We start from the raw sequence: 70,971 nt of genomic DNA on the forward strand, positions 1-70,971 counted from the left end.
GCTGTGGATCTTTCATATATGGCCTTTATGATGTTGGGGTATATTCCCTCTATCCTTATTTGTTGAGGGTATTTATAAGAAAGCAAGCTGTATTGTCAAACACTTTTTCTGCATCTATCGAGAGGATCATATAGTTCTTATCTTTTCTTTTATTAATGTGATGTATCGTATTGATTGATTTGTGGCTATTGACCCCCTTGCACCAGGAATAAATCCCACTTGGTCATGGTGATTAGTACTTTTGTATTGTTGGATTGAATTAGGCAGTATCTTGAAAATTTTGAAAATTTTTGCATCCATGTTCATCAAGGATGTTGGTCTGTAATTCTCCTTTTTAGTGGGTTCTCTGGTTTTGGGATCAAGGTAATGCTGGCCTCATAGCATGATTTTGGAAGTTTTTCTTCCATTTCTATTTTTTGGAACACTTTCAGAAGAACAGGTATTAATTCTTCTCTTTTGGTAGAATTCTACTGTGAGACCATCCAACCCTGGACTCTTGTTTGTTGGGAGATTGTTGATTACTGATTTAATTTCTTTACTGATTATGGGTCTGTTCAGGTTTTCTATTTCTTCCTGTTTCAATTTTGGTAATTTATAAGTTTCTAGGAATTTATTCACTTCTTCCAAATTGCCCAATTTGTTGGCATATAATTGCTCTTAATATTCTCTTATAATAGTTTATATTTCTGCAATGTTTATTATGATCTCTCCTCTTTCATTCATGATTTTATTTATTTGGGTCTGTTCTCTTTTCTTTCTGATAAGTCTGGCTAGGGGTTTGTCGATCTTATTAATTTTTCAAGGAATCAGCCCCTAATTTCGTTGATCTGTTCTATTGTTTGTTTTTTTAATTTCTGTATCATTTATTTCTGGTCTAATCTTTATTATTTCACTTCTCATGCTGGAGTTAGGCCTTATTTGCTGTTCTTTTTCCAAGTCCTTTAGAAGTAAGATTAGGTTTGAGACTTTCCCTACTTCTTGACAAAGGCCTGTATTCCTATATACTTCCCTCTTAGGACCACCTTTGCTGCATGCCAAAGGTTTTGGACTGTCATGGTTTCATATACATTTGCTTCCATTTTTTTTTTAATTCTTTAATTTTCTGGTTGACACATTCATTCTTTAGTAGGATGTTTTTAACCTTCATGTATTTGTGGTTCTTCCAAATTTTTCTTGTGGTCAACTTCAAGTTTTATAGCATTATGGTCTGAAAATACGTGTGGTATGAGTTCAATCTTCTTGTACCAGTTGAGTCCTGATTTGTAACCCAGTATGTGATCTTTCTGGAGAATGCTCCCAGGTGCACTCAAGAAGAATGTGTATTCTGCTGCTTTAGCATGTAATGCTCTAAATATATCTTTGAATCTGGTCCAGTGTGTCATTCAAAGGCCTTGTTTCCTTGTTGACCTTCTGCTTAGATGATCTGTCCATTGTTATGAGTGGGGTATTAAAGTCCCCTACTATTCTTCTTTATTATCAATGTGTTTCTTTAATTTTGTTATTAATTGGTTTATGTAATTGGCTGCTCCCAAGTTAGGGGCCATAAATATTTACAAATGTGAGAACTTGTTTGGTAGACCCATTTATTATGATATAGTGTTCTTTGTTGCCTCTTCTTACAGTCTTTGGTTTAAAATCTAAACCAAATGGATGGCTACTCCAGCTTTCTTTGATGGCCACTGGCATGGTAAAAAATTCTCCACCCCTCACTTTCAGTCTGGAGGTGTCTTTGCATCTACAATGAGTCTCTTACAAGCAGCATATTGATGGACCTTGGCTTTTTATCCATTCTGACACCCTATGTCTTTTGATTAGAGCATTTAGTCCATTTACATTCAGAGAAATTATTGAAAGATATGAATTTAGTGCCATTGTGTTATCTGTAAAGTCACTGTTTTTATTAATTGTCTCTGTTCCTTCCTGGTCTTTGTTACTTTTGGCTCTCTCTCTCTCTGCTCAAAGGATCCCTTTTAATATTTCTAGCAGGCCTGGTTTAGTGTTCACAAATTCCTTTAGTTTTTGTTTGTCATGGAAACTCTATCTCTTCTTGTATTCCGAATGACTGCCTTGCTGGATAAGATATTCTTGGCTGCATGTTTTTCCCATTTAGCACATTGATTATATCATGCCAGTCCTTTCTGGCGTGGTAGTTCTCTGTGGACAGGTCTGCTGTCAGCCTTTCTACCTTTGCAGGTTAAGGATCTCTTGTCTGGCACTGCTTTCAGGATTTTCTCTTTATATTTGAAATCTGCAAGCTTCATTATGATATATTAGGGTATTGACCTGTTTTTGTTGATTTTGCGTGGAGTTCTCTGTGCCTCCTGGATGTGAATGCCTGTTTATTTCCCCAGATTAGGAAGCACTCACCTTTAACTTGTTCAAATAAACCCCTTTTCCTTCACTCTTCTTCTTCTGGGACTCCTTTGATACAGATATTATTTCGCTTTATGGAATTGCTTAATTCCCTAAGTCTACCCTTGTGATCTAATAGTTTTCTTTCCCTCTTCTTTTCAGCTTCGTTATTTTCCATAATTTTATCTTCTATATCACCTATCCTCTCCTTGCTTCTTCACTCCTTTTAGTGATTATATCCACTCTGGTTTGCATCTCAGTTATAGCATTTTTTATTTCAGCCTGACTAGTTTTTAGGTCTTTTATCTCTGCAGCAAGAGTTTCTCTGTTTTTTTTTTTTCTAATGCTTTTTTTTAAGTCCAACTAGTAGTCTTATGACTGTTGATCTAAATTCTTGTTCAAATATATTGTTTAAATGTGTTGTGAAAGTCCCTGGCTGTGATACCTTCCTGACCTTTCACTTGGGGAGAATTCCTCCATCTTGTCATTTGGCTAAGTTTCTATCTTTTGCATGTTATGAAAGCTGTTACATTTCCTGCACCTCAGAGTAATGCTATATTAAAAAGAGGTCATACACCATTCAAGGCCTGACACTTCAGGAAGTGTTTCTGGTGTATGCTGTGTGCACTCTGCTGTTTTGTTTTGGCTGCTCTTTCCCACTGGTCTGTCCTCTGCAGAGTTCCTCCCTGCTTGTAGTGGGGAGTGTTTGGACCTTTATCTAGCTGCACTTTGTTGAAAAAAGCCTGAAAAAAAGCAAGATAGAGAGAGACAGAGAGAGAGAGACAGAGAGAGAGAGAAGCCTGACCCAGAAAGAAAGGAAGAAAGAAAGAAAGAAAGAAAGAGAGAGAGAGAGAGAGAAAAGAGGAATGAAAAAATTAAAAAAAAAAACCCAGACAATCAAAAAATCTTTAAGACTGATTCCAAAGAAAAAGGGGGGGGGGAGAAAAAGAAAAGAAAAAAAAAGAAATCTTATCCAAACAAAGATAGAGAGAGAGAGAGAGAAGTAAATGAAAGAAACAAACAAACAAAAAACTATGAGCCTGATTCTAAAGGAAAAAAGAGAGAGAGAGAAAATATAGCCTGGTCCAAATTCCACCAGAACTGAAGGGTCCCTTAAAAAGTTAAAAATTGAGCTACCCTATGATCCAGCCATTGCACTACTGGGTGTTTACCCCAAAGATACAGACGTAGTGAAGAGAAGGGCCATATGCACCCCAATGTTCATAGCAGCAATGTCCACAATAGCTAAATCGTGGAAGGAGCCGAGATGCCCTGCAACAGATGACTGGATTAAGAAGTTGTGGTCCATATATACAATGGAATATTACTCAGCAATCAGAAAGAACGAGTTCTCAACATCTGCTACAACATGGACGGCACTGGAGGAGATAATGCTTAGTGAAATAAGTCAAGCAGAGAAAGACAACTATCATATGATTTCTCTCATCTATGGAACATAAGAACTAGAATGATCAGTAGGGGAAGAAAGGGATAAAGAAAGGGGGGGTAATCAGAAGGGGGAATGAAACATGAGAGACTATGGACTATGAGAAACAAACTGAGGGCTACAGAGGGGAGGGGGGTGGGGGAATGGGATAGACCGGTGATGGGTAGTAAGGAGGGCACATATTGCATGGTGCACTGGGTGTTATACACAACTAATGAATCATCGAGCCTTACATCGAAAACCGGGGATGTACTGTATGGTGACTAACATAATATAATAAAAAATCATTATTAAATAAAAAAAAAAAGAACTGAAGGGGACACTGGGAGGCACCTTACGATCAGTAGACTTGGTGCATGTGGTGTGTTGCCTCTGTTGCTCCTCTGGGGTAGAGACCCTGATACACTGGTTCAGAGTCAATCCTGCCTAGTGAAAAAAGCACTTGCAGGGTTTGATGTAAGTGGCTCCCACCTCCACTGGTGATCACTGCATTGTTTTCTGAAGTCCAACTCTGTTGCTAGTGATGATAAAATGGTGCTGCTGCACTCTCTGCACCCCAGACAGGTGCTTTCACATTCCCCGCTATTCAGGAAGCTCTCACCAAAAGGTTAGGGCCCTCAGCACACCCAGTGCTACAGCTCTCCCGACGTTTATCCTTGGCGCCTGTGGGATTTAAAACCCCAAATCCTAAAGGAGCCCACACCACTCAGATCTGCTCCCACCCCCACATTAGAGCCTCTCTGTGCTAATGTCCTTTGTTTCGCAAATACAGCCCCACACCCACACAGTGCACAGAATCTGTGGTGTAGACAGCAAAAAGTAGCTACCAGGTTACCCAGCCTCTGCACCTGCCTTTGTTTGCAGCAGATGAAACGCCATTTGCTGGCACTTTCAGGGTCTTTTGTCCTTGGAGAGGCAATGTACCCTCTTCCGAACGTACTCTAGGAAAAGGAACAATCTCTTTCAGGGCTACCCATGAGATCCCTACACCACTTTGCACATGCTTCTGGGCCAGAGCCATCCTTCTCTCCAGGAGTGCATGCTGCAGTTCCACTGGGGCGGAAGTCCCACACTCAGTTTGAGCTACACACACTGTTTGCAAAAAAACCTGTGCCACTCAGTTCCTCCAGCTCCCCAGTCTGAGGTCCAAGAGGTTTTCTTATTCTGTGTAACCAATGCTGCATTCTCTCAACCACTCCCTCCTTTTTCTCTCCCCACAGAAAGGATTCCCTCCCCTCCACAGCACAGCACAGCAGATTTTCTCTCCCCCAAATCGCTCCCACACACCTTGCATCTGCCACCCTGTTTCCCTCCAACTGTAGAAATCCTCCTTCCAATCCTCAGATCAATTTCCTGAGTGTTCCAAGTGATCTGAACTCAATACAGTTTTTTCATTTTTACATTTGTTCAAGGGAGGAGGAAAGCCTTGGGTCTCCCTACTTCTCTGGCATCTTAACTCCTCCTTCTTTTCTCATATCTTTAAGTTATTATAGAAAATTGGCCAATACACTTACCATCTAGAAGCCCAGAACTGAGAGCTAAAAGCTAATAATTATGCTAATATTTAATAAAGTCATTTCTTTTTCTCTTAAAGAGAAATTGAGTGGTTTCTTTATACAAGAGAGTAAAAAAGCAGTAGCTATATAGATGGAATTCAATGCAAACCTACACTGAAGACCTAGGTTTATTCATTGGTTTGTGGTGGCTGGCAAATAACACCTTAGTATGTTTAACCTATGAATAGACTCTGAGTTTTTTAAATACTTTATCTGTAGCCAATTCAATATGAAACAATTTGTGGTATTAGAATCCCAAGTGAGTCAGAATAGTAAGGAGCTCAGTAAATCCTTTCTTAAAAGTAATAATCAAAGTGAACAATTCTACAAGACAACCATTTCAGCACTCAAGTCAAGCAGCAAACTAAGAAGTCTTTATTCAAGTAAAATTATGGGACCTTGAGTGACAACAATAGAAGTCCATGGAGTTTTAGCTTGGGGATGCTCCCCCTGGCCTCCACTTCCATCATCCTCATGGTAGTTCTACCAGGACAGGAAAGCCATGAAAATCAAAAATTTCACTGTCACTACCACAAAGGGCTGACTTAATTTGGAGCAGGGAAAAAAACCATCTCTCTGGGTGTGTCAGAAATAGTAGTAATCCCTATAGCAAATGAATATAAAAGGCCACGATCATAGGTAGCTTGAGGAGAGCAAAAACCAATTGTCAGACTAGCCAGAAATTAACAGGGAAACCCAGGGAATGAAACATTCAAAGTGAACTCTGATAAACTCTAGCATACATCTGGTGTCTTAGTTTCTTATTGGTGCTATAGTGAATGAACACAAATTGAGTGGCTTAAAACAACACAAATTTATTATCTTACAGTTTTGGAAGTCAGAAGTCCAAAATGGATTACTTTGGGTGTGTTCCTTCTGAAGGCTCCAAGAAAAAATCCAATTCCTTGCTTTATACCACTACAGTACACTGTTTTCTTTGTTTATGGCCCGATCTTACTCCGATCTCTGTTCTCTTAGTCGCTTATCTTAGTTTGCCTCTTTCTTATAAAAATCTTTGGGATTACATTTGGTTGACTGAAATAATCCAGGGTAATCTCCTCACCATAAAGTCCATAAAATAATCATATCTGCAAAGTCACCTCTGTCAAGTAAGGTAACATATTTGCATGTTTTAGGGATTAAGACATGGACATCCTTGAAAATATTATTCTGCCTACCACACCTGGTGACCTAAAAAGCTACACATGTGCAAGGCTGTACACAATTTCAGGAGACCCAAGAGAATACCCTAGCTATAATCATGTCTTTCCCTAAACCTGAGGTCTCATACAAACACAAAAGAATGAGAAGGAACCCCCCCCCCCGAAGGAAAAGCCAGACACACTTCTAATTGCTTGCATTTTGAATATGTTTCCCAATAGCATACAGATCCACTGCAAAGGTTGGAAGCCCTACTGGCTCAATGTGTTTGGAACAACTTCTGACCACTAATTGGCTGAATATTAATCTGTACTGAAAACAGGAGTGACTCCTAGGATGCTGGCTTAAAAAACAAAAATAACAAGAAGACACTGAATAGAGACTCCTGTGGTCATATACTGCAGAGAAGAGAAATTTTACAGAATTCAATAAAAAAATAAAAAATGAAACAGCCATAAAAATAATCCCCAGGTGTAAGGAAGAATTGGAATCCATACTTACAATAACATGTTACCTAAAACATCCAATTTTCAATAAAAATTTATGAAATATGCAAAAATACCAGTAAATGATATCTATACTCAGAGGGACATAAATAGACAATAGAAACTGTCTTTGGACGGACACAGATTTTGGATTTAGCAGACAAAAACTACAAATCACCTATTATTAATACGTTCAAAGAACTAAAGAAAGCCAAATTTAAAAGACTGATAGAAAGTACGGAAGCAATGACACAACAGAAGAATATCAATAAAGATAAATTATTTCATAATGATTAAATTTGAATTTGAGAGCTTAAGTGTGTAACTACGTTTCTTCAATTCACTAAATAGGCTCAAAAACAGCCATGAGATGGCAGAATAAAGAACCAGGGATTTAAAGACACACTAACAGAAATTATTCACTCTGAACAGCAAAAAGCAAGAAAGTGTATCAATATATCACTGAAGAGAGCCTCAGAGGCCTGTGCAACAGCAGCAAACACACCAATCTAGGCGATGAGAGACCCACAAGAGAGAGAAAAAGAGGCAGAAACAATTATTTGAAAATAATAACAGCCAAAAATTTCTCACAGTGGATTAAAAATAAATCTACAGATCCAAAATTTAAAGGCTCAATGAATTTCAAGGAGGATGAATATAAACCCTTACTTACTCCCATGTGCAAAAAATAACAAAATATATATCTCAAATATAAGAGCTATAGTTTAAAACTTTAGAACAAATCAAGGAGAAAATCTTCCATAAATTAGGCAGACTGTTCTAGGTAAGGCACCAAAAACATGATCCCTGTAAAAATAAAAATATATAAATGGCTCATACATGCTACAACATAGACAAATGTCAAAAAAAGTATAAGAGAAAGAAGCCAGTCACAACAAACTGCATCTTGTATGATTCCATTTATATGATATATCCAGAAAAAGCAAATCTATAGATGCAAGAAACAAATTACTTGTTGCCTGGGTCTAGGAATGGAAGTGGGGATTAATACAAATGGGCATGAGGAATATTTTTTGGGGTGATTGAATGTTCTAAAACTGAATTATGATGACAGTTACACAACTTTACAAATTTATTAAAACTCACTGAATAGTACATTTAAAAGGATACATTTTACGGTATACACATTAAACCTCCATAAAGTTGTTAAAAATACCAACTGAGATTTTCAAATCTAAATTTGCACCACTTTTGTAACTCCCCTGATTTGTTCAAATATCTGTTCATTATTTCTCAAAATTCTGAGGGAGACAAGTTGTTAAGGGTATAAGGTGATAGTTTCCTTAAACTTGATAGTGGTGCTAAACTGATATGATCAGTGGCTCATACGACTTGCAGTAACACAACGGACATCTAAAGTAAACCTAAAATTCTCTAATTTGAAAAAAAAAATTATCAGAGCACAAAATTACAGATCATCACATCGAACTGCCCAATTTCCCTGTATCTCTTCTGCCCGTTGTGATAATTTACCCTTGGGAAACCAGTGTGCACAAAAGACCTGGTTTCCATTAGAAGCACTTATGGACTCTATCCAGTCCTACCATCCAGTCCCACTAACTGACTCCGTTCCAAATGGTAGGAACTATTTATAACTTTCTGTCTTAAGAAATGGTGGCAACTCAAAAGGATGTGAACTATCTGTGCGTCTCAATCCCTCAAAGATCCTGCTGAGTGAGACCTGCCCCTGAGCAGGTAGAAATGAAACCTGCTAACTCCCCAGCAACTGGTTACATTTTGTCCCCAAACCTTCCTTCCTCTTTACCTCAAGGTTCCTTCTGCTCCTGCTCTCTACTTGAATGATTTTCACGCATACAGTTTTATATATGTCCTGGTCTCATTTTCATAATTTCAATTGTATTGTGAGGTGAATTTATCTTCAAACAGCCCGTATCTTCTTTAAATTGATATGTGAAGGGGTTTCAATTGTTCATCGCTTTTTTTCTCTAATATTAGATTCATGGAAATAAAGCATTATGTTTTGGATATTTCATTCCAACAGAGCACAGTCTAGCAGAGCAAGCTATCTCTATCTTTGGAAAGCAAAAATAAGTCTTAAGAAACATCACTGTTATTTTAAAAAACTTACGGAACGCTCATTACGTGCCATAGCATGCTCTGTGGTTCTCCATGTATTAACTCATTTAATTCTCACAACAACGCTATAAGGTAAATACTTTATCATCTCTATTTTACAGATGAGGAAATTCAGGGACAGAGAAGTGAAGCAACTCACTCAAGGATACATAGTTCATAAATCAAGGAGATGGAGATTGAAACTCAGGTAGTCTGTCCCCAGAATGTTTGCTATTAGTTACTAAGTAATAGTGCTATTTATTAAATTGTTCCTATATCATTTTTCCTATTTCCTCCACTAATTTCAAATTTCCTCTGGAAATTAGAAAATCAATAAACATCACTTGTAATAAATATAGAAGTGTTCATATTTAGGAAAAAGTAAAATCACCTATAATCCCACAACTTTAGAGACACTGTGGTATAAAGTCTAAATATTTCCATATATACGTTTATATTACACATAATGTCTTGTTTTATAATCTTTTTTTAACTTAATGACAAAGTATATATCTTTTTAGTTTCATTTAACCAAATTTCCAATTTATTCTATGCACACAGAAATCCTATAAACAGAGTTTTAAGTACATATAAAAGTTCTCTTCCTTATTCATATAGCAAAAAGCATCTCATAGGCTATTATGATAACTGTCCTGTCTTTCTCATGACTGGATTTTTCCAAATATATGGTGATGCTTTTCTGTTCAGCAATATTTCTATAACATCCTTTAATACTTCACTGTAATATGAGGAAAGTTCCAGATATTCTGTAATGACTATACGCATTTTATTGGAGGCAAAAAATGAAGAGGAAAGTTTGTACTTTTGCTAGTTTTACTGTATTAGATTTAGGATCTACATGGGAATGTGGTGTGTTGAGGTCACTCTGTGAGGACATTGTCATGACAAGGAGGTCACTGGCTTCAGACTGGTTTCCATTCTCCCATCTGTGTGCAGCTGTCAATAAGTTCAATTCACAAAGTCATTTGGTGAAGATTTATTCTCCATCAAATCTCCCCTAGGGGCTTCTAAGCCCCTGATTTTGCTCCATGTCTTCTTGAACTTCCCAGTATGAATGTTTGGGAAGACTGCCACTTAATAGTGTCTACCTTGTGCCAGAAATTGTGCTAACTACTGGGGTATACAAAGTTAGCTAAAAGCTCCTTTTCTCAAAGAAATCACAGTTGATAATGAAGAACTAATATTATAAAGAAGGTTCAAGATACAACAGTAGTTCGTAGACATTACTCTGCTTGGGGTTGTCAAAAATACTTCAGAGTAGCTTGCATTTCATCTAAGTTTTGAAAAATAAAGGAAAAAGGGAATTAACATTTCTGCTGCATAGTTTTACCCATATACTCTCAAATCCTCATAACATCTGTGGAAGTAAGTTAGACACCTCCCATCTCATGGACAAATAAATGCCATCGGCATAACTGGCTAGTGTACCCTAGTTTATATAGCTCACAAGTGGCAGAACTAGAATGGCGACCAAGCCTATTGGATCAAAGAGCCAAAGTGGTTCCACACTGTAATGCAGGAATAATACACATGAAAGTATATGAAAGAGCTGAGAAATGTGAAAGAAAATACTAATGTGTTCAGTTCATAAAGGTCTTATGTGATATGCAACTGAATTTTAAATACCCTGGATGAGAGAACCGAAGGATTAAATTGGAAATATGACCATATTTGATTTTTAGATAGACAAATATGAAAGCAGAGTATAGAACAAACTACACTTAGCTAAGATTGGAGGCAGAGAGATCATTCAGAAAGGAAAAATTAATAAACCTGAAATAAAACTGACAGTGGAAATGAAGAGAAGGACACAAAACAGAAATATTCAGGAAGGAGGTAGAATTTCCTATCTGGCATATAAAGAGAAAGAGGAAAAAAGGTGCCTCAGAGATTCTTGGATTAAGCACCTGAGAGATAATGATTATGGTATTTCCTGAGGCATTAAAAAGAGGATAAAATCATGAGTTCAGCCTTGAACAATTTAACTTTGAAGTGCTTTAGGAATGTCCATTTATGTATTACAGTACAATCTTGGATATATTATGCTAGAGTGCAGGAATAGAACTGTAGATACAAAAATCCTTGTAAGTGGAGAGAAGTTAAAACAATGAAACATGTTTGAAATGAAAAAAATATATGTTTTATGTCTCCTGAGTTATATCAGCACTCAAAAATAAGCAGGAAAAAAATCCATGCATCGGTGAAAGACACAAAAAAGAAGTTAGAAATATAGGAGAAAAATCAAGAGAGCTCAGATATACAAATATTACAAATACATCCAGCTTCAAGTAATATTGCCTTATTTACAATCTCTTAAAGTAAGTTTTTATTTTTCTCGCATTACAAGATATCAGAAGGTAGGCCTTTGCTGACATGAGTCAAAGACCTTTAAGACTGGATTATTTTTCTCTCTGTTCATAATATCGTCTTTAACATGTAGATACCCCAAAGCTCATGGTTGCTGCATCTTTGGGCATCACATTAATACTGAATGCAGGAATAAAAGAGCCAGAAAGAGAGACTTCTCCACATTAATCTTTGTATTTTAATCCGGGAAAGAAAACTTTCCACAGAAGGCATTGTTATGTATCTCATCAAAACTCGGCTACATGCCCCTCTTACACCAATCCTTGGCCAAGGCACATAGATTATCATATTTCATCCCAGGGTAAGATAAGAACCTACCTTCTTCCAAAATTCAGAAATTTCCATCAAATACCTAAACAGATAGGTAAGTTCTCTTAGCACAAACTGGTATGGAAAAGGCTTTGGGATAGGCAGCAAATACATATACAGCAACCAATGACAGAAGAAATTTCAAAAACAATGGAAGATCAATAGTACCAAATTTGGAGAACAAGTATGTTAGATAAAGACTGAAAACTGATTATTATATATGATATTTTTACATGTGACTATTGTGTGTTGAATCCCTGGTGACATCTTTAAAAGGATTTCCTGAAGTGCAAGCTAGCTTGTTTTGGTTGTTCAATAAATAGAATGTATGAGATAAATAAATTTACCTGTGAAGGGTTTGAGAGAGAAAGAAAAATAAGAAAGTTCTCCCCCATCCCATTCTTAACAGATCTGATTTTTGAAGGAGAGATTCTATGTGTAACACATCAAGGGAATTGAAAAGTTGAGATGGAAGTAAAAGGTTGATGCATCTAGATCCTTGGGGAGAGCTAGAGTATATTTGGAAGTGCTGGCCTTCAAGAGCCCAGAGCATTGGTTAGGAGCGTCATTCCCAAGTCCTAAAACTCTTGATACACTCCTACTTTTGCCACCTCATTTTTCTGAGGCTCAGTTTCATTTATGGAATGGTGATAATAAAAATGAACCTATCTTATAAAGTCATTAGGAGGCTTGAAAGAATGAGAAACAAACTGAGGACTTCAGAGGGGAGGGGGGTGGGGGAATGGGATAGACCGGTGATGAGTAGTAAGGAGGGCACGTATTGCATGGTGCACTGGGTGTTATACACAACTAATGAATCATCGAGCCTTACATCGGAAACCGGGGATGTACTGTATGGTGACTAACATAATATAATAAAAAATCATTTAAAAAAAAAAGGAAAAAAAAAAAGAAATAATGTACCTAAAACAATGCCCTAAATATTGAAAACACTCAATTCTGTTACCTGGGATCATTAGAATGATTATTAAGTATTAATCATGATTATATTTACTAATCTTTACTCTGACATATACAATATTTTAGTTTAGTTTATCATTAAATAATCTGTTTACTAAAAGTGGTCATGAACCAAATGTAATAATCATGTCATGAGCTGAGTATTAAAACTATTGAGCCTGGGGGTGCCTGGGTGGCTCAACTGGCTAAGTGTAAGACTCTTGGTTTCACCTCAGGTCATGATCTCACATGTCATGCGATTGAGCCCCAAGTCAGGCTCTAGGCTCAGAAGGAGAAGGGAATCTGTGAATATTCTCTCCCTCTGCTCCTCCCCTCACTCATTCTCTCTGTCTCAAATAAATAAATAAATCTTTAAAAAAAATTAGTGAGCTTGTGCACCTGAGTTCCATGTAAATTTAAAAAGCCCAATGTAGGCAGTGATGGGCTATGTTCAAGTCCTTTTGTCATGGTGATCTCTATAATTACAGTGAAAAGGGAAGAATTAAGGGGCTAAGAAAACTTCAAGTAAGAGAATATAGAATTAGTGTAGAAGTATTAATAAGGATGTGACAGAAGAGATGATAATCATAAGAGAACACACTTAGGGTTAGGGCAATGGTCAGGAAAATGATTGAGAATCTTTGAGAAAACTTAAAATGAGTTTTAACTATGGGATTAAAATTAAAGGAATCCCTCTTGCTCTATTTGCAAAATTTAGTGTCACATTTTTTCCCTCAAATACTCCCTTTATATAATGAATTTGGTGCTAACCTTATTTTTTCCACATCCTTTTTCCTCTCTCAGTCAATAATATCTAACTTAATTTGCAAAACAAACAGGAAATCTATGTTCCTGACACTGATACTTACTCTTTTTCATTTTTATCCTCACGTCACTTGAAAATCAGCTCTCCTGTCCCAGTCAATGGGTGGATTAAATGACTCTGTGGTCACTGAGATTGTGTTCCTGGCCCTTTCTTGTTCTTGGGAGAAAAAATTTTTTCTCATCTTGTTACGTTCTTTGCTCTACTTAGCGATCATGTTGGGAAACGTTTTTGTTTTGTTTCTGGTAATCTTTGATTCTTACCTACATTCTCCTATGTACTTCCTTCCTGGCCAACCTGACACCCATTGACGTGGGTCTTTCATCTATCGTAGTCCCCAAGACAATCAAAGACCTTTCAAGTGAATGCAAAGTAATTTCTTTCCAAAGCTGCATGACACAGATATACTTCATCCACATCATGGGAGGAGTGGAGATGGTGTTACTCATAGCCATGGCATTTGAAAGGTACACGGCAATCTGTGAGCCTCTTCACTATTTAAACATCATGAATCCTAAAATATGTGTTTCATTTGTAATCACTGGATGGGTAACAGGAGTGATTCATGCTATGTCTCAATCTGCTTTCATTATAAACTTGCCCTTTTGTGGTCCGAATGAAGTAGACAGCTTTTACTGTGACTTTCCCAGAATCATAAAACCTATATGCAGAGATGCAGCCAAGTTTGAGTATATTATTGCTGCCAACAGTGGCTTCATGAGCATGGGCACCTTCTTCCTGCTGATCTTTTCCTATGTCTTCATTTTGGTCACTGTCTGGAAATGTGCTTCAGGCTGTGGTGGTTCTATTTTTCACTCCATGCATGATTCTCTACGTCTGGCCTTTCCCCACATCATCAAGTGATAAATACTTGTTCATTGTCTACTTTGCTATCAACCCTGTCTTGAATCCTGCCATCTATACATTAAGGAACAAAGGCATAAAGGCAGCAATAAATGATTGTGCAAAAAGATATCTTATTCCAGAATCTGTTGACCACATATGTTTTTAGAGCTTTAAAACTAAACATCCAACAGCATGCTGGCCCATCTCAACTTAGGCACCACCAATTTAACATATCCTGAACAAACGCATCATCTGCCATCCCAAGCCTGCTACTATTTCATCTGTGGAGTATAAGACCATTACCATCAACATTATGGGAAATGAAAGTCCACCACACTAAAAATTTATAGTCTTATGGCAAATAGCATGATCGGACAAAGAACATTTTAAATTTGAATTTTTGGTTATTTTACAAATAAAAGGATATATTAACATGGTTTCTGCTATATGAAGTCTAAAAATAACCTGTAAATTTTTTGTGATGAATCTCAAGCATCATCATATTGAATTGTTATGTATATACAGGTTCAATGGCTTTAAAAGAAAACTTCTCAAACTCAACACACAAGAAACAAATAAACAAATCATAAAATGGGCAGAAGATATGAATAGACACTTTTCCAATGAAGATATACAAATGGCTAACAGACACATGAAAAACTGTTCAAAATCATTAGTCATCAGGGAAATTCAAATCAAAACCACACTGAGATACCACCTTACGCCAGTTAGAATGGCAAAAATAGACAAAGCAGGAAACAACAATTGTTGGAGACGATGTGGAGAAAGGGGATCCCTCCTACATTGTTGGTGGGAATGCAAGTTGGTACAGCCACTCTGGAAAACAGTGTGGAGGTCCCTTGAAAAGTTAAAAATTGAGCTACCCTATGATCCAGCCATTGCACTACTGGGTGTTTACCCCAAAGATACAGACGTAGTGAAGAGAAGGGCCATATGCACCCCAATGTTCATAGCAGCATTGTCCACAATAGCTAAATCATGGAAGGAACCAAGATGCCCTTCAACAGATGACTGGATTAAGAAGATGTGGTTCATATATACAATGGAATATTACTCAGCTATCAAAAAGAACGATTTCTCAGCATTTGCTGCAACATGGATGGGACTGGAGGAGATAATGCTAAGTGAAATAAGTCAAGCAGAGAAAGACGATTATCATATGGTTTCTCTCATCTATGGAACATAAGAACTAGGAAGATCAGTGGAGAAGAAAGGGATAAAAAAGGGGGGGTAATCAGAGGGAGGAATGCAGCATGAGAGACTATGGACTCTGAGAAACAAACTGAGGGCTTCAGAGGGGAGGGGGTGGGGGAATGGGATAGGCTGGTGATGGGTGGTAAGGAGGGCACGTATTGCATGGTGCACTGGGTTTTATATGGAACTAATGAATCATCGAACTTTACATCAAAAACCAGGGATGTACTGTTTGGTGACTAACATAATATAATAAAAAATATTACTATTAAAAAAGAGATTTGTTCATTAGAACATAAACTCCCAGCACTAGGTATTATATAAGACTGATGAATCACTGACCTGAAACTAATAATACATTGTATGTTAATTAATTGAATTTAAATAATAAATAAATAAATAATAAAGAAAGAAAAAAGTAAAAAAATAAAAAAAAAATAAAAGAAAACCCAGAGATAAAATCAGGAGGCAAGCAATTTATATAGAAGGGACTGCTAGAAGACACTGGTTCAAAAGTGGAGACATGAGACAGAGAAAAGAAGAAAGGTAATAGAAGAGGTATAAACTAGTATCCTCCTACTGTGGACATTGGGGCACAATTCTACTGTGGCCCTCTAAGTGACTGTACATACTCTATCACATTAGGTGATTCACTTGAAAGGCTAGGAAGCTGTGTATTTCTGCACTGGGGTAGCTCTAAGGCATTAACTCCATGGCAGTTTCAGCCTACCCCACAAGTGGGTTGAGCGGTTCTGATATCTAAAGAAAAGTCCTCAGGCAGAAAATCTCTGCAGCTTATGGTATAAAACAATCTACATCCCTAGGAATATTAAGTGCAGAGAGATATGTGTGTGGCATCTAAAGCATCAGAAACACTCCACATCTTCCTTCCCATGCTTAGAGCCATTGTGTTCCATGTAAGTTCACTCCATCATTGATCCTTCAAACATAGGACTGTTAATGAACCAAGTGTTAATGGGTTCCATCACTGCACATGTTCCCAGAAGATATTCATCATCTTGCTCCACCACAACCCATCCTAGATTTTCCTCACATTTGTCCAGCACTTTTGCTGATCTAGATCACTTGCCAGATCCATATCTTCCGACCTAAGAAGGCTAAATCCCTGATTACCATGCTCTTGTCAGGCTGTAATTGCTGCAATTGCCCATTCAGAGTTATCACCAAGTATAGCAGCCATTCTATTTCTCTGTGATAATAAAAGTTAATTGTACGTGGCATGATAGTAACAGTCAGTGATCTACAAACACAAGAAAACCAATATAACGAATGAACTACTGAAACTTTAGGTTTACTGAAATGCTTACTCTGTCCCCAGAAGAAGCATTCACTCACCCCAGTGAGGTCAAATTTGTAGGTCTAGAAACTCAAGTTCTCCAAGGAAGTAATGGTGAATGGAGCTATTCTCACTACTTACCTTTGGTTTCCAGGCCTATGCATTCTACAAAACAATACTTTATAATGCTCACTGGTTCAAAGTGTATATCACACATAAAACACAAAGTGTCATTCCCAAACACACTTACTTCCACCATTAAAAGCTATCCTCACGTTCTATCAGACTGACAGTTTCTGCATGATACAGCATATTGCCACAACAGTGGATCACTTGGTTGTGTGCTCACTGTTGTACTTTATTGGCTGTAAAGATATTTCTTTGTCCTAAGCAATGTTGTGAAGGACGTTAGACATTCTTTCTGTCTTTGGATCATTTAATCCCAAGGTACTGCTGTAAGGACAGTCAAAGCCATACTTGGAAAACATGTTTATACCAGTAAGAACCATCTGCTGATCTAATGTAAACAGCTAGCCATCAAGCTGCTGATTAAATGTGTCAACAGATGAAACCACATCAGGGTTCAGCATCCATTTGTCCTTCTAGAAGGACGTTCAATAGTGGCTGTCACTATATCTGACTTACAGAAAAGAGACCATATTGAAAGAATCCATGGAAAGACTTCAACTTTGCCATTTATAACTACTTCATTCAAGGGCCCATTGTACAAAAAGGAACCATGGAAAGACTTCATCCTTGCTATTCATAACTACTTCATTCACCAGCCCATTGTGCAAGTACTAGAGTGGCTGAGCCAGGTTATCAACTCTGCTATTTAACACTGACTTGTGCTATAGTAAAAACAGAAACATAAATAAGAAGTGACATGTATTTCTTCCTGCTTTCTTCTGGCTAAAAAAAGCAATTATATCATATATCAACATGGCCCATGTGTTAATTAGCCACTATCCACTTTAAGTGACAAATCATTACCATGACCATATCTAGGAGCTTTTTTCCTAAATTTTCATCTATGAGTTTCATGTTTTCAGGTCTTATATTTAAGTCTTTAATTCATTTAGAGTTAATTTTTGTGCGTTGTATAAGGTAGAGGTCTAGTTTCAATACCACATTTTTTAGAAGACTACATAAGGATGAGCTAACAAGTACAAGCTGTGTCCTTTAATGCCAACATGTGGGTACAGAGGAAAAGAGGGAGAAGCAGAGATGAATAACAGGGTGGGAGGATTGCAGCTGATGAGAAGTGCCAGTTTCATCAGGCCACTGGCCTTGGATTCTTTGAGGACTTACCCTGTTCTCTGTTCTCTCACTGAGAACTGCACTTCTGTCAAATGGTGCCTCACAAAAGGGTAGGGAGCAGAGGGTGGGGAGGGAACAGAAAATAAAACATGGACTGAATTCTTTCTTGATAGGAATCAAGTACATCTGATTTACCCCAGCACTTAGCACGTTGCCCAGCTTCTCAGGGGTAAGAGCTAGATTATTTCTTAAAGACATGAATGAACTGACCTGAGCAGTTATTCTGCACTCCACTCTTCCATTCTCACCCTACTTCTCTTTGTTAGTACAACTGAATTCTAAAGGGGATCTTTAAATCAGAACGCCTATAGGGGAGGGTGTATCTTTTTGACATAATAAAATGGAGAAAGTCTGCTGCATTTAAGCCTTGTTTACCTCATGATCTGTTTCTAGTTTTAAAATGTAACAATCTGAGCTGAACCTTCAAGTGAGGTTGAGATGTCACAGGTTCTCAAATAACCCTTTACATCACATCATCATTTATATCTAAGTGTGGACTGAGACTAATATGCAAGGTCATAAACTTAGTATTGAATTTGTCAGGTACTTGTTCATGATCTCTAGAGATGACCATATGATTCTTTTCTTTCATCTATTAATGTAATTTATTACATTGATCTACTTGTGTATGTTGAATCATCCTTTTATATTCCAGGGATAAATCCAACTTGATCATGGTGAATGATCCTTTTTTATTTTTTAAAGATTTCTTTATTTTATTTTAGAGAGAGAGAGAGAGCAAGTGTGTGAGTGGGGGAAATGCAGAGGGAGAGAATCTCAAACAGACTCAAACAGAGTGTGGAGCCCTATTCAGGGCTCAATCTCATGATCCAAGATCATGAACCGAGCTGAAACCAAGAGTTGGACACTCAATCAACTGAGACACTCAGGCATCCTGTGAATAATCCTTTTAATGCTGCTGAATTTGGTTTGCTAGAGTTTAGTTCAGAATTTTTGCATATATATGTATCAGAGATATTGACCTGTACTTTTCTAGTAGTATCTTTACTTGGCTTTGATATCAGAATTATGCTGTCCTTGTAGAATGTGTTTGGGAGTGTTCCTTTCTCTTTAATTTTTTGGAAGGGATGAGAAAGACTGCTGTCTTGCTTTAATAATTTTGTTAACCAAAAACCCTACATATTCATTTTGTGTTCAGCCCCACATGTATGTAGTCAGTCCTGAGTACAATGCATCTGGGAGAATGATGTACAGAACGTTAATGAACTTACTTCTCAACCTTCTTCTGCATCTTTACCTGAGTATACAAGAAGCGATGAAGATCAATGTGAATGATCCTTCAACTATACCCTCTTCTTTTGCATAACTTGCTTAGTGTGGGAATTCGTAATGCCTGACTAGATAAGATTTAATAAACACATGCCTCCCTGGGTGAGACTAATTGAAAAGCAAAGAAGGAGCATCCAAAAAACTGGGCCTCCTTTGAAGTTTCTGGGCTGAAAACAGCCGGATCCTTGCTGCAGCTCAATACGCTCATCCAGGGAGTAGATGCTTAGGAGAACCATTTATCTTTGGAGGTCATGTACTCCACGTACTCCCTACCTACATGCCCGTCTCAAGCACAGCTTGTTCTAATCACACGATACTCAATATGTCAGTGTCCTAATTATTAAAGCTTCGCACTCCCTTTTGTTTTTCTTACTCCGTTAATGTAGTGATAATGTTCACAATAAAATGGAGGCAGAGCTTGGCTCAGGACCTTTCACCACCTGAGCTAGAGCGTCTGGTCCCCACTCCCCGTCATTTCTCCTACTAAGGTGTCTGGAGTAATATTTTCATTCACCGCCTCAGGGTTTGCTGGCCAGACCCAACAGCTTGATCTAGGATAGGATCATCAAACATCTGATGGAACAGGCCAAAGACTTTGTGGACCACATGTGAGCCAACTCTGCTTCTGGTAGCACAAAGCAGCCATAAACAATACAGAAATAAATGATTATGCCTGTGTTTCAATAAATTTATTTGAGGAAGAGCCAGTGCTCCAAATTTGGCCCATCGGTTATAATCTGCCAACACTTAATTGAAAATAATATTTTTTTAGCTTTTCATTTGTCCAACAATTTAGTGTGCTTATGGGAATGTTCCCCTTAAATAAAGCCACTTGCTTGTTCTGGAATAAAACACTGATACCTATGGTTCACTCTCTCCCACTCCATAAATGAGGGCATCTGCAACAAATGTGGAGGACTTCTCACTCTTCCCAACTCAGTAAATCTAAGTAAGCTCATGTTTCCACATAGGCTATCTTAAATGAGTTATTACCCACACACCCAGAATATTAACTTGCATAATATGCAGGAGATATTCTAACATCATGCACCTTCTCTTACTTCCCATCACCAAGTAACTCTTCTATTTTTCTCTTCAGCCAATTAACATAACTCATGACCCTGATTCCCAGGAGAAACGAATATAAGGCTGATTATTAGAAATCTCAGGAACATCAGTAGGACACTAACACTTCCTGCTACTAACTAACTGTATACTCACTGGAAAGAAACATATATTTTGTCTGAGAGGTGATTATACTACACAGCAGAAATCAAAAGTATTGAGTTTTTTTAAATGCAACTGCACACCCTAGACCAGAACAGGTAGGTCAGACAACTATTCCTAATGTTGAGCAATACCACCTCTTCTTATACTTCCATTCCACTTTTCTCACTTGCATACTTTCCTCCTGTCTCTACTTATTCCAGTCCCTTCAACACTGTTCTAATTACAAAATTATATTATGCCTGAAGAAGTAATATTCTGAAATGACTGACATTTATGATGTCTCCTTGGTGGGTTGGGATCTCAAGGATCTTGTATCTCTCACCACTTGCTTCATCCTCTTAGGTGATACTTCACATTTTTTCACTGTGGGGACCAAATATGTCTTGTCCACTCCATTCCCACCCATGCTCCTAACAGATTACACCAATGGAAGTGATTCTCTGCCCTCATGCAGGGAAAGCTGGAGTGAGTCAGTTCCCTCCACTTGGCATATTTGATAAAGCAGCTGATGATGTTAGCCAATGACTGGGTCAAGAACTGGAGAATGATAAGAACAAATATGACTGAGTAGGACTGGCGTCTGTCGGTTATGAAAAGAAGCTCTATTATAAGCAAGCTAAGATGGTTAAGAGTAGGGTTTAAAAGAAAAATTCATGAATATGGTACATCAGTGACAGGACACTGGCAAAATGAATTTTGAACAGCTTTGCTTCCTGTGTTTTCAGTCTTAGGATGGTTATAATGTTTGCTCTTGGCCCCTTAGAGGAGAGGGAATGTTAATCACTAAAGTCAAAGACCTAAATTCTATCTGATTTTCTGCGTTGCCTACTTGAAAAATCTCCCTCCCATGTTCTGAATGTTAAAGCCAAAATATCCAGCAAGGAGAGCAATCAACTCTTACGGGATTCTGCTTTCAGAGATTTTCTGAGTCTTTAATATTTTCTAGGAAAGAAAAATAACTAAATTTTTTAACTGGTTTGAATTCACTCTTCCCTTATGCTCTAAGCAGGAACTCAATATTTCAGGATAAACTAATAAATGTTAGAAGTAATTCCTTGTAAGTCTTGAACAAAAGATGGGGTCCTCTTCAGATGGTAGCTATTCTTGTGGTGAACAAAACATAATGTATAAACTTGTCAAATCACTAAGTTTTACACCTAAAACTGTTGTAGCATTGTATATCAGCAATGCTCAAATGAAAAGAAAAGAAGAAAAAAGAAAAAAAAGAAAAAAGAAATAAAAGAGAGAAAAGAGAAGGGAAGGGGAAGGGAAGCAAAGGAAAAAGAAAAGAAAAGAGAAAAAAGAAAAGACAAAAGAAAATAAAAAAGTAAAGAAAAGATGGGATTCTCTTTAAGCAGGGCAATCACAACAAAGAAGTATGCAGAGTAACTGGGAAGTCTGTTTTCACTACACATTTCTAGCTTCTCTGTTTAGACAGATTTCTTCAGTCAGTCTTAACCTGTTTTAGAAAAACTAAGGAAATATTAGGAACAAGAAATTTCAGTTGGCAAGGTAGAGTGGATCTTTCCTGTTCTCAGTGTACGACTTGCCTATTCTAAACAACAAACACACCAGTGCTCTGTAAAATGCCATCCGGTTACCAATTTTCTATATTCCTTGACCCAAAACTCTTTCACATATATTAATGTCCTCTAAACAAGGAAGCAGGTACATTTCTGGTTAAAATTAAGTATGAAGCATGAAGATTTTCTTTGTAGTATACCCAGGCACTGTCATTTATTTCCCAAAAGATATTGGTTTAACCAGAACTAGGAAAAGTATAAAACTAGTACCAAAATGATAACAATAATGATAATAATTAATAATCGACTTGTATCACATATATGCATACTTCACTGCAACCATATATTTCACAGAATTATTTTCCCTATTCTCTTGTGCTTTCATTTCCTTTTCATAATAATTATTATTTTGATTATGCTCACCACAAGAGTAGCTACCATCTATCAACACACAATGCTATTACAATATCATTGACCATATTCCCTGTGCTATAACTTTCACCCCAGTGACTTCTTCATTCCATAACTGGAAGCCTGTATCTCCCACTCTTCTTTACCCCATTTTGCCCATCCTCCCACCACCTTCCCCTTGGCAACTACCAGTTTCTTCTCTGTATTTGTAAGTCTGTTTCCTCCTTTTCATAATTTTTATTGCAAGCACATGACCCAGGGAATCTGTGCTCAAGCAGTGAGTCTGCTTGGCTCCCTCTGCCTCTTGCTCGCTCATGTTCTCTCTCTCTCTCACTCTCTAAAATAAATAAATAAGTCTTTTAAAAAAAAACCCAACACATGGACAATATAGAAAACTACTAAACGTAGATGGTCAGAGTTTTTATTAAAATTACCTAAAATGTCATTATACAAAGTGTTCTTGCAATATTGATGCATATACTACATATTTTTGTAGTGTATAATTATAAAGAGCACATCACATAACACATATTCCTTTGCAAACAATTTTGTTACTTAATAATTTAGTGGACATCTCAACAACTCTAAATTTGTATCATTTATAATACCGAACTCATTTTGGTACTAATTTTACCAAATTCCCCTTTCAGAAATCTTCTCATATCTAACTGTACCTTTTAATTGTAAATTTAATTTTTCACTTTAAATAATGAATGGATCCAAAGATAAATTATATATACACATCTTCACCTTTCTACTTATTCACCATCATAACAGATATTCCCCTTGAAAAAGTCGTGCAATTTTATTCACCTTCAAATAGCATTTTAGCTAAACTAAGCTTCAAATACTTGAAGACAAGGTCTCATGACTTTTATCTTTAATGATTCTCTGGGGTCCTGTAGTTTTTACATGCTCTTAGTGTATCATGATTAAATATTTTGTTTCAGTGAAGACACCATTATCTCTCACTTTTGTGTTGAATTTCCACTCATTAATCCTTGAACAGACCTATCAAAAGCACAAATGTTCTCTCAATCCTAGCGAAGTATGGAGAAGCCCTTCTTCTGAGTCTGCTGACACTCTAGGGTTTAGAATTCCACCAGTTTAAAGTACATCTTAATTCTCCAAGTCACTGGTTAGAGTCACAATATTGGAAACTATCAGAGGACTAAGCCTGTTCATTTTAAGCTATGATTCCTCTTAGATTCAACATTCTTACACTCATTGGCTGGTCACTATTCATTATTGTATGAGTGATTAATGCCTGAGATTTTGCAGATGTGAAGTAAAATAATAATCAGAGAGTACATTCTCCTACAGTATGTGTGCACAAATATGATTAAGAGTTTGAAATTCAAATCATGGCTGACTATTTATGACACAAAAGTTGTTTTTTTTGTTTTTTTTTTGTTTGTTTTTTTTTTAATAACTATGGAGAAGACTGAAGAAGCCCAAATTATTGCACAATGAGCATGGTAAAGAAGCTCTCTACCAGGAAGATGTTACCCTTTGCTCCCAGTTCCTCCACTTTACCTGCCTTATTCCCACATGATTTCTTACCCCGTCCCTCTAGCCTAACTTTTGATGATCTCATTTCTATTTTTTTCTACTGCTCTCTAAACAAAATCTACTCAATTAAGGAAACCAATGCCTATATTTTTGGTCCTGTGTTTCTCCAGGACCTTTAAAAATAATATCTCTGCTTCCTCCATGTAAATTAATCCTTTATACTTAATTTAATGCTTTGGTGTTCATCTGGATGGGAAGTTCTTGATCATTGCTAAACACTCCCTCTTACAAATAATCCACTGGGCTTCTGAGACACTACAGGCTCCTGCTTTTCCTCCAACTCTTTGGGAATTCCTTCCCAGTAGCAGTTTGCTGGGGTTCTCTCACCTGCTCCACCACCAAACTCAGTGCTACTCAGGATTGCATCTTTGGCCTTTTCTCACTCTATATTCTATCCCTAGGTGGCACCCTTCTCAGCTAGGGGCTTCAAAGCTGGGGTATTATTTTTTGAATTCTTACTTCATAAATCTAACTGCCTACTGACTTGATGCTTCAAGGACATCTCCCACTCAGCAGATCTGAAACTTATCAGCTCATCCTTGAACCTGCTCTTCTTTCAGGTCCCTAGTCACAATAAGTGGCACCAATATTAACCCAGTTCCTCAAAATCTAGAAGTAATAACGGACTCCTCCATCCACAATCCCCAATATTCAATAAATCAGGAAATCCTATTAATTCCAACCTCTAAACACTCTTAAATATGTCCTTTGTTTTCTTCCAAATGTCACCATTCTTGTCTAAGTCTTCACAAGTCATTTTTCAAATTGAGTATTAAGTCACTATGTGTCTTCCCCCTTCAAAGCTCATTTGTCTTTATTCCCATTATCTACATACAAAATGAGAGATTTTTAAGTATAAATATAAGCACATGATCATTTCTCCTTAAGACCCTTCACATACTTGCCAATGCTCTTAAATTAAAATACTCCATTTCAAGATTTATCAGGCCATCCAAGACCTGGCTCTCATCCCCCTCTCCAGGCTGAAAGAACAACATGTTCTTGCCCTACAATTCCAGAGGAAATCTGATTTCCTTTTGTTTGCCTAAAAACTTCATTCTCTCCAGGCACCTGGTTGGCTCAGTCCCTTAAGTGTCAGAGTCTTGGTTTTAGGTCAAGTCATAATCTCAGGGTTGTGAGATTGAGCCCCACACGGAGTACTGTGTTCAGGCTCTGTGCTCAGGACAGATTCTTCTTGAGATTCTTTCCCTCTGTCCCACACACTACTCATGCTCTCTCCCTCTCTAAAATATATAAATAAGATCTTTAAAAAAATAAACTCCATTCTCTCTCATCTTGATGCTTTGCACTGGGTAATCATTGTGTCTGAAACATCTGCCCTTCATGCTTTGCCTATTAACATCTATTTATTCTACAAATCTCAGTTTCAACATCATTATATCAAGACACACTTCCAAGAACCTGGGTCCAGGAGAGCTCCTTGCATTGTATATATCATAGCACTACCTAGTGTCATGCTTATAACATCAGCTACACTCATAACTTCTTATTCAACATATGTCTTCTTCATTACATTTTAAGTTCCATGTGAGGAAGGGGCTGGGTGCATCATGGTTACTGCTATAACGTTAATGAGTAACAACTCTACAGAAAATGCTCAACAAATATTTATCATTAAATAAATGAATAAAACCAACAAAGAGTAAAAACAAGTAACGTGAATAATTTCTTGAATACTGTTTGGGCTCTCTTTGTACATTCAATCAAAGGTCACAGGATTACAGTACTTCCACCCTTTTCTTTCTCCTTTTCTCAGTTAATGTTCTCTGCCCCTGTGTCCTCAATACTCTACAGTGAAGTCTGCTAATGAGTACCTTTTGTAAACTTAAGCCAAGTCAAAGCTTGGGCCAATCTCAGCTGGGGCGGCCTATAAATCAGTGGTCTTCACCCTCTCTGATACTTCCAGGTCTCATAAACCCTACATTAGCAACCCCAGCTCCTGTTGACCCAGCAGCCTTCTCTGTGGCCAAGCAAAGCCAAGATCCATTCCTCAGAGGATGGCTCTCACGTCACAGCTTGCCCTGTGTCTGACTGGCCAACTCCTTAGGACTTTATTTCTACCTAGATACTCCTCATTCATCTTAATAAGCTGTTCTGCCCTGCTATCCAGTAACTGACTTAGAACACAGGTATATCAGGACAGGAGCACACTGACATGATAGAATGATTTTATGGGACACTGGGTTGCAGAAGAGCCTTCGAGGGTTGTGAGGCAATAAGAGAAATTTTCCTCTCATCTTAGAGTAGTTGTGCTTCTTCCAGGCAAATAAATTACTTTACCTCATCTTATATATACTATGATTCATGTAATTAACCATGCATCCCTATTTATTTTTTAATGTATCAGCCCACATTATTCTCCAGTTTGCATCCTTGCTTATACATTTTATAATGTCATTACTTTGTGAAAATTAATTTGAGACTAACTATCATCTGCAGCAAGAGAAGTATGATGTTCCCTGTTTCTGAACTGAGAAAATAAAATAAAGCTCTAAACAAATACAGCTCTAAAAAAAGATAGATCTTCCACACTCTGGCACTTCCTGATAGCCTGGAGATCAGATTCTTTATATCTCCACATCCAAAATAGATAAAGCCTTACTTTTACAAGATGCACCAGGCTGGTATCAATGACTTGTTGTAGGTCCTCTGAATGAGTCCCTCCCTCAGGTAAACATGCTCCTCTTAGGAACAACTCAAAAAAACTTCTACATTTTCCTCTTTTTTGCTCTTACCTTTTTTGCCTTGATCTATTAAGAAATTGATCCAATTATATACACATTTTACTTACATCCAGTCAACTCAGAAAAATAGAATTCAAAAGTATTCAAGAAGACCTTCAACGAGCACACTTCAAAGTTTGAAAGGACAGGTAAGCATATACAGATTAACACTGCCTATAACCGATAATAGGAAAATGATCAATTTACCCCCTTACTGTCAGTTTTAAGGATTATCTTTACATATCTAGCGGTTTTACATCTATTTCTTCAAGTTTGGTACTACAAGTGAAGGTATGTCTGTCCACTCAGAACATGTTTTCACCCTTATCCCCTCATCCTAGTGCTTTCAAACAATTTATCCTAAATATCAAGTAGTCTATATAGGGATCTTTTCCGCAAACGAACATATTGCCTCAAAATGTTCCCTCCCCCTCAACCCCTGTTCATCACCAGGCAATTCTTTTACATTTTTCTCATGGGAAACCAATATGACTCAGACATTTTGTCCCCCAAAAGAAATTAATACTGGGCTCAGGATTGGTCTTCTCTGAGATAACAGGTCACTCTCTTGTGAAGCTAATTAACTTATTTCCAATTATGAAGAATCTTATATAGAGCTTAGTCTTTGAGGGAAGGCTATATACAGAAATTATGACAAAGCTCTCTGAATTTCTCTTTTCCTACATCCTGTGGCTGAACAGGCAGATAGGAAAGATGCTTTTTAATTATAAAACTGCACTTTTCATTGTTGCATCCCTCTCTCTATCCTGCTTAACTCTTATTCAGTGTCTTCTCTTCTGCAAAATATTTGTGTCTGAAGCTTTCTCTTATTGAAAATATTTTTCCTTTTATTCTACACCATTACTCTCTTATTCTCAAATTTCAATCATTGCATTGCATTCTCAAATCAATTCCACATACATACACATATATTTTGATGTTTCATTTGTCTCCTTAAAGTGAAGATTTTCCAAGATCATGTGTTTCTGACATTTGTGCTCTCCAACTCATTTTAAACTTTTTTTTTCACTTTGTAAAACAAACACCTGTCCTCAACTATTCCCACACTATTTGAGAACCAAATTCTGTTCTAAACAAGAGGAATAAAGTCTTAGTCCTCCACCTCCAGGATTCTGGTGTGGCTCCCTCTCTTTCAGTATTTCTTTCCTTCACATTTGAGGGAACTAGCCAATGCCTAGTCTGAGAGGCTATGCTCAGTCAGAAAACTTCTGGCCCCATGCCAGGGAATGGTACAGAGGAGCTGGTAGCTGTAAGTTCTGAGATGGAACTCTCAATTCAAGGACTGACCAGGTTGTGTGAAGAAACATGAAAGGGGGTAAGCAAGAGAAATTCCCAAAGGCAAAAAAAAAAAAAAAAAAAAAAAAAGTCTTACAGGAAGGGAAGCCAATTCTATTTTAAATGAAATTTCAAAAATGGGTTGAATAGGGCACATACAAATAGGTTAAAGTTATCCTTTCAAATATAAATAATTCTGTCTTTTCATAATTCTTTCTATTAAGCAGGTAGAGAGCATTATTGAGGAAGAACATTGGACTGGAAGTTAGGCTGACTTCTAGTTCTGGCTCTGTGAATGTGTTGCTGAGAACACTCTGGCCAGCCATTTACCCCCACAGAGTTCGCTCTCTACCTGTAGAATGAAGTAACTGAACAAGATTCTCTCAAAGTTCTTTCCCACATCTATACAAATCTATAATTATCATCTTAATTGTTATTTAATATGTATCTATATTTACTGTTTAAAGATGGGTCTCCCCAGGCCCTGAATGACTGAAAAATGTTACATTTCTAACAGGAATGAGCAAACTCTATGGAGACTTGGCTTCTGAACTCCTGAGAGCTTCAAAAAATCACCAGGGTTTCCTAAAAAGGTAGAGAAACAACTACATGGTATTTTTCTCCAAACAAGCTCTCTCAGGTCATCAGGATGTCCTCATCAATGATACATGGTAATTTGAGATGTTTTTAACAGAAAAAGTGGAAATTTCTTCACTCAGCTACTCACTTTTTATGTACATTTAACTGGGTTATCACCAGGAAATATAAGCTTGTGGAGAAGGTATTATTAAACACAATTTCTCTATGTCTTTGGAAGGGCTAATGTTGCATGTCTTGTATGAATTATTTAGTACCTATTTCTAGGAAATTCACTCATCACATAATTCCTGGACTTTTTGTACATACCATCCACTGTTTTAGGCAGGTGACACAGTGTTAGAAAAAGCAGAAAAGGTGACTATATCAAAAATTTTAATTTTAGATTTGTGAAAAGCTATAAATACTAGAATGAGGGAAAGTAAAATAGCGCCTGGAGGACAAACGGATGCTTTTGATCAGTTACTTCCTAATTTTTTAGTGATGACTCACCTGTCAGTTTGGTGAACCACCATGTTCAACTACCCACTCCATTCTACCAAACCCCACTGCCACACCCATGATTCACATGCTCAAAGACTTAACTGGTCTTTGTATCAGTGGCCAGTTTCCCTACAGCTCTGCTATTACCTTCCATACCTTCAGGCAAAATACACTTAAAGCAGTGAATGAAAACCTAAGTAAGGTTCACACCCAGGTGTTTGTAATTTATCAATGCGTTTTGGTTTAAACCCGCTCAGGCAACCTAAGCAAAGATGTGCAATGTTCTGCCAATGCCTTTTTTGATCATCATTTTATCTTCCATATTTGTCTTTTAGGATTTTTTTTAGGATTTTCTTATTTCTTCTCCTATCCATCATTTTACTTTCTTACTCTCTTTCCAATACACCTTCATTCTTCCCCTTTATGTGTTCTTCCTACCTGTCCTTCACACATGCTACCGACTCTGATTCTACCCTGTTGATTACACTCAGTTCCACATTTTGCATTGTGATTGTCCATGTTATAATAATTAGAGTTCATAAATAGATTAAATTATATGTTCTAAATGGAAGTTCAGAGTCTTTAGACTAATAGGTTCATGTAGTGTGGGATCTTGTTTACAAAAATTATCATTCAAACCCCAAGACAACACTATTTCAGCAGTACTAATTTAAAAGTAATGGGAATTCCCAAATATGACAAATTAATTCAGAGATTCTAATGGATTTTATAAAATGAAACACCCACTTTTATGATAAGATCCTGTAGTATTGGCTTTACATATTTTATCTTAGTTTCATGTGATCTCAGGAAGTCAGCTTCAACTTTATTTCTCCAGACTGAATTTGATGGTGAGCTTGGGAAGTCACCAAACACCTCTTCAGCAGGTAGAGAGGATATTGCATGAATTTCTTCCATGAAATAAGGATGATCTTTTAACGCTATCCTGCTCCCCAGATTCAATATCCCTCCCCAAAGGATTATGCCCTTTCAATTTGGATGATTTAAATGTGAATAAGAAATCCAGTGATGGCACTATGAATGAATTGGTAAAACATGGTTTTCAGAGAAAATGCCAGAAAGAGTATAGAATAAGGTATAGGTAAGAGATGGTAGAAGACAATGAAAAATTGAGAGGTAACAAAAATAATTTCATATTGTGTAAATAGGAAAGGAATAAAACCTACTTGTCTCCATCTGCTTGTCTCCATATTCTTCCCACAACATTGTCTCTTCTGTGCCATTTGCACTTTGTTGTCTCTATTTATTTGACCATTTATTGTGTCTCTCTTAATATTTCCTAAATATTTCCCAACAGTACTAACCTTGCTCACTCTGAACTGGATGGGACCACCAGAACATCTATTTTCTTTCTACTTATTCCATGGTTACCAGAATTCATTACAAATGGTGAGCCCTAGTCAAAGTGAAGCAGGGGAGATGCTTTGTCAATTATCTGGATAGAAATGCCCCCAAAAGTGCCAACTTAATGATAGTTTTATATAAACTGTAAGAAGCTTAATATGGATAATATGGACCCTTCAGTTACTAAGCTATACTTACTGCCACCACCCCACACACCTTAATAATCACATCTATAAATCAATTTCTGGCAGTTTATGAATATGGCTGATTGAATGTGAGAACTATTAGAGTCTATTACTTCCTCAGTTAATTTGTCTTCCAATAATTATGAGTCAATCCTTGTTTTCAAACATTCTTAGCATTCCTTCAACTCTCCATCCTCTTCGATTTTTTTGAAAGACTCATTTATTTATCTTAGTGAGAGACCACGAGTAGGGGGGTGGGGCAGAGGAATGAGGAGAGGGAGAGACTCTCAAGCAGACTCACCACTGAGCTCAGAGTTTCATGTGGGGCTTGATTTCATGACCCTGAGATCATGCCCTGTGCTGAAACCAAGAGTAGGACAGAATGAACCACTCAGGTGCCCCTTTGATGTTTTTATCAAAAAAACAAAATATGTGTACCAAAAACTATTTCAAACTCTAAAAGGAGATTTTTTTTAAACTCTAAAAAAGTCAAAATCAACTACTGTTATTTAATATATTGGACTATGCAGTTTGTTTACTTTTACTACACTTAATATTCTAAAGAAAAATCTTCCTAGTGCTATTATAAACTCTTTGATAAACATTAATTTTAATAACTGTATTACATTACATCATATGCAAATATTATACTAGACTTAAAACTAATGTCTGGCATTTAAATTGTTCAAAATCTTCCACTGTAGAGTGTAATGAACATTTCTGTGCCAGAAAATTTATCTGTACACAGAGAACTGCATAAGGAGTATTATTGCACCAAATGATATGGAGTCAAGATTCCTGGTACACATTTCAAAATGTTTTCTTTAATGCTTGAATTATTCTGTATGTCCCCTAGCAATGTATGAGGATATCTATTTCATTAGGGCTTCCCCAGTTTTGATAATAACTACAAAATTGTTTTCTAATTTAATAGGAAAATAATATATATTTTATCTTATTTCCTTGATTTGAAAGGAAGAAATGAATATACCTACACACAAAGAGTTGACATTTCTGAATTTTCTCTTGATATCAATTCTGTCTAGCAAGTTTTAGAGGTTTTCCTGAATAGTTTGATCTATTTTTTTATATAAAGACATAAAGCTTTTGTCTCTCTATAACATTTCAAATATAAGTATGATTTATGTGTGCCTTCAGGGTAAATAATTTTACGGACTTAAGAGAAACAGACTTCAGAAGTGCCTTAACTATTGTTACGTTAACTGTTACTATTCTATGCTCATTTCTAATTTTTGTTTATTATTCTTTTAGAAACTTTGTCTATTTTTTTAAAATATTTTTTATATGCTCATGTACACTCTCCAGTTTTCTGGGAGTCAGTACATATTATTTTTGTTTTCAATTTTTATTATTTTCTTTCACCTGAAATCCTTGAGTTTAATTTGTGCGTCCTTTTCTAACTTCTTAAGATGCCTGACTACTCCATGTACTTGAATGAAGAACAGCACTTTAAATCAGTAGATGACCTCTGAGTGCACCAAACTCATACCCTGGGTTCCCACTACTTTGTAAATAATTTAATTTCAATTAAATAAAAGATCTGTCAATAGCCAATTTAAATTATCAACATTTAACACATTGTGTGAAGCACTCCTCAAAGTTAATTCCTTCTCTTATTTCTTTCACGTCACTTTAGAGTCTTCCCTTCCTTATGATTCAATGGACCAAGGAAACGGCTCTATGGTAACTGAGTTCCTGTTACTGGGACTTACACAATCCTTGGGAATGCAGGTTTTCCCTTTTCTTTTCTTCTCTTTGTTCTATGTGGGAATTATCTTCGGCAACCTCTTCATTATGCTAACAGTGATTTTTTATTCTCACTTACACAACTGTGACTCATTGACCTGGGTCTTTCATCCACCACAGTTCCTAGGATGATCTCTGATCTTTTCAGTGGTTGCAAAATCACTTCCTTCCATAACTGCATGATACAAATGTTCTTTATTCATGTCATGGGAGGAGTTGAGATGGTACTGCTCATAGCCATGGCATGTGACGGGTACACAGCCATTTGCAAGCCTCTCCACTATCTAACTACTATGAATCCCAAAATGTGCATGCTTTTGATAGTGGCTGCTTGGATCATTGGGGTGATTCATACTGTGTCTCAGTTTGTTTTTGTCAAAAATTTACCTTTCTGTGGCCCAAATAATGTGGGGAGCTTTTATTGTGATTTTCCTAGAGTTATTAAACTTGCATGCATGGACACTTACAGACAACTGCCAACAGTGGCTTCATATCTATGGGCACCTTCTTTTTCTTAGTTGCATCACACATCTTAAATCTGATAACTGTCAGACAACATTCTTCAAAGATTTATCCAAAGCATTCGTCACTCTATCAGCTCACACCACTGTAGTGGTTTTGTTTTTCACTCCATGTATGTTTCTCTATGTGTGGCCTTTCTCTACCAAGTCAATGGATAAATTTTTTGCTATTGTGGACTTTCTCATCACTCCTATATTAAATCCTGCCATCTATACTTTAAGGAGCAGAGATATGAAGGTGGCAATGAGAAAGCTGAGTTGACAAGTTGTAAGTTCTAGGGAAATGCCATAACAGATTTCACTGGTAAGAGCACAAGATGAATGTCGTGGACCATCAGGACCCTTGTGATCACCATGAACACTATGGATTATATACAACTTTATTGCCTTTAAAAAACTGAGAACTCTACATAAAAGAGGTATTGAATTAAAGAACTTCACTTCCAAATAGAGCTGCAGTAATTTCTGTTAAGTATGAAAAATAAAGTGTTATATATTCCTACTGACCTATAAAATTAAATTGCCATTTCATCAATGACTACACTCAATTTTCATGTAATTGTTTTATATCTCCATGTAAATACATACGTGTACATATGATTGAGCTTTATTTATCAGTACCTTCATACTGATTATAAGCATCACTAGGAATCAATTAATATTTCTTATGGAAATTATGTGGATCCAATGGATAAAATATGAGCTTACATCAACCAGCAGCCATTAAAAATCAAGAAAGAAATAACTCTCAACCTAATCATACTTTAAGTTAGATAAATAGGCGGGGAACACTCTATTACAACTCTTAAGAATCATCTTCAGTCTTTGATTGTCAGTGTACTCTTCACGATGTTACTTTAGAAACAGAATCTACTATTTTGCATTATGCAAAATTTGTCTATGTTCCATTTTGTCAACAGCAAATTTCTGTTTTCTTTGCAGTCTTCCTCGAAGCATTTCTTGATTCACCCTAAAAGAGTATCTATAATTATAAAAGTATTTCAAGGATCTTATTACCTAAAGAAAGGCACCCAACACAGATCTCACCTTATGTAATGTACCTATACTTAAGCCAGGGTGCTTAGGAAAAAGAAGATGATTGACATCTTTACTTGTACTTTACCTTTCCAAGTAAAACTTGGGAAGTCTGATGAGTCAAGGAGCACAACTAGAAATTAGCTGCATGCATCCCAATGACTGATTTAAGAAACATTAATTGTGGTGATTCAGCTCAGTTGTAACTGCTGCATTGTAATTAAAGCTGCTCAATAAAATGGTAAATAATCAATGAGACTTTCTTATTATTGGTCAAAGTATTTCTTCCTATATTTTATACAAAAGTAGTCATAAATGCTATAAGCTATCCTCTTTGTATAATATCTAAAGCATTATTATATATTGTCTCCTTAATCCATCTGCATTTTAATTTGAGAACTTTATCTTAATTGGTTTCACCATGATTCTTTTAAAAGGTCACCTTTAACAGAGAAAGACAAATACCATATGATTTGACTGAGAGGTAGAATCTCAAACACAAAAACAGACTCTTAAGGAAAAGAACCTGGTGGTTGACTCAGGGCAGATGGGTGGGGGGATGGGAGAAATAAAGGGGATTCAGAAGTACAAACATCTAAGGGGGGTGGGGGAATGGGATAGGCTGGTGATGGGTAGTAAGGAGGGCACATATTGCATGGTGCACTGGGTGTTATACACAACTAATGAATCATCGAACTTTACATCAGAAACCAGGGATGTACTGTATGGTGACTAACGTAATATAATAAAAAAACATTAAAAAAAAGTACAAACATCTAGTTATAAAGTAAAGAAGTCACAGAGATGAAAGGTATAGCATATGGAATAAAGTCAATAGTATTGTAATAATGCTCTATGTTGACAGATCATGACGACATTTAGCACGCTGAGCACTGAGTAGTGTACAGAATTGTCAAATCAATGCATTATACACTTGAAAGTAACAGCACATTGTATGTCAATATACATCAATATAAAGAAAATTAAGGGAAATATAGATATAAGGAAATAAAGTTTCATTCCCTCAGATAAAAAATCACCTTTAGATCCAGTAAGTTACTAGAAATACCTAAAGGGCCAAGAAATTGTGACAACAGCCCTTGACTCAAGATGATTCTGTGTATATCCTCAAGGGAAAACCTGTGAGACTATATGACTTAGTCTCAGCACTCAAACTTCAGCCTGGCTATTTCCAGATCTCCTAACCTGCCTCTGGTCATTCATAAATGGCTCTTAACCAAGTGACTTACTAATAAGGAGGACCAATCAGACACACTTTATTCTCTTGGAAATTTTTCCTTCAAGACAAAGTGCAAAAAGGAAAATCTGAACTCTTCCATGGTCTGAAAATTGCTGTAGTCTCTTCCAGATATGAAGGAGGTAGGTGGAATGATGAAAGTAAAGTATGTTAGCAGAACTAACCAACATGTAGCAATTTATTAGTAAAGAGATGCTTCTATTAGTAAGAACCCATTTGGCAGAATTCAATTGCGCGTGCATCTTCAAGAAAAATGGAAGGATCCAGAGGTCAGTTCAAATACTTAGAAAGTTAGTGTGAATATTAACAAGGATCACCCTTTACAACTTAGCATATGTTATACAAGTGTTCTAAGTGTTGAGTCCTTCTGAAACTTCAAGGTTAATCTCTTCTTTCCTTTCTATTTAAGGATCCTTTTTCCATATACCGGGATGCAGTATTCTCTCACCCACCTCTTTCCCTCTTTCCTGCAATTCCAATATAGTCTGGTTTCGTGTATTTTTCACATAAAGCTGCAAATCATACTCCTAGAGTTGTGGAACATTGTCTTTGAGAGCTTTTGATACAATGAGCTCATTTGTAAGCAGGAAAACTAAAGGCCTGGAGATTCTGAATGATATGCCAAAATCGCACTGTAAATTTCTACTAAAAATCCCAAGTCTCCTGACTTCAATCTCAGTGAAACTTATGAAGACTTCAGGGACTCTTCTTTAAGGAGGGGTAAAAGATATTTAGGACAAACATGACACCCTATGTGTTGAATTTTAAGTTGAATCTAGTACAGAGGGAAAGACTTTCCTGTTCATTTGTAGCTAGCTCTTCAGGAATGCTATGGCCAATGTGTAAGATTCTGGAAAACGTCTTCGATAAACTTAATGTTTAACGTAGAATCAACGGAATTCTTCTAAAACTCCTTGAACCATTTTTGAAGAACCAGATATGAGCTTTGAGAGGATTACAGTGGTGAAGGGTCCCCTGTAACTGAGAATCCAACATCATCACTCACTGCTCAGTAGTGTACACTCAGGAAATGAGATGTCCTAACTAAGTGAGCAAGAAATTCCTTTGATGAAGAGCAGCGTATCTGTATTCTTACTTGTTACCATGGTATAAAGTCTTTTTGCTGCAAAAGAGAAACCACTGGTCAGTTATCACCGTTGGTATATTTCTTATGGAGATGTGAGTATTGAGTTTGTCCTCTCAGTGAAATGAAATGGTTGCACATAAGTAAATTCTGAAGTTCCATTCTAAGTTGCATACTTGGATTCTTAAGAACCATCTTAACCAATCAGTCACATCAGAAATGATCTCACAACAGGAATCCCATTCTCTTTATTGTTAATGATTAGTATGATTAGCATTTATTTCTGTGCTAAGCAGAAGGGAAAAGAGGGCTTATGCCTTATTTTATTATTTGACTTATTTTTATACATGGAAATAAAATTAGAATTGCTAAATTCAGAGAGAACTTTGAAAACAGTAATATGGGGCATTGGTGGATAGAGCTACGGAATGGAATTGGGATAATAAAGAGAAAAATGTAATTTCCAAGGGTGATGCAATAACCATGATTAGGGAAGGGTAGAAAAGAAATACTACTACTCCCCCAAGAAATTTGGTAAGAATAACCCACTATACTTTCATGCCTCCTTAGGACCCATCTATTTCCACAATTACTCAGAATAAAATCGTTTACATCATCTTTTTTTAAATCTCCCACATCCTGTTGACAAACATCCTGTTATTTCTATCTTAATAACGGCTACTAGGTATTGACTATTCACTAGTTGTTAGAAACGTATTGAACAATTGCATATAATTCTTCAGTACTTCTGTGCTGTATTCATACTAAAACACACATCCTTGGCAGCCATTCCAGAATCCTTTTCCAATTTTATCTCCTATTAAACCCCTTCACGTTGTCTCTCATGCACTTTTTTCTGCGTTTTTCTCACTTTTCATTTCACCACTGAAGCACCTTTCTTTTATTATTTTCCTGCTATTTTACTTATTCTACTCTTTATCTTTAATTTTATTTTGGACTAATTCTTTTTCTTCTAAGCATTTCAATATTACTAAATGATAGGTATAAACTCCATGCTCTATAAGGCCTCTTACCTTCTTTTCTAGAATCTTTATTTATTTTAACTTCCCCTACGACTGGATCTCTACATCTGTCTTACCTCTCATGTTTCTATCCAAGCTTCTCAGAGACTATGAAAATTATTTTGAAATTCTGTCCCTTGCTCATGCTCCATAGACTATTAGCCTAGTGGGCATTTTGAGAATTTTTGAGTCAGTGCATTCATTCTAAAGATGGGAAAACAAGGATACAGGGAACTGAAATTCAATCATCTTGTTATTTCTAGAATACAAGTAAAATTCTTTAATGATTATTGGGGAACCGGGGTTTCTCTGTGAACCAGAAGGAGATAAATCTTACTACTAATAATTATCTAAATCTCTTGTGCACTCACTAAATACAAAAACTGAGCAAAACACTTTACTTTTACTACTTCATTTAAAATTCATAATAACCATAAGAATTGAATATCATTAGTATCCACATGCATAAAAATGGTAAAAATAAGTCTTAGAGAGGGACCTTAAAAGGTCCACAGACTACATTCAAAGCTTCTACACTAAAAATTGCCTCACACAGCAAAACTGTGAATAAGGATCTGTCTTAGTTTGATAGAGAGGTTTCCAACAACCAAAATATAAAATTATATTGTGACGGGCTACAAAACCACTAAGAATACTTTTTCAAAAATGCATGTCATAAAATGCTATTTAAATGTAAAGATCATACAACGTTGCATTTATTTAAGAGCTAAGAGAGTGGTAACAGAATATAAACTGTTTTGAAGCCCAAGGAAAAAGAGCTAAATGTAGGACGGGGTATAGACTTAATCTGGCAGAGAGGGCAGCATGAACAAAGGTATTTTATGAGGAATAAGCCTAGCATAAGTGCAAATACTAAGAAGGCTTGGATAACTGCACTATAACTCATCATCAGGGAGGAGTGTGAGACAAAATGCTGGGTTTAGCTTCTGTGCCTTTTGAAAGTCTTTGTGTAATAAACCACAGAAAGTCAAATTGTGAGTAGGCAGAATAACACAAAATGAGACTTAGAATTGGAATCTAATAATTCTGACTTCCTTCTTACTCTATTCTCCAAGGTAACTACAGAGGCTGTTTCCTGGATTGAATCAATAAGTGACACAAATTACTCCATGGTGACGGAGTTCATTTTTCTGGGACTCTCCAATTCTCAGGAATTGCAGATTTTCCTATTTGTGTTCTTTTTTGTATTCTATGTGGGAATCATGTGCGGAAACCTTCTTATTGTCATAACTGTAGCCTCTGACTCCCACCTTCACTCCCCCATGTATTTCCTGCTGGCTAACCTCTCACTCATTGACCTGTGTCTGTCTTCAGTCACAGCCCCCAAGATGATTGCTGACTTTTTCAGCAAACGCAAAGTCATCTCTTTCAAGGGCTGCCTTGCTCAGATATTTCTCCTTCACTTTTTTGGTGGGAGTGAGTTGGTGATCCTCATAGCCATGGCCTTTGACAGATACGTAGCAATCTGTAACCCCCTTCGCTACACTACAGTTATGTGTGGCAATGTATGTGTTGGCCTTGTCACTGCTGCATGGGGAACTGGCTTCCTCCATTCAGTGAGCCAGCTGGCCTTTGCAGTGACCTTACCTTTCTGTGGTCCCAATGAAGTTGACAGCTTTTACTGTGACCTACCTAGGGTTATCAAACTTGCTTGTACAGACACCTATAGGTTGGATATCATGGTCATTGCTAACAGTGGTGTGCTCACTGTGTGTTCTTTTGTTTTCCTAATCATCTCCTATGCTATCATCCTAGTGACCATCCAGCAACGCCCTTCAGACAAGTCATCCAAGGCTCTGTCCACTCTGACTGCTCACATCACAGTAGTTCTTTTGTTCTTTGGACCATGTATCCTCATTTATGCCTGGCCATTCCCCATCAAATCATTAGATAAATTCCTTGCTGTGTTTTATTCTGTGGTCACTCCTCTCTTGAACCCAATTATATACACACTGAGGAACAAGGACATGAAGACTGCAATGAAACGGCTCAGAAAATGGAATGTGAACTCTAGGGAAAAGTCTTAGATCTCCCATAACTGTAAGCCTAATCTAAGAGAATGACATAGACTAAAGTTGGTGAATTATGAAGTAAACCTCATGAAAATCTTACCTTCCATATCCATATCACTTAGTAATTGTCTAAGAACTTATACCTACACTGCCTCAATTTATCCTTTGACAATTTTGCATTTTATATTTTGGATACAGATACAAACTTGATATGCTTTCAAAATATTATCTCACTAATCCTCAGAACAATGGCATAAATCTGTCAATATTTGTACACTCCTATGGCTACCCGAGCAGTACTGAGCATAATACAGGGAAAGAAAGAAACTAGCCTGACTTTTAATTTTTTCTACATTTTCACTAGGCTCATTTTCCCTAAAAACATCAAGGAAGCCATGGTCATATACCTCGCCTCACTCAAAAAATATGCTTAGTGATAAGAATATTTATGAGCTAACTTTTAAGAGGTTTAGAAAAGAAACTCCTCACACTGTAACAATTCATATTTCCTCTCCAGTCACCATAGCACCCCATAATCCCTGAGTTCATTATCAGGAGTGACAGGAAAAGGGAGTCTTCCAACATGAAACTTGCCTGCTAGGCACTTGACATCCTGTGGCATACAACAAGAGCTCATATGCAGTAAAAGGTACATAGATGGATCCAAGTCTCTCAGCAGGTTGGCACAAAGTACATCATTTTGGTCCATCCATGTCATTTTCCATCGCTATCTTTTAAGACCATAGACTCTTGAAGTCAAAAAGAGATGGGCTCAACTCTACTTATGCTCACCACTACTTATCATGACCAAGCATTTTGTTTAACTTGCCTAACCCTCAGGTCCATGTGTGCAAAAGGAGGATAATAATACCTATACATATGGTTATTATGACGGATAATGAGACAATAGATATAAATCATAGAAGTAGCACATTTTGTGGCAAATTATCAGGATGCAATAAATATCAAGTACTATTATTATTATAGTACTTGATAGTACTATAGTACTATATAGAAAGCCTATATACCAACAAGCTAAAAGTTCTCAACCTTCATTTTATCCCAACATACTTGAAAGACCACCAATCTTAACAGATGCTCATTTGAGGGCATCATAGTTGTAAGTGTGTGTATATTTATCTGCAAGGGTGTACTCATGCTCATACACCCTACCATCCTAGGAAGACATGCCACAAAGTCAAGATAGAAGGACAGGGAATATAATTTTTTAAAAAAACTTGGCAAATGAATCTGAAAAATAGTTCCACTCTCCAGCAAGAATCACTGAATCAGGCTAAAAAAAAATTGTAGATTAAATATTCTAAGTAAGAAAAGAATGTAGTTTTCTAAAGTGAGGCTTGAAGTAATAAATGAGAGTCAAACAATAAGAGAATTAAAATTATGTTTGCCACAGGAAAAAAAAAAGAATAGAAACTCCATTAGCAGGTTAAAAACACATGAGAAAATACATATGTGATAATAAAGATCTCTTGTTTGGCACAAACAAAAATTGTTTGGCACAGGATTTTCTCTTTCTATTTGAAATTTGCAAGCTTCACTATTATATGCTGAGGTGTTGACATATTTTTATTGATTTTGAGGGGGGTATCGCTATGCCTTCTGGAGTTGAATGCTTCTTTCCTTCTCCACATTAGGGAGGTTCTCAGCTATCATTTTTTCAATGTTATTTTCACTTTATGGACTCACTGAGTTCTCTACATCTCCCTTTGTGAATTACTAGTTCTCTTTTGCTCTTGTTTTTAGCTTCCTTAGTTTCCACCATTTTATCTTCTATATCACTGACTCACTCTTCTATCTCATTCATCATTTTCATGGTCTTCATTTCAGACTGCATCTCAGTAATAGCATTTTTTATTTCAGCCGACTGGATTTTAGTTCTTTTATTTCTACAGTAAGGGATTCTTTAGTGTCTTCTATGCTTGTTTCAAGCCCAGCTAGTATTAACAGTTATAATCACTGTTTTAAATTCTAGTTCTGACATCTTACTTATATCCATATTGATTAAAACACCGGCGGTGAGTACTACCTCTTATTATTTCTTTTGGGGAGAATTTCTCTATCTTATCCCTTTGTCCTAAAAAGAATAGAAGAAAGAAAGAGAGAGAGAGAAAAAAAAAAAAAAACAACAATGACAACAGGAAAATAAAAGAAAATAAACCAGAAAAACAAAACAAAACAAAACAAAAAAATAGATCCTGGGTGTGGTTTGGTCTGCTTGTTAAAAGAAACTAGAGCCCAACATTGGAAATTGAAACACACTTATATATACACAAAAAAATTTTTTAAAATAAAATACAACGAAAGGAACCAAAAATATATCTATATCTGTCTATAATCTCTCTCTATATATATGTCTATATATATGTATATATAGCACAAATAAAATTAAAAATTAAAAAATTGAAAAAACAAGAAAATAAATGAAAAAATAATACTGAAATACTAAAGAATGAAAAAATCCCATGAATGCTATACACTATTTTCCCCAAGAGCTGAAGCTTTCCAGCCCTCTGTGTTCAGTAATCTTGGTGTGAGCCAGTTCATGCTGGTCTTCTGGGGGAGGTGTCTGTTGCACTGATTCTCAGGTGCACTTGCCCCAATATAAATGCACCTTCCTTTCCAGGAGGCTCGGCTCAGCATAAGTGGCTCCAGATTCCACTATGTGGGGCTGTTTTGATCCCAGAAGACTTTCAGCAAGGATGGGTGGGATGAATATGGTAGTGTCCGGCTCTCTAGCCCTGGAGATGAAAGTTTGCAGCCCCCACTCATCAGCGGACCTCACAGAAAAACAGTCAATCATTCTTGTTTTTAAAGAACTGTGTTCACCCAGCCTATGGCCTAGTGTTTGTATCTCAGGTATGGGACTGGGTTTCAAAATTCCAAATTATATAGACTCCTGTGTCATGGAACTGTGCTGTTCCTTGCTGGGGAAGGTGGGGGGGGGGTCTTGCCATGCTTCTGCCTTTTGCTGGACCCCTGCGTGAAAAGCAGTCACAAAACTGTGCAGCAGTTTGCAGTTTATGGCAACAAAGAGCAGAAAAGCAGCACCTGGACTCTCTGTTTTCAGCTGGCTTGCCCGCTCTTCTACCTGGGAATTCTGCTTCACTCAGGCACCCCCATTCTTCTTGTGAATCTGAGCAACCTGAGACCACACTGTCACACCTGGATCCCACCCCACTTCACCACCTGAGCACCTTTAAGATGGGGATGCACCCCACTGCAGCAGACTTACAAAAGTTCCAATTTTGTGCTCTGCTACTTACAATACTTTGTGGTGGCCTCCTTAAGCAGACTCCCTCCCCTCCACTGTATCCTCAGATATATCACCCCGGACTCAAGTCTCTGTACCTTCTACCTTCCAGAAGTGGTCACTTCTCTACTTACATAATTGCCCCATTTCTTTTCTCACATCATCAATTCATTTCACAAGTGTTCAGAATGATTTGATAACTAGCTGTATTTGAGGGAACAGACAAACTTAGGGTCCCCTACTCCTCTGCCCTCTTAACTCTACCCCACTGGAATACCCTTTTATTTTTAACTCCTTAGCATGTCCAGTCGTTCCCACACGGACTACTGTGCATTCCAGGAAGCCAGAGGAGAAAGCATCAGGTAGGTGTTCAGGTACCTGCGGTAGAGAAACATCTCCTTGTTTGGAAGCAAGAAATGCCACAGCATATCCCTCTTTTTAAAGAACTTAGTTCCCTTTACCTTATCCTGTCATAGATTCTTCAAAGTGGTGGCTGTTTTAACTTTCACAAAAGGAAGACTTAAAACAGGAGTGACAGGCTACAGCAGCACTGTTGCTCATAGCTGATGGTTAGATTCTCCTCTATCACCCATTCTAAATCCCCCTGGCCTCAGACGGTTCTTCTGATGATCTCTGTTACTTGTCTACTGAGGTGAGCCAGTGTTTTATGAGCAGGTTAGCCCTGGTTGAAGTGTTCCTGCCCATCTACTGTTGCTACAGTTGCTCCACTACAGTTATCATCCATCACGGAGCCAACAAGGCATGCCTCAGTGGATCCCTAGTTTTAGACAAACTCTTCACTGTATCACCCATTAACAAGCAGCAACCTGGTATTTATCCAATATGGGATAAAAATGAGGTAATTCGATCTTCTGAATGCTCGTCTTCCAATGTGAGGAACCCCAAATGACAGAAAAGCAGGTAAACACTTTAGGTTTATTATAACCTGTACTGGGTCTCCCAAAAGAAGCAGTCTCCCCACTACAACAAAACCTAAAATGTGAGGGCAGAGAACAGAAATTATGCAAGAACTCCACTGAGATTTGTGGTAAGATTTATGATTTTCTCTACCCCTTTGCTTGCAAAACCTATGTATTTTTACCAACAAGGGACACAGCACCATCTAAAGGTCACAGGATCAAAGCATATACATTGAAGCATAGACCCCAACTCTGCAAGGTATCATCTTCACTGGTGCCTCAGGTGTAACTGTAACAGGCTATTCCAATGTTCTATCAGATCAACAGCTCCTAGTCATGCAATGTAGGAAAAATGGGTTCCTTTGTTCTGCATGCTTATGTGTACTTTCTTAGATATAAAGCGGGTAGTCTTGGTCTAAGGAAATATTATGCAGGATTTCATACTGGAAATCAGACACTGCAAACACTTGGAGAGTGATGCAGGCCAAAGCACTCAAATTAGGAAAGATAATACATACTCAAAATACATATATGAATCCCCATAAGGATAAATATCTCCTCCAGTTTAGAAAGAGTTCAGTGCCAGCAACTACTGTCAACTGATTGATCTCAGTCCTTGAAACATGGTACCATTTCAAAGATCTCCCCGTGCTGCTGACAGGTCAAAGAGTCTACAGTGGCAGTAACAAGCAAAAAGTCACAGAAAAGCTCACTCTGTAGAGACTACCCATAGCATTCCTTTCTACCACATCTGTTTCATTCAAGGGTCCACTGTGCCAGCATTAGGTTAGCTGAGGAGACTGCAACCATTTATCCTTTCAATTACCTAGTTCAACACGTTACACCTAATGATTCTTTAAATTAAATTCTCACTGTTCAAGTAAGTGGTGTAATTTCACTCTCCTGGTTGAAACCTGACTGCCACATTCCACTCCAATGAAAAAGAAAAACTTAAAACAATTCCACTAGGGAATTCTCCAAACAAGGAACAAGAAAAAGCATTCTAAATCTCTTTTAGAAATCTATATTTAAAAAGATGATACAGTTTATATGACTGAGATAAAATAAAGGGTCTGACGGCCATACCAAAGACACAACAATCAGAGATCTTACTAAGTTACACACTTTTCTAAAAATTCAAGGATACAGGTAACTGTAAGACACAAGTGAAACTATGTCTGAGGTGCCAACATACCTCCCAGGTTCTCTCTTGTTGCACGAGGATGTTACATGGCCCAGATATAATAGATGAAGTCTCCAATGATACAAGAACTCTTATCACTTACAAAAAGAGAGCTATTTTGGTCATGACATATCTCCTTTTTATATTCCAATATGTACAAAGAAAATATTAATATTTTGTTGTGCGTTCTATTTCATAAAACATAAACTCCAGGCTCATTTACCATGAGAAAACTAGAATGATAACGTATATCCTACTAACATTCCATTTTCTATCTTCTAATAAAGACCACTAGGAGGAAATCCAGTTACCGTGTATTCATGAATATTTGACCAGGTCATTTCTTCCTTTTACTCCCATTCATTCTCTCCCCCTCCTCATGCCTCTCTCTCCCTACCCCAACGCTTTTTCTTGACCATGAAACAGAAGGCTTATAGACCAGTTACTAATCCTTTCCTTCCAATGATCAGAGTTTTTAAAAAGACAATAACATTACAAGAAAGAAAAATAATAAACCAATTTGTATATCCTTTTAACACAGATACAAAAATCTAAAAAGTAATAACAAAATAGAAACACTGATATATGTAAGAGAAAACACCAGGGTAAGTTGGTTGTATCTCAGAATGCAAGGTTGTTTTAACTGTTGGAAATCAATCAAAGGAGTTCACTATATCAAGTATATGAAGGGAAGAAAAATCATACTAACGTTTTTATAGACATAGAAAAGGTGTTCTATTAAATCCAATACCTATTCTCAACAAATCTCTTAACAAGTTTTAGCACACTAGGTATAAAATGTATGCTAGGTTGAACAGTGTCGCCACAAAATTCATGTCCATCCAGAACACAAGAATGTGATAAAATCTGGAAACAGTGTTTTTGTATATGTTTTTTTTTAAGATTCTATTTATTTATTTGACAGAGATAGAGACAGCCAGCGAGAGAGGGAACACAAGCAGGGGGAGTGGGAAAGGAAGAAGCAGGCTCATAGCAGAGGAGCCTGATGTGGGGCTCGATCCCATAACGCCGGGATCACGCCCTGAGCCAAAGGCAGACGCTCAACCGCTGTGCCACCCAGGAGCCCCTGTTTTTGTATATGTTAGTAAGGTAAGGATCAAGATAACATCACAGTGAACTAGGATGGACATTAAATCCAACAGGTATCCTTATAAGAGGCAAAAAAGGACACAAAGAGACACAAGGAGGGAAGCTATGTGAAGACAGAGGCAGAGATTGGAATTATGTTGTCACAAGCCAAGGAATGCCAGGAGTCGCCAACAGATGGAAAAAGCAAAGAAAAAAATCTCACCTGGAGTCTTCAGAGGGAATATGGATGAATCAACATCTTGATTTTGGATTTCTAGTTTCTAAAAATGTCAAAAAATAAATACCTGGATTTTTAAGCCACAAAATTTGTGGTAATTGTTACAGCAGCCCTAGAAAAATAAGAATAGAAGGGAACTTATTCTGATAAATAGTATTTACACAAAAACTACAGGACACATTGCAGGTAATATATTAAGAGCTTTCCCCTGAGATCAGAAATACACCCACATTCCTCTTACAACTACTTCTATTTTGTATTTTACAAAGCATCTCACAAGTAAAATAAAACAAAAATACTAAACAAAATGTATAAAAATTGAGAGTTATAAATAAAACGCTTCTTCATATTATTTTCTCTCAGGCCCCTGTAGCATCCCCTATCTCTTCATAAATACTATTTAGTACACTATTAACTGTGGCTTTCAATAAATGATAAAATAAATGAGATAGTCTCAGAGAGTACAACAAATATAAAAATACTTCCCAAAATGTTTTAAAAGCAAAAATATGCAAGCAATGAAAGCTTAGCTGTCATCAAAGTGACAGCAAACTCACAGGATTTTCAAAAACCCAGACTATAAGTCTTAAAATCAACTGTAACCTAAGAGATATCAGGAAGAAAATATACATAGCATTCCCATCTTTTTGAGTTGAAAGTATTTGTCAACCAACCTTAGCCCTACTGACACTCTGGGGAATCTAAGTCTTTTTGTGGGTCCTATTTGTTGTGGATTTTTGGCACTATGTCGGACCTACATCCAATAGATGCCCGGAGCAGCAAAGGTCACTGTCCACATCACGATCATCAAGAATATCTCTACATATCACCAAACACCTCCTAAGCAACACAATCATCCTGGGTTGAGGGTCACTATTTTAAAGGTAATTATTCATTTTCACTCAATTCCTTCTTATGGAACTCACATTACATGCCAATGTCAAGCATTTAGTCTGTACTAAAAACTGGCAACATATCAGAAATGTATTATTATAATAAACATATTATAAAAGGCATCCAAATTGTCAAGGGAGAAGTCAAACTTTCACTACTACAGATGACATGGTATTCTATAGAGAAAACCCATAAGATTCCACCAAAAAAATTGCTACAACTGATACACTATACAAAGTCAACATACAGGAATGTGTTGCATTTCTATACACTGATAATGAAGCAGCAGAAAGAGAAATCAAGAAATCAATCTCATTTATTGCACAAAAAGTTATAAGATACCTAGGAATAAACCTCACCAAAGAGGTAAAAGATCTGTTCTCTGAAAACTTATAAAACACTGATGAAAGAAATTGAAGATGACACAAAGAAATGGAAAAGTATTTCATACTGATGGATTAGAACAAATATTGTTAAAATGTCTACACTACCCAAAGCAATCTACACATTTAAGCAGCCAAAACAATCTTGAAAAACAAAAGCAAAACCAGAGGCATCACAATTCCAGACTCAAGTTATATTACAAAGCTGTTGTCAAGACTGTATGGTACTGGCACAAAAACAGACACACAGTTCAATGGGACCAAATGGAAAACAGAAATGAATGGTCAACTTATCTTCAACAAAGTGGGAAAATATCCAATGGAAAAAAGGCAGTCTCTTCAACAAATGGGAAAACTGAACAGCACCATGGAAAAGAATGAAACTTGACCACTTTCTTACACCACACACAAAAATAAATTCCAAATGGATGAACGACCTAAATGTGAGACAGAAAACCATCAAAATTCTAAAGGAGTACACAGGCAGCAACCTCTTTGACCTAGGCTGCAGCAACTTCTTGCTAGATACATCTCCAAAGGCAAGGGAAATGAGCAAAAATGAACTATTGGGACTTCATCAAGATAAAAAGCTTCTGCACAGTGAAGGACACAATCAATGAAACCAAAAGGCAACATTAGGAATGGGAGAAGGTATTTGCAAATGACATATCTGATAAAGGGTTAGTATCTAAAATCTATAAAGAACTTATCAAACTCAACACCTAAAAAATGAATAACCCAGGTAAGTAAGGGGCAGAAGACATGAACAGACATTTTTCCAAAGAAGACATACAGATGGCTAACAGACACATGAAAAGATGCTCAACATCAGTTATCATCAGGGAAATACACATCAAAACTACAATGAGATATCACCTCACACCTGTCAAAACAGCAAAAATTAACAACACAAGAGACAACTGATGTTGGTGAGAATGGGGAGAAAGGGGAACCATCTTACTCTCTTGTTGGGAATGCAAACTGGTGCAGACAGTCTGAAAAACACTCTGCAGTTTCTTCAAAAAGTTAAAAATAACTACTCAGCAACTGAACTACTAGGTATTTACCCAAAGTGTACAAAAATACTGATTCAAAGGGATACATGCACTCCAATGTTTACAGCAGCATAATCAACAATAGCCAAATTATGGAAAAAGCCCAAGTGCTCATCAACTGATGAGTGGATAAAGAAGTGGTATACACACACACACACACAAACACACACACACACACACACACACACACACACACACACACACACACAATGGAATATATTACTCAGCCATGAAAAAGAATGAAATCTTGCCATTTGCAACAACATGGTTGGAGCTAGAGAGTATTATGCTAAGTGAAATGATTTAGTCAGAGAAAGACAAATATCATATGATTTCATTCACATGAAGAATTAAAAAAAAAAGATGTACATGGGGAGAGAAAAAAGAGAGACGCAAGCCATAAAGCAGACTCTTAACTACAGAGAACAAACTGATGATTGCTGGAGGGAAGATGGACAGGGAGATGGGTTAAATGGGTGATGAGTTAAGGAGGGCAACTGTTGTGATGAGCACTGGGTGTTGTATGTAAGGCATGAATCACTAAATCCTACACGTGAAACTAATATTACACTGTATGTTAGCTAACTGGAATTTAAATAAAATCTTGAGAGAAAAAAAACACAGCCATAAAAATAATCCCCAGGTGTGAAGAAGAATTGGAATTCACAGTTTCTATATCATGTTACCTACAGAGTCCAGTTTTCAACAAAAATTTATGAATTATGCAAAAAACACCAGTAAATAATATCTATACTCAGAGGGACATAAATAGACAATTAAACTGTCTTTGGAGGGACCCAGATTTTGGATTTGGCAGACAAAACCTTTAAATCACCTATTATTAATATGTTCAAAGAACCAAAGAAAGCCAAATTTAAAAGACTGAAAGTATGAAAGCAATGACATAACAGAGGATATCAAAAAAGATAAATTATTTTAAAATGACTGCATTTGAATTTGAGAGTTTAAGTATATAACTACTTTCTTCATTAAAAGGGCTCAAAAACAGCTATGAGATGGCAGAATAAAGAACCAGTGATTTAAAGATACACTAACAAATTATTCACTCTGAACAGCAAAAAGCAAGAAAGTGTATCAATATATAACTGAAGAGAGCCTCAGAGACCTGTGAAACAGCAACAAGCACACCAATCTGTGCAATAGGAGACCCACAAGAGAGAGAAAAAGAGGCAGAAAAAAATATTTGAAAACAATAATAGCCAAAAATTTCTCACAGTGGATGAAAAATAAATCTACAGATCCAAAATTCAAAAGCTCAATGAATTTCAAGGAGGATGAATATAAACCCTTACTTACTCCCATGTGCAAAAAATAACAAAATATATCTCAAATACCTGAATGTAAGAGCTATAGTCTAAAACGTTAGAACAAACCAAGGAGAAAATCTTCTTGATCATGAATTAGGGGGACTGTTCTAGGTAAGGAACAAAAGCATGATCCATATAAAAAGAAATAAAAATATCTTCTCCCATTCCATAGGTTGCCTTTTAGTTTTGTTGACTATTTCCCTTGCCGTGCAGAATATTTTTATCTTGCAGTGGGGGGAAAGATGGCGGAGGAGTAGGGGACCCTTTTTCAGCTGCTCCCCTGAATCCAGCTGGATATCTACCTGAACATCCTGAACACCCACGAAACCAGCCTGAGATAGGAAGATATATCTGGATCTCTACAAACGAACATCTCCAGTGCTGAGTATTGACGTATAAAGTGGGGAACCGTGAATCCCTGCACAGATATCGGAAGATAAACGGAAGGGGGAGGGAGCTGCTGCCTTTGGGCACCGGGAAGCAGTAGCCACCTGCATTGGGGAGCGGCAGGACTCATGAACCAGCACCCACGAGAGAGCAGACTGAGACCAAGACCGTGAGCCCGAGAACGCACATGCAAACAGACTGAAAATGGGAGCACCAGAGTTCTCCGGAGTGCTCACTGGAACCGGACTGATACTGGGAGCTCAGGAGCGCACATGGGAACCGGGGGCGGCTGGCAGTTTTAGAAGCACAAAGGACAGAGACGTGCCAGCCCTGAAAGTGAGGGCTGAGAGAGTGCTGTGAGGCACACATCCTGGGACTCTGCAGGGTTTTCAATAGCATCAACGGAAACAGAGTTAGAGTGGCCAGGAGAGCTCAGTGAAGAGTGGACTGCAATCTCTCTGTTCTGAGACAGGCTGGGATTTGGCCACCGCTGCTCTGACTCTCAGAAGAGGCACAGAAAACTGCCAGGGAAAGCTGCCAGAGAACAAAAGCCTGGAAATACGGGTTCATATTGTGCCCATCCCTGTCTCCCCCTCAGAAGGGATGGGGTAACTCTACCCAAACAGGGTTGCCTGAGTATCAGTGTGGCAGCCCCTCCCCCAGAAGGAAGGATGAAAATTAAGAAGCCTACATCCCTAAGGTCCCTGAAAAACAAGTGCACACTGCTGGGTCTTGGTCAATAATTTGGGCTCTGTGCATCCCCACAACCTTTCCTCATCAGAATGAAGAGAAGAAATGCTCATCAAAGAAAGGAGACAGAGACTGTGCCCTCTTCCACAGAAATGATGGATATGGATATAACCAAATTGTCAGAAATGGAGATCAGAGTAATAATGGTCAAGTGATGTGTAGGGTTGAAAAAAATATTAATGAAAATATTAATGAGAATATGGAATCTCTAAGGGCGGAAATTAGAGCAAATCTGGCAGAAATTAAAAATGCTATGAATCAAATGTAGTCTAAACTAGATGCTCTGACAGCCAGGGTAAATGAGGCAGAACTAATTAGTGAATTGGAGGATGGGATGGCAGAAGAGAAAATTAAAAGAGAAAGTTGGCTCAAAAAATTCCAATCTCAAGAATGTAGATTACAGGAGATTACTGACTCAATGAAATGTTCCAATGTCAGAATCACTGGCATCCCCGAGGGGGTGGAGAAAGGGAGAGATCTAGAAGAGATATTTGAACAAATAGTAGCTGAGAATATCCCTAATCTGGCAAAGGAAATAAGCGTTCATGTCCAAGGGGCAGAGAGGACCCCTCCCAAGATCAATGAGAACAGACCTACACCACATCACATCATAGTGCACTTCTCAAATATTGGACCAAGGACACAGTCTTGAAAGTGTCCAGGGGGAAGAAAATCCTTACGTAAAGAGGGAAGAATATCAGAATAACGTCAGTCTGTCTACAGAGATCTGGCAGGCCAGGAAGGGTTGGCAAGCTATTTTCAAAGCTTTAACTGAGAAGAACAGGCAGCCAAGGATCCTTTATCCAGCAAGGCTGTCATTCAGAATTGATGGAGAGACAAGGACATTCCAAGACTGGCAGAAACTAAAGGAATTTGTGACCACCAAGCCAGCCCTACGAGAGTTATTAAGGGGGGTTCTATAAAAGTAAAAAGGAACAAAGAGTGATACAGAACAGAAATTTACAATCTATAGAGACAAAGACTTCATAGGCAACATGACATCATTAAAATCATATCTCTAAATCACTCTCAATGTGAATGGCCTAAATGCTCCCATAAATGCCACAGGGTTGCAGATTGGATAAAAAGACATGATCCATCCATTTGTTGTCTACAAGAGACTCATTTTGAACCTAAAGATACATCCAGTATGAAAGTGATGGGATGGAAAACCATTTTTCATGCCAATGGACCTCAAAAGAAAACTGGGATAGCGATTCTCATATCAGACAGATTAGATTTTAAACTAAAGACTGTAGTTAGAGATACAGAATGACACTATATTATTCTTAAAGGATGGATCCAACAAGTGGATATGACAATTATAAATATCTATAGCCCCCAAAAAAGGGGAGGAGCAAGATACACAAGCCAACTCTTTAGCAGAACAAAGAGACATATAGATAATAATATGTTAATAGTAGGGGACCTCAACACTCTGCTCTCAGCAATAGACAGATCACCTAAGCAGAAAATCAACAAAGAAACGAGCTTTGAATGACATACTGGACCAGATGCACCTCATAGATATATACAGAACACTATACCCCAGAACAACAGAATACTCATTCTTTTCGAATGCACATGGAATTTCTCCAGAATAGACCATATGCTGGGTCACAAAACAGGTCTCAACCAATACCAAAAGCCTGAGATTATTCAGACCACAATGCTTTGAAACTGAAACTCAATCACAAGGAAGAATTTGGAAGAAACTCAAACACTTCGAACCTAAGAACCATCTTGCTTAAGAATGACTGGGTAAACCAGGATTTTAAAAATCAGATTAAACAATTTTTGGAGACCAATGAGAATGAAAACATATCAGTCCAAAACCTGCAAAGGTGGTCCAAAGGGAAAAATACATAGCCACCCAAGCCTCACTCAAAAGAATAGAAAAATCTAAAATGCAGTTTTTATATTCTCACCTCAAGCCGCTGGAGTTGGAACAGAAGAACAGGCCTAACCCAAGCACGAGAAAGCAGTTGATTAAGATTAGAGCAGAGATCAATGAATTAGAAACCAGCAGCACAGTAGAGAAGCTCAACAGAACTAGAAGCTGGTTCTTTGAAAGAATAAATAAGATCGATAAGCCACTGGAAAGACTTATTCAAAAGAATAAAGAAAAGACATATATTAATAAAATTATGAATGAAAGGGGAGAGATCATGACCAACACCAATGAAATAGGAAGGATTATTAGAAACTTGTATCAACAGCTTTTGCCAATAAATTAAACCCCCTGGAAGAAATGGATGCCTTCCTGGAAACCTATAAACTACCAAGACTGAAACAGGAAGAAATTGATTATTTAAACAGACTGATTATGAAGAGACTGAAGCAGTGATCTAAAACCTCCCCAAAAACAAGAGTCCAGGCCCTGACGGATTCCCCAGGGAATTCTACCAAACATTCAAAGAAGAAATAATACCTACTGAAGCTGTTTCAAAAAATAGAAACAAAAGGAAAACTACCAAACTCATTCTATGAGGCCAGTATTACCTTCATCCCAAACCAGGCAAAGATGCCATCAAAAAGGAGAATTACAGACTGATATCTCTGATGAATATGGATGCCATATTTCTCAGCAAGATCCTACCTAATAGGAACCAACAGTACATTAAAAGGATTATCCATCATGATCAAGTGGGATTCATCCCTGGGATGCAAGGGTGGTTCAACATTCACAAATTGATCAGTGTGATAGATCATATCAACAAGAAAAGAGTCAAGAACCATATGATCCTCTCAATGGATGCAGAAAAAGCATTTGACAAAATACAGCATCCTTTCATGATTAAAACACTTCAAAGTGTAGGGATAGAGGGTACATTCCTCAATCACATAAAAACCATCTATGAAAAGCCTACAGCAAATATCATTGTCAATGGCGGAAAGCTGGAAGCCTTTCCCTTAAGATCAGGAACACGACAAGGATGCCCACTCTCGCCACTATTATTCAGCATAGTACTAGAAGTCCTTGCAACAGCAATCAGACAACAAAAAGGGATAAAAGGTATTCAAATAGGCAAAGAAGAAGTCAAACTGTCTCTCTTCGCATATGACACGATATTCTATACGGAAAACCCAAAAGACTTCACCCCCAAACTACTAGAACTTACAGAGTAATTCAGTAATGTGACGGGATACAAAATCAATGCTCAGAAATCAGTTGCATTTCTATACACAAACAATGAGACTGAAGAAAGAGAAATTAAGAATCCATTCCATTTACAATAGCACCAAAAATCATACGTTATCTCGGAATTAACTTAACCAGAGATGTAAAGGATCTATATTCTAGAAACTACAAATCACTGTTGAAAGACACTAAAGAAGACATAAAAAGAAGGAAAAATATTGCATGCTCATAGATCGGAAGAATTAACATAGTTAAAATGTCTATGCTACCCAGAGCAATCTACACTTTCTCTGCCATCCCGATCAAAATACCAATGACGTTTTTCAATGAACTGGAACAAACAGCCCTTAAATTTGTGTGGAACCAGAAAAGGCCCCGAATCGCCAAGGAATTGTTGAAAAGGAAAAACAAAGCTGGGGGCATCACATTGCTGATTTCAAGGTATACTAGAAAGCTGTGATAAAAAAGATAGCATGGTACCAGCACAAAAACAGACACAAAGACCAATGGAACAGAATAGAGAACCCAGAAATGGACCCTCGGCTCCTTGGGCAAGTAATCTTTGATAAAGCAGGAAAAAACATCCAGCAGAAAAAAGACAGTCTCTTCAATAAATGGTGCTGGGAAAATTGGACAGCTACATGCAAAAGAATGAAACTTGACCACTCTCTCACACCATACACAAAAATAAACTCCAAATGGATGAAAGAACTCGATGTGAGACAGGAATCCATCAAAATCCTAGAGGAGAACATAGGCAGCAACCTCTACGACATTGGCCACGGCAACTTTTTTCATGACACATCTCCAAAGGCAAGAGAAACAAAACAAAAAATGAACTTGTGGGACTTCATCAAGTAAAAACAGTCAGAAAAACTAAGAGGCAGCCCATGGAGTGGGAGAAGATACTTGCAAATGACACTACAGATAAAAGACTGGTATCCAAGATCTACAAAGAGCTTCTCAAACTCAGTACATGAGAAACAGCAAATCAAAAATGGGCAGAAGATATGAACACTTTTACAATGAAGACATACAAATGGCTAACAGACACATGAAAAAATGTTCAAAATCATTAGCCATCAGGGAAATTCAAATCAAAACCACCTTGAGATACCACCTACAGCAGTTAGAATGGCAAAAATTGACAAGGCAAGAAACAACAAATGTTGGAGAGGATGTGGAGAAAGGGGGTCCCTATTACACTGCTGGTGGGAATGCAAGTTGGTACAGCCATTTTGGAAAGCAGTGTGGAGGTCCCTTAAAAATTGAATAATTGAGCTACCCTATGACCCAGCCATTGCACTACTGGGTATTTACCCCAAAGATACAGACGTAGTGAAGAGAAGGGCCATATGCACTGCAATGTTCATAGCAGCATTGTCCACAATAGTTAAATTTTGGAAGGGCCGAGATGCCCTTCAACAGACAAATGGATAAAGAAGATATGGTCCATATATACTATGGAATATTACTCAGCCATCAGAAAGAATGATTACCCAACATTTGCACCAACATGGATGGGACTGGAGGAGATTATGCTAAGTGAAATAAGTCAAGCACAGAAAGACAATTATCATATGGTTTCACTCATTTATGGAACATAAGAAATAGTAGGGGGGCGCCTGTTGGCTCAGTCATTAAGTGTCTGCCTTCGGCTCAGGGTGTGATCCCAGCATTCTGGGATTGAGTCCCACATTGGGCTCCTCCGCTTGGAGCCTGCTTCTTCCTCTCCCACTCCCTCTGCTTGTGTTCCCTCTCTCTCTGGCTGTCTCTCTCTGTCAAATAAATAAATAAATAAATAAAATCTTAAAGAAAGTAAGAAATAGCATGAGGATCGGTAGGAGAAGGAAGGGAAGAATGAAGGGGGGGGTAAACAGAAGGAGGAATGAACCATGAGACACTATGGACTCTGGGAAACAAACTGAGGGCTTCAGAGGGGAGTGGGTGGGGGACTGGGATAGGCTGATGATGGGTATTAAGGAGGGCACATGTAGCATGGTGCACTGGGTGTTACATGCAAATAATGAATCATGGAACATTACATCAAAAACTAAGGATATACTGTATGGTGATTAACATAACATAATAAAAATTATTATTAAAAAAAGAAGCTTTATATCTTGATGATGTCCCAATAGTTATTTAGTTATTTTTGCCTTTTTTCCCCTTGCCTTTAGAGATCCGTCTTGCAAGAAGTTGCTGCAGCTGAGGTCAAAGAAGTTACTGCCTATGTTCTCCACTAGGATTTTGATGGTTTTCTCTCACATTTAGGTCTTTCATCCATCTTGAGTTATCTTTATGTATGGTATAAGAGAATCGTCCAGTTTTATTCGTTTGCAGGTAGCTATCCAATTTTCCTAGCACCATTAATTGAAGGGACTGTGTTTTTCCATTGGATATCCTTTGTCAATGATTAGTTGACCATAGATTTGAGGATCCATTTCTGAGTTATCTATTCTGTTCCATTGAGCTATGTGTCTGTTTTTGTGCCAGTAACATGCAGTCTTGATGATCACAGATTTGTAATATAGCTTGAAGTCAGACATTGTGATGCCACCAGCTTTAGTTTTCTTTTTCAACATTCCCCTGCCTATTTGGGGTCTTTTCTGGTTCCATGCAAATTTTAGGACTGTTTGTTCCAGTTCTGTGAAAACTGTCAATGGTACTTTGATAGGGATTGCACTGAATGTGTAGATTGCTCTGGGAAGCATAGACATTTTAATAATGTTTATTCTTGCAATCCATGCCCATGGAATGCTTTTCCATCTCTTTGTGTGTTCCTCAATTTTTTTCGTAAGTGTTCTGTTGTTTCTAGAGTACAGATCCTTTACATCTTTCATTACGTTTATTACTAGGTATTTTGTGATTTTGGTGCAATTGTAAATGTGATCAATTCCTTAATTTCTCTTTCTTCAGATACATTATTGCAAATGACATAACAGATAAAGGGCTGATATCCATGATCTATAAAGAACTTCTCAAACTCAACACCCAAAAAACAGATAATCTAGTTAAGAAATGGGCAGAAGATATGAATAGATATTTTTCCGAAGAAGACATAGAAATGGCTAACAGACACATGAAAAAATGCTCTACATCAATTGCCATCAGGGAAGTGCAAATCAAAACTACAATGAGAAACTACCTTACACCAGTTAGAGTGGCCAAATTAACAAGACAGGAACAACAAATGTTGGCAAGGGTGTGGAGAAAGGGGAACACTCTAACACTGTTGGTGGGAATGCAAGTTGGTACAGCCACTCTGGAAAACAGTATGGAGGTTACTCAAGAAGTTAAAAATAGAGCTACCCTACAACCCAGCAATTGCACTACTGGGTATCTACCCCAATGATTTAGATGTAGTGAAAAGAAGGGGCACCTGCACCCCAGTGTTCATAGCAACAATGTTCATGACAGCCAAACCGTGGAAGTAGCCGAGATGTCCTTCAACAGATGAATGGATAAAGAAGATGTGGTTCATATATATAATGGAATATTACTCAGTCATCAGAAAGGATGGACACCTACCATTTACATTGACATGGAGGGAACTGGAGGGGATTATGCTAAGTGAAATAACTCAAGCAGAGAAAGACAATTATCATATGGTTTCGGTCATGGGTGAAATATAATGAATAGTGCAGAGGACCATAGGGGAAGGGAGGGAAAACTAAATGGGAATAAATCAGAGAGGGAGACAAACCACTGGAGACTCTGGACTCCGGGAAACAAACTGAAGGCTGCAGAAGGGAGTGGGCAGGAGGATGAGGTAACTGGGTGATGGGCATTAGGAGGGCACGTAATATGATGAAGACTGGGTGTTATACGCAACTAATGAATCATCAAACACTACATCAAAAACTGATGATGTACTATATGTTGGCAAATTGCACTTATTTAAAAAAAAAGAAATAAACATAAAAATATATAAACAGCTGATACATGCTATAACATAGATGAATGTCAAAAAAAAGTATTAAGAGAAAGAAGCCAGTCACAACAAACTGCATATCCTATGATTCCATTTATATGATATATCCAGAAAAAGCAAATCTATAGATGTAAGAAACAAATTACTTGTTGCCTAGGTCTGTGAATGCAGTGAGGATTAACTACAAATGGACATGAGGAATATTCTTGGGGTGACCAAATGTTCTAAAATGAATTATGATGAGTGTTACACAACTCTATAAATTTATTAAAACTCATTGAATAGTACATTTAAAGGGATCCATTTTACAGTATACACACTAAACCTCCATAAAACCATTAAAAATACCAACTGAGATTTTCAAATATAAATTTGCACTACTTTTGGAACTCCCCTGATTTGTTCAAATACCAATTCATTATTTCTCAAAATTCTGAGGGAGACAAGCTGTTAAGGGTATAAGGTGATAGTTTCCTTAAACTTGATAGTGGTGTCAACCTGATACTATCAGTGGTTCATATAACTTGCAGTAACACAACGGACATCTAAAGTAAACCTAAAATTCTCTAATTTGAAAAAAAGATTATCAGAGCACAAAATTACAGATCATCACATCGAACTGCCCAATTTCCCTAGATCTCTTCTGCACGTCGTGATAATTTACACTTGGGAAACCAGTGTGCACAAAAGACCTGGTTTCCATTAGAAGCACTTATGGACTCTATCCAGTCCTACCACCCAGTCCCACTAACTGACTCCGTTCCAAATGGTAGGAACTATTTATAACTTTCTTTTTTTTTATAATGATTTTTTATTATATTATGTTAGTCACCATACAGTACATCCCCGGTTTTCGATGTAAGGCTCGATGATTCATTAGTTGTGTATAACACCCAGTGTACCATGCAATATGTGCTCTCCTTACTACCCATCACCGGCCTATCCCATTCCCCCACCCACCTCCCCTCTGTAGCCCTCAGTTTGTTTCTCATAGTCCATAGTCTCTCATGTTTCATTCCCCCTTCTGATTACCCCCCCTTTCTTTAACCCTTTCTTCCCCTACTGATCATTCTAGTTCTTATGTTCCATAGATGAGAGAAATCATATGATAGTTGTCTTTCTCTGCTTGACTTATTTCAGTTAGCATTATCTCCTCCAGTGCCGTCCATGTTGTAGCAAATGTTGAGAACTCGTTCTTTCTGATAGCTGAGTAATATTCCATTGTATATATGGACCACAACTTCTTAATCCAGTCATCTGTTGAAGGGCATCTCGGCTCCTTCCATGATTTAGCTATTGAGTACATTGCTGCTATGAACATTGGGGTGCATATGGCGCTTCTCTTCACTACGTCTGTATCTTTGGGGTAAACACCCAGTAGTGCAATGGCTGGATCATAGGGTAGCTCAATTTTTAACTTTTTAAGGGACCTCCACACTGTTTTCCAGAGTGGCTGTACCAACTTGCATTCCCACCAACAATGTAGGAGGGATCCCCTTTCTCCACATCCTCTCCAACAATTGTTGTTTCTTGCCTTGTCTATTTTTGCCATTCTAACTGGCATAAGGTGGTATCTCAGTGTGGTTTTGATTTGAATTTCCTTGATGGCTAATGATTTTGAACATTTTTTCATGTGTCTGTTAGCCATTTGTATATCTTCATTGGAAAAGTGTCTGTTCATAACTTCTGCCCATTTTTTGATTTGTTTATTTGTTTCTCGTGTATTGAGTTTGAGAAGTTCTTTGTAGATCTTGGATACCAGTCCTTTATCTGTAGTGTCATTTGCAAATATCTTCTCCCATTCCGTGGGCTGCCTCTTAGTTTTTCTGACTGTTTCCTTGGCTGTGCAGAAACTTTTAATCTTGATGAAGTCCCATAAATTCATTTTATCTTTTGTTTCTCCTGCCTTTGGGGATGTATCATGAAAAAGGTTGCTTTGGCTGATGTCATATAGGTTGCTGCCTATGTTCTCCTCTAGAATTTTGATGGATTCCTGTCTCACATCGAGGTCTTTCATCCATTTGGAGTTTATTTTTGTGTATGGTGTGAGAGAGTGGTCAAGTTTCATTCTTTTGCATGTAGCTGTCCAATTTTCCCAGCACCATTTATTGAAGAGACTGTCTTTTTTCTGCTGGATGTTTTTTCCTGCTTTATCAAATATTAGTTGCCCAAAGAGCTGAGGGTCCATTTCTGGGCTCTCTATTCTGTTCCATTGGTCTATGTGTCTGTTTTTGTGCCAGTACCATGCTGTCTTTGTGATCACAGCTTTGTAGTACAGCTCGAAATCCGGCATTGTGATGCCCCCAGCTTTGTTTTTCCTTTTCAACAGTTCCTTGGAGATTTGGGGTCTTTTCTCGTTCCATACAAATTTAAGGACTATTTGTTCCAGTTCTTTGAAAAATGTCCTCGGTATTTTGATTGGGATAGCATTGAAAGTGTAGATTGCTCTGGGTAGCATGGACATTTTAACTATGTTAATTCTTCCGATCCATGAGCATGGAATATATTTCCATCTTTTTATGTCTTCCTCAATGTCTTTCAAGAGTGATTTATAGTTTCTAGAATATAGGTCCTTTACGTCTCTGGTTAAGTTAATTCCATGGTAACGTATGGTTTTTGGTGCTATTGTAAATGGGATGGATTCCCTAATTTCTCTTTCTTCATTCCCGTTATTCGTGTACAGAAATGCAACTGATTTCTGAGCATTGATTTTGTATCAGTAACCACGACGTTACTGAATTGCTCTATAACTTCTAATAGTTTGGGAGTGGCTTCTTTTGGGTTTTCCATATAGAGTATCATGTCATCTGTGAAGAGAGACATTTTGACTTCTTCTTTGCCAATTTGAATACCTTTTATTCCTTTTTGTTGTCTGATTGCTGTTGCAAGGACTTCTAGTACTATGTTGAATAATAGTGGCGAGAGTGGGCATCCTAGTCGTGTTCCTGATCTTAAGGGAAAGGCTTTCAGCTTTTCCCCATTGAGAATAATATTTGCAGTAGGCTTTTCATAGATGGCTTTTATGAGATTGAGAAATGTACCTTCTATTCCTACACTCTGAAGGGTTTTAATCAGGAAAGGATGCTGTATTTTGTCAAATGCTTTTTCGGCATCGATTGAGAGGATCATATGGTTCCTGAATCTTTTCTTGTTGATATGATGTATCACGCTGATTGATTTGCGAATATTGAACCATGCTTGCATCCCAGGTATGAATCCCACTTGATCGTGGTGGATAATCCTTTTAATGAACTGTTGGATTCTATTAGCAAGTATCTTCTTGAGGATTTTGGCGTCCATATTCATTAGGGAAATTGGTCTGTAATTCTCCTTTTTTAGGGGGTCTTTGCCTGGTTTGGGGATCAAGGTAATATTGGCCTCATAGAATGAGTTTGGTAGCTTTCCTTCTGTTTCTATTTTTTGAAATAGCTTTAGGAGAATAGGTATTATTTCTTCTTTGAATGTTTGGTAGAATTCCCCAGGAAAACCGTCCGGGCCTGGAGTTTTGTTATTTGGAAGGTTGTTTATCACTGACTCAATTTCTTCATAATTAATTGGCCTGTTTAAGAAATCAATTTCTTCCTGTTTCAATCTTGGTAGTTTATAGGTTTCCAGGAAGGATTCCATCTCTTCCAGATTGCTTAGTTTATTGGCATATAGCTGTTGATAAAAATTTCTAATAATCCTTCCAATTTCAATGGTGTTCATCGTGACCTCTCCTTTTTCATTCATAATTTTAATAATCTGGGTCCTTTCTCTTTTCTTTTGGATAAGTCTTGCCAGTGGTCTGTCAATTTTATTGATTCTCTCCAAGAACCAGCTTCTAGTCCTGTTGATCTGCTCTACTGTACTTCTGGTTTCTGCTTGATTGATTTCAGCTCTAATTTTGGTCAACTGCTTCCTCGTGCATGGATTAGGCCTGTCCCTCTGTTGCTGTTCCAGCTTCTTGAGGTGAGAATATAAAAACTGCATTTTAGATTTTTCTATTCTTTTGAGTGAGGCTTGGATGGCTATGTATTTCCCCCTTAGGACCGCCTTTGCAGTATCCCATAGGTTTTGGACTGTTGTATTTTCATTCTCATTGGTCTCCATAAATTGTTTAATTTGATTTTTGATTTCCTGGTTTATCGAGTCATTCCTGAGCAGGATGGTTCTTAGTCTCCAAGTGATTGAGTTTCTTCCAAATTTTTCCTTGTGGTTGAGTTCCAATTTCAGAGCGTTGTGGTCTGAGAATATGCAGGGGATAATTTCAATCTTTTGGTATCGGCTGAGACCTATTTTGTGTCCCAGAACATGGTCTATTCTTGAGAATGTTCCATGGGCATTAGAATAGAATGAGTATTCTTTGGTTCTGGGGTGTAGTGTTCTATATATATCTAAGAGGTCCAACTCGTCGAGTATGGCATTCAAAGCCTTTGATTCTTTGCTTAGTTTTTGCCAGGGTGTTCTGTCTATTTCTGATAGTGGAGTGTTGAGGTCCCCTACTATTAATGTATTTTTATCTATATGTCTCTTTATTCTGGTTAAGAGTTGGCTTGTGTATCTTGCTGCTCCCCTGTTGGGGGCATATACATTTATAATTGTCATATCCACTTGTTGAATACTTCCTTTAAGAATAATATAGTGCCCTTCTGCGTCTCTAACTATAGTCTGTAGTTTAAAATCCAGTTTATCTGATATGAGAATTGCTACCCCAGCTTTCTTTTGAGGTCCATTTGCGTGAAAGATGGTACTCCATCCCCTTACTCTCAGTCTGAATGCATCTTTGGGTTTGAAATGAGTCTCTTGTAGACAGCAAATGGATGGGTCATTTCTTTTTATCCAATCTGCAACCCTGTGACGTTTTAAGGAAGAATTTAAACCATTAATATTAAGACTGAGTACTGAGAGATATGCTTTTAATGGTGCCATGTTGTCAGTAAAGTCTTTGTTTGTATTGGCTGTGACTTTCTGCTTTGTATCACTCTTGGGGCCTTTTTACTTTTATAGAACCCCCCGTAATACCTCCTGTAGGGCTGGTTTCATGGTTATGAAATTGGTTAGTGACTGTCAATTCTGAAATGTCTTTATTTCTCCATCAATTCTGAATGACAGCCTTGCTGGATAAAGGATCCTTGGCTGCATGTTTTTCTCTGAAAGAGCTTTAAAAATGCTCCCCCAACCCTTTCTCTCATTCCAGGTCTGTGTAGACAGGTCTGACGTAATTCTGATGCCTTTGCCTTGGTACATGAGAAATTTCTTTGCCCTGGCCGCTTTCAATACTGTATCCTTGGATCTAATATTTGCGAAATGCACTATGACGTGATGTGGCGTAGGTTTGTCGTGGTTGAGCCTGGGAGGGGTCCTCTCTGCCTCTTGGACACGAATGTTTGTTTTCCTTGCTAGTTTAGGGAAGTATTCCGCTACAATTTCTTCAAATATCTCTTCTAGACCTCTGTTTTTCTCCACCCCCTCGGGGATGCCGATGATTCTAACATTGGATCATTTCGTTGAGTCAGTAATCTCCCGTAGCCAATATTCGTGGGCGTGGATTTTTTTAAGACCATCTTCTATTTTCATTTTTTCCTCTATTAACCCATCCTCCAATTCACTACCCCTTTCCTCTGCTTCAGTGACCCTGGCCGTCAGAGGCTCTAGTTTTGCCTGCATTTGGCTCATAGAATTTTTAATTTCTGTCAAATTCGCTCTCATTTCCACCCTTAGGAATTCTATATTCTCAGTAACATTTTCCTTAATACTTTTTTCAAGTCTACTCATCATCTTGACCATTGTTACTCTGAATTCCATTTCTGATAATTTGGTTACATCCATATCCGTTACTTCTGTGGCAGAGGCCACAGACTCACTGTCTTTTCTTTGCTGGGGAGGGGGGCCTTCTCCTTCTTGTCATTCTGATGAGGAGAGGTTGCGGGGTTGTCCAGAGCCCAAATTATTGACTGGGTCCCAGGCCGTGCCCCTTGTTTTATAGGGATCTTAGAGATGTGGGCTTCTTCTTTAAAGATTTTATTTATTTACTTATCTGAGAGAGGGAGACAGACAGTCAGCAAGAACGGAACAGAAGCAGGGGAGTGAGAGAGGAAGAATCAGGCTCACAGCGGAAAAGCCCGATGAGGGACTCCTTTCTGAAATGCTGGGATCACGCCCTAAGCCGGAGACAGGCGCTCAATGACTGCGCCACCCAGGCGCCTCGGGTTGTGGGCTTCTTGATTTTTCAGCCTGCCTTCTGTGTTCTGGGGGAGGGGCTTGCCGAGCCGATACTCAGGCAACCCTGTTTGGTTAGAGTCTCGTGTCCCCTGCAAGGGGGGATGGGGATGGGCACTCTCTGAACCGGTATTTCCAGGCTTTTGTTCTCTGGCGGCTTTCCCTGGGGTCGGCTATGCCTCTTCTGAGAGTCAGAGCAGCAGAGGCTGCATTGTCACAGAACAGAGGGATTGCGGCCTGTTCTCCACTGATGTTCTGGCCACTTTAACTCTGTTACTGTTGGTGCTGCTCAACCCTGCAGCATCCGGGGATGTGCGCACCAACCCGGCGTCCCTGCCCTCGCTTCCAGGGCCGGTGCGTCTCTGTCCTTTGTGTTTCTAATGCCGCCAGCCACCGGCCGCCCCGCACGCTCCCAGGTCTCCAGGTCTCAGTCTATGCCCGGTGAGCACACCTCGATTCCGGAGTTTCGTGAGAAGCCTGGTGGCGTGCGCACCCGGTTCAGGGTCTCAGTCTGCTGTTTCACGGGTGCAGACAGTGAGTCTGCCCGCTCCCCCATGCAGGTGGCCCGCCAGCTGCCTCGCGCGCGCTCCGGGAGCTCCCGGTCTCAGTCTGGATCCCGTGAGCACACCGGGATTCCAGTGTTCCGGGAGATGCCTGGTGGCGCGCGTTCACGGCTCACCGGTCTCAGTCCGCTCTCTCGCGGGTGCCCTCTGTGAGTCCGCCCGCTCCCCCGTGCAGGTGGCTGCTGCTTCCCGGCGCCCAAACGCGGCGGCTCCCTCCCCCTTCCGTTTATCTTCCGATATCTGTGCACGGTTTACAGCTCCCCTCTTGGTACCTCAATACTCAGCACTGGAGATGTTCATTTGTAGAGATCCAGATGTATCTTCCTGCATCTCAGGCTGATTCCGTGGTTATTTAGGCTGGTCTGGTACCTATCCAGCTCGACTCAGGGGACCGGCTGAAAAAGGGGTCCCCTATTCCTCCGCCATCTTAACTCCCCCCCTATAACTTTCTGTCTTAAGAAATGGTGGCGACTCAAAAGGGTGTGAACTGTCTGTGCGTCTCAATCCCTCGAAACTCCTGCTGAGTGAGACCTGCACCTGAATAGGTACAAATGAAACCTGCTAACTCCCCAGCAACTGGTTACATTTTGTCCCCAAACCTTCCTTCCTCATTACCTCAAGGTTCCTTCTACTCCTGCTCTCTACTTGAATGATTTTCACTCATATAGTTCTATATATGTCCTGGTCTCATTTTCATAATTTCAATTGTATTGTGAGGTGAATTTATCTTCAAACAGCCCGTATCTTCTTTAAATTGATATGTGAAGGGGCTGCAATTTTTCATCGCTTTTTTCTCTAATATTGGATTCGTGGAAATAAAACATTATGTTTTGGATATTTCATTCCAACAGAGCACAGTCTAGTAGAGCAAGCTATCCCTATCTTTGGAAAGCAAAAATAAGTCTTAAGAAACATCACTGTTATTTTAAAAAACTTACAGAACACTTATTATGTGCCACAGCATGCTCTGCTGTTCTCCATGTATTAACTCGTATAATTCTCACAACAATGCTATAAGGTAAGTACTTTATCATCTCTATTTTACAGATGAGGAAATTCAGGGACAGAGAAGTGAAGCAACTCGCTCAAGAACACATAGTTCATAAATCAAGGAGATGGAGATTCGAACCCAGGTAGTCTGTCCCCAGAATGTTTGTTATTAGTTACTAAATAATAGTGCTATTTATTAAATTGCTCCTATATAATTTTTCGTATTCCCTCCACTAATTTCAAATTTCCTCTGGAAATTAGAAAATCAATAAATGTCACTTGCAATAAATATAGAAAGGAAGAGTTCATATTTAGGAAAAAAATAAAATCACCTAAGTCCCACAACCTAGAGACATTGTGGTATAATGTCTAAATATTTTCATAGATACATTTACATTACATACAATGTCTTGTGTTTTATAATCTTTTCTTACTTAATGACAAAGTATATATCTTTTCAGTTTCATTTAACCAAAGTTCTAATTTGTTCCATGTACGCTGAAATCTTATAAACATAGTTTTAAGTATATATAAAAGTTCTCTTCCTTGTTCATGTAGCAAATAGCTTCTCATAGGCTATTATGATAACGTCCTCTCCTTCTAAATTACTGAATTTTTCCAAATATATGGTGATGCCTTTTTGTTCAGCAATATTTCTGTAGCATGCTTTAATATTTCACTGTAATGTGAGGAAAGTTCCAGATATTCTGTAATGACTATACACATTTTATTGGAGGCAAAAAATGAAGAGGAAAGTTTGTACTTTTGTTAGTTTTACTGTATTATATTAAGGATCTATATGGGAATGCGGGGTGTGGAAGTCACTCTGTGAGGAAATTGTCATGACAAGGAGGTCGCTGGCTTCCAGACTGGTTTCTATTCTCCCATCTGTGTGCAGGTGTCAATAAGCATAATCTGCAAAGTCATCTGAAAATTTACTCTCCACCAAATCTCCCCTAGGGGCTTCTAAGCCCCTGATTTTGCCCCATGTCTTCTTGAACTTCCCAGTATGAATGTTTGGGAAGACTCTCATTTAATAGTGCCTATGTAGTGCCAGAAATTGTGCTAACTACTGGGGTATACAAAGTTAGCTAAAAGCTCCTTTTCTCAAAGAAATCACAGTTGATAATGAAGAACTAATATGCATAAGAAATTATAATATACTTAATATAAAAAAGTTATGTCGGGTTTGGTCAGCAAACCCTGAGACAGCGAATGAAAAGATTACTCCAGACACCTTAGCAGGAGAAAGGAGAGGACCTGGGGATCAGACACTCTAGTGGTGAAAGGTCCCTAGCCAGACTCTGCCTCCACCTTTATTGTGAATGTTATCAATACAACAATGGAATAAGAAACACAAGAAGGAATGTGACACTGTAATGATCCAGACAGTGGCATAGGGAGTATCCTCTGAATAGAACAAGCTGTGCTCATGACATGCGTGCAGACAGGGAGTGTGTGGAGTGCGTGACCTTCAAAGAAAAGGTTTCTCCTAAGTCAAGCATTTACTCCCTGGATGAGTACACTGAGCCTCAATGAGGATCCAGCTGTTTTTAGCCCAGCAACTCTAAAGGAGGCCCAGTTTTTCAGATACTCCTTCTTTGTTTTTTGACTAGTCTCATCCAGGGAGACATGAGTTTATTAAATCTTCTCTAGCCAGGCACTATGAATTCCCACAAAGTTACAAGATTTAACAATAGTTCATAGACACTATTTTGCATGGGGTCATCAATGAATATTTCATAGTAGCTAGCATTTAATCTAAGTTTTGAAGGATAACGGAAAAGGGGAATTAATATTTCTGCCAGAAAGTTATACCCATATACTCTCAAATCTGCATACCATCTGGAGAAGTTAGACACCTCCCATTTTATGGACAAATAAATATCATCAGCATAACTGGCTACCCTACCCCAGTTTATATAGCTCACAGGAGGCAGGACTAGAATGGCAACCAAGTTATTGGGTCTAAGAGCCAAAGATGGTTCCACTTTGTAATGACAAGGAATAACACACATGAAAGTATATGGAAGAGCTGAAATGTGAAAAAAATATAGTAATGTGTTCAGTTCATAAAAGTTCTTATATGATACACAGTTGAATTTTATTTTGTAAGGTTTTATATTTTTATTTATTTGAGAGAGAGAGGAGGTAGGGAGGGGCACATGGGGAGGGAGAAGGAGGGTGAGAGAATTCTGAATGGTCTCTGTGCTGAGTGTTGATCCCACAACCCTGAGATTATGACCTGAGCCAAAACCAAGAGTCAGATGCTTAACCTACTAAGCCACCCAGGCACCCCCACTACTGAATTTTAAATATCCTGAATTATAGAACCAGAAGTTTAAATTAGAAAGTAAAAGGACCAAATTTGATTTTTAGATAAACAAATCTGAAAGCAGAGTATAGAAAAGGGACTAAACTTAGCTAAGATTGGAGAGAGAAATCATTCAGAAATGAAAAATAAATAAACCTGAAATAAAACTGACAGTGGAAATGAAGAGAAGGACACAAAACAGAAATATTCAGGAAGGAGGTAGAATTTCCTATCTGGCATATAAAGTGAAAGAGGAGAAAAGGTGCCTCAGAGATTCTTGGATTAAGCACCTGAGAGATAATGGTCATGATATTTCCTGAGCCATTAAAAAGAGGATAAAATCATGAGTTCAGCCTTGCACAACTTAACTTTGAAGTGCTTTAAGGATGTCCATTTGTGTACTACAGTATAGTTTTAGATATACTATGCTAGAGTCCAGGAATAGAACTAAGATATAGAAATCTTTATAAGTGGGGAGTGGTTAAAACAATAAAGCATGCTTGAAATGAAAAAAATATTTTAGTTCTCCTGAGTTACATAGTAATACTCAAAAGTAACAGGAAAAAAATCCATGCATCAGTGAAAGACACAAAAAAGAAGTTAGAAATACAGGAGAAAAATCAAAAGAGCTGTTATACAAATATTTAAAATGCATTCAGCTTCAGTAAGTAACAATGCCTTACAGTCTCTTAAACAAGGAATTTTTTTAAATTTTATTCCAAGATATCAGAAGGTAGACCTTTGCTGACATCTGTCAAAGACCTTTTAGACTGGAGTTTCTATATGCTCATAATGTCATCTCTAACATGTAGACACTCAAAGGTAGTGATTGCAGCTGCATCTTTGGGCATCACATTAATATTGAATGCAGGAATAAAAGAGCCAGAAAAAGAGACTTCTCCACATTATTCTTTGTATTTTAATCTGGGAAAGAAAACTTTCCACAGAAGGCACTGTTGTGTATCTTATCAAAACTCGGCTACATGCCCCTCTTATAACAATCCATGGCCAAGTCACATAGATTATCATATTTCATTTACCTACCTTCTTCCAAAATTCAGAAATTTCCATCAAATATGTAAATAAATAGGTGTTCTCTCTGTTTTAGAAACCATAAGGACATATTAGGAACAAGAAATTTTGGTTGGCAAGGTAGAGTGGCTTCTGTAAGTGCTTTCTTGTTCTTGGTGTAGGACTTGCCTATTCCAAATAACGAACACACCAGCATTCTGTAAAATGCCATCCAGTTACCAATCATTATATTCCTTGACCCAAAATTCATTCACGTGCATTAATGTTCTCCAAGTAAGGAAGCCTGTACATTTCTGGTTAAAATTAGGTATGAAACATGAAGGTTTTCTTCATAGTATACCCAGAAATCATCACTTATTGACTGAGAAATATTGGTTTAACGAGGACTAGTTAAACTATAAAACTAGTACCAAAATAGTAAGAATAATAATAGTAACAATTAATAATCTACTTCTATCACGTATACGCATACTCCAACCATATATTTCACAGAATTTTTTCCTTTTCTTGAACTTACTTCTCTTACTGCTTTCATTTCCTTTTCATAATTATTATTGTTTTGATCATGCTCACCACAAGTGTAGCTACCATACATCACCATACAATGCTATTACAATATCATTGACTGTATTCTCCGTGCTGTAACTTCCATCCCAGTGACTTATTCATTCCATAATTGCAAGCTTTATCTCCCACTCCCCTTTACACTATTTTGCCCATACCCCAACCACCTTCCCCTTGGTAACTACCAGTTTCTTCTTGTATTTGTAGGTCCATTTCCTTCTTTCCATAATTTTTATTACAAACACACGGCTAATATAGAAAACTAAAAAACATAGATGGTCAACATTTTTAGTATTAAAAGTACCTAAAATGTCATTATCCAAAGTTATCTAAAATGTTGATGCATATACTTATATATTTTTGTAGTGTAAGATTATAAAGAGCTCACCAAATACATATTCCTTTGTGAACAATTTTGGTTACTTAATAATTTAATGGACATCTCGACAAGTCCAAATTTGCATCATTTATGATGGCCTAGCTCATCTTATCAAATCCCCCTTTCTAAATATCTTCTCATTTCTAATTATATCTTTGAAATGTACCTTTAATTTTTCCTTTTAGATTAAATAATGAATGGATCCAAATACATGTTATATATACACATCTTCAACCTTCCTCCTTTTTTTAAGATTTATTTATTGATTTATTTATTTGAGAGAAAGAGAGAGCATGAGTGGGAGGAGCAGAGAGAAAGGGAGAGAGAATCTCAAGCAGACTCCTGCTGAGGACAGACACCACCAGGGGCTCCACCCGGGGCTCAGTCTCACAATCCTCACATCATGACCTGAGCCAAAACCAAAAGTTTGACGCTTGACCTACTGAACCACCTATGCTCCCCTATCTTTAACCTTTCTACTTACCCTTAGTGATAACAGATATTTCCCTTTAAAAAGTTGTTTGTAGCCATTTTACTCACCTTCATTTTTTTAATGTTTTTTTTATTATATTATGTTAGTCACCATACAGTACATCTCCGGTTTCCGATGTAAAGTTCGATGATTCATTAGTTGCGTATAACACCCAGTGCACCATGCAATACGTGCCCTCCTTACTACCCA

The 70,971-nt window shown here is 37.7% G+C and overlaps 1 protein-coding gene and 2 pseudogenes across 1 annotated transcript; all 3 read left to right on the forward strand.

Annotated features, from left to right (window-relative positions):
• Positions 1-13,679: 13,679 nt before the first annotated feature.
• On the forward strand, positions 13,680-14,574 carry LOC130543679 (olfactory receptor 4F21-like; annotated as a pseudogene).
• Positions 14,575-32,698: 18,124 nt separating this feature from the next.
• Positions 32,699-36,096, forward strand: LOC130543677 (olfactory receptor 4F6-like; annotated as a pseudogene).
• Positions 36,097-38,718: 2,622 nt separating this feature from the next.
• On the forward strand, positions 38,719-39,687 carry LOC130543678 (olfactory receptor 4F4). Its single transcript, XM_057312134.1, has one exon. It carries the CDS (start codon positions 38,770-38,772, stop codon positions 39,685-39,687), a length of 918 nt encoding a protein of 305 aa, XP_057168117.1. The 5' UTR covers positions 38,719-38,769.
• The last annotated feature ends 31,284 nt before the right edge of the window (positions 39,688-70,971 follow it).

This window comes from Ursus arctos, unplaced genomic scaffold (assembly GCF_023065955.2).
Source record: "Ursus arctos isolate Adak ecotype North America unplaced genomic scaffold, UrsArc2.0 scaffold_144, whole genome shotgun sequence".
Taxonomy (NCBI): Eukaryota; Metazoa; Chordata; class Mammalia; order Carnivora; family Ursidae; genus Ursus; species Ursus arctos.

What these genes read in the sequence shown, in the direction of transcription:
- LOC130543678 (XM_057312134.1), top strand. Translation starts at nt 38,770, where the DNA reads ATGGTGACGGAGTTCATTTTTCTGGGACTCTCCAATTCTCAGGAATTG.